The sequence below is a fragment of the Olea europaea genome, unplaced genomic scaffold, assembly GCF_002742605.1.
Source record: "Olea europaea var. sylvestris unplaced genomic scaffold, O_europaea_v1 scaffold1609, whole genome shotgun sequence".
Classification (NCBI taxonomy): Eukaryota; Viridiplantae; Streptophyta; class Magnoliopsida; order Lamiales; family Oleaceae; genus Olea; species Olea europaea.
The window spans coordinates 87,343-159,431 of NW_019233725.1; the positions used below are offsets into that span (position 1 = coordinate 87,343).

At 36.6% G+C, this 72,089-nt stretch overlaps 4 protein-coding genes across 4 annotated transcripts in view; 2 read left to right on the top strand and 2 right to left on the bottom strand.

Moving 5' to 3' along the window:
- Positions 1 to 19,455: 19,455 nt before the first annotated feature.
- LOC111377136 lies at positions 19,456 to 21,644 on the bottom strand. Its single transcript, XM_023000195.1, has 2 exons — positions 20,806 to 21,644; positions 19,456 to 20,655 (listed from the first exon to the last, which is right to left on the bottom strand). Exons 1-2 carry the CDS (start codon positions 21,173 to 21,175, stop codon positions 20,480 to 20,482), a joined length of 546 nt encoding a protein of 181 aa, XP_022855963.1. The 5' UTR covers positions 21,176 to 21,644; the 3' UTR covers positions 19,456 to 20,479.
- Positions 21,645 to 40,595: 18,951 nt separating this feature from the next.
- On the bottom strand, positions 40,596 to 43,388 carry LOC111377137 (putative RING-H2 finger protein ATL21A). Its single transcript, XM_023000196.1, has 2 exons — positions 42,633 to 43,388; positions 40,596 to 41,488 (listed from the first exon to the last, which is right to left on the bottom strand). The coding sequence occupies exons 1-2, from the start codon at positions 43,303 to 43,305 to the stop codon at positions 41,055 to 41,057; spliced, it is 1,107 nt and encodes a 368-aa protein (XP_022855964.1). The 5' UTR covers positions 43,306 to 43,388; the 3' UTR covers positions 40,596 to 41,054.
- A 1,111-nt stretch (positions 43,389 to 44,499) lies between these two features.
- On the top strand, positions 44,500 to 51,918 carry LOC111377138 (beclin-1-like protein). The gene is made up of 10 exons (XM_023000197.1): positions 44,500 to 44,801; positions 46,307 to 46,671; positions 46,833 to 47,003; positions 47,569 to 47,693; positions 47,912 to 47,960; positions 48,312 to 48,470; positions 48,764 to 48,849; positions 49,619 to 49,690; positions 50,357 to 50,506; positions 51,479 to 51,918. The coding sequence occupies exons 1-10, from the start codon at positions 44,651 to 44,653 to the stop codon at positions 51,717 to 51,719; spliced, it is 1,569 nt and encodes a 522-aa protein (XP_022855965.1). The 5' UTR covers positions 44,500 to 44,650; the 3' UTR covers positions 51,720 to 51,918.
- Positions 51,919 to 66,231: 14,313 nt separating this feature from the next.
- Positions 66,232 to 72,089, top strand: part of LOC111377141 (long chain acyl-CoA synthetase 4-like) — a gene marked incomplete at its 3' end in the record, with an annotated part of 6,007 nt that continues 149 nt past the window's right edge. The window contains exons 1-18 of the mRNA XM_023000200.1: positions 66,232 to 66,455; positions 67,134 to 67,197; positions 67,279 to 67,368; positions 67,504 to 67,560; positions 67,956 to 68,004; positions 68,106 to 68,182; positions 68,281 to 68,320; positions 68,405 to 68,499; positions 68,658 to 68,825; positions 68,949 to 69,059; positions 69,140 to 69,227; positions 69,745 to 69,811; positions 69,940 to 70,015; positions 70,085 to 70,202; positions 70,384 to 70,629; positions 71,243 to 71,382; positions 71,483 to 71,665; positions 71,817 to 71,936. Coding sequence (XP_022855968.1) covers positions 66,304 to 66,455; positions 67,134 to 67,197; positions 67,279 to 67,368; positions 67,504 to 67,560; positions 67,956 to 68,004; positions 68,106 to 68,182; positions 68,281 to 68,320; positions 68,405 to 68,499; positions 68,658 to 68,825; positions 68,949 to 69,059; positions 69,140 to 69,227; positions 69,745 to 69,811; positions 69,940 to 70,015; positions 70,085 to 70,202; positions 70,384 to 70,629; positions 71,243 to 71,382; positions 71,483 to 71,665; positions 71,817 to 71,936 — 1,941 coding nt within the window. The remainder of the gene's footprint in view (positions 66,456 to 67,133; positions 67,198 to 67,278; positions 67,369 to 67,503; positions 67,561 to 67,955; positions 68,005 to 68,105; positions 68,183 to 68,280; positions 68,321 to 68,404; positions 68,500 to 68,657; positions 68,826 to 68,948; positions 69,060 to 69,139; positions 69,228 to 69,744; positions 69,812 to 69,939; positions 70,016 to 70,084; positions 70,203 to 70,383; positions 70,630 to 71,242; positions 71,383 to 71,482; positions 71,666 to 71,816; positions 71,937 to 72,089) is intronic.

Below are 72,089 nucleotides of genomic sequence, written 5' to 3' on the forward strand. Positions count from 1 at the left end.
GGACAATTTGGCCAGTGCGTCACGGGAGTTTGCATCTATCCTTCGCTCCCGGGACAAAGGTATGATGACAATAGCGGAATGCATGAATGATTTGCTGTCTACCGCCCTCGTCTAATGTGGGGACGAGCTTCATTTGTTCGCTTTGTGGTTCTTTCGTGACGTCACCAACCGTGTAGCGTATGCTGCCGCTGAAATGTCGCAGCTTCGTTTTGCGTGGATGCAGTACTATTTCAAACGCGACAAGGAGTCGAAGGAAGCAAAGTCGTCGAGGGCTCGGTGTAAATTGTAGTTGACTGTTGCTTGTGTATGTGTGAGTTTATTATGTAGGTCCAATTGTTTGTATTCGTATGTGTTACCAGTAATTTTGGGTATTTCCTACCGTCGTATGTCGTGTGTCTAGACTTGGAGACATGTTGTTCCCGTTTTGTAATAATTATAGTCTACGTGTGTGTGGGGTCACTGCATGAACTTTTTTTTATGTATTATCTATGAAAGCATGCATGAGGAATATATTCCCTGTACCATGCAGAGAATATATTCCTCTTTTGAAATTGGCCACTCCTGTTAACCTCTAGTATAGTTGCATAAACGTGTGGTGGGTGTCTATTGGTCATGCTATAACATATTCCCACTTTAAAAGGCCTTGCAACAAATGTAAATGGAACTTACTTGTAAGTTGGCAGAGAGTGGAACAATAATTCATTTGGGATGGCAATATAAGCATCCCAAGTCCTCTTGTAGTATCATAGCCTCTGCTAGCCAATACGTTGTTATTGCAGATGACGGACGACTCTCCTCGTAGTTCGTCTTTCAAAACGGACTGCAGTATCACTTTACTCTCCAGTTTGGACGAAGAGTTGGATGATGATATCGTGCAGCAGATGGAAGATGACGTATTGGAATGGCTACAGTACTATCGAATCACTGAACGCGTTGTGCGAGATTACCACTTACCGAGCAGGGAGCAGCGATTCTTATTTCCTACGACACGCAGCGGGCATATTTTCATGTTGCAGAATATGCATGTGTACCCGCAAACATGCTTCCAGGAGTTTCGAATGTATCCCCCCATGTTCACACACTTCACTCATACCCTTCACGATCATTACGGATTGACGAGCAGTTTAAACGTAGATATATTCGAACAAGTTGGAATGTTCCTATGCATTTTAGCACACGGGAAAGGATATCGCCAAGTTCAAATCCTGTTCGGTCATTCTTTACAAACCATTTCACAGTATTTCAGGCCCGTCCTTCGCTGCATTGTCGCGTTAGGAGCCGACATTATAAAACCACACCATGACTACAATGACGACGTGCTTCATCACCGTCCGAACCATGCCCAGTATCAACTGTTTTAGGTTAGGTCCTCCCTATCATTTGCGTGACAAAGTGCTCATTTTTTATGTTAACTATTTCCTTGCTAAACTGTTGTTTTGCGTGCAGGACTACATAGGTACAATTGATGGCACGCACATTCGCGTGGTTCTGTTGCGACATAAAATGACGGACTTCATCGGTAAGAAAGGATATCCAACTTAGAACGTGCTCACCGTTTACGATTTCAACTTGTGCTTTACGTTCGTAATGCCTAGAACACCTGGGAATGCCCACGATAGCCGTATTCTGGCTCGTTTAGCCCGGACGTGAGTTTTTTGGAACCGAGGAATGGGAATTACTACTTAGTGGACTTAAGTTTTGCACACTGACCGGGGTACATGGCCCTGTACAAAGGATCCGACGTACGGTATCACTTTCAGAAATTTTGAAACAACAGTGGTGGTCGATGACGTCTTTGAAATTCACGCGAGAGGTTTAATTTCCATCACTCTTCCTGCCGTAATGTAATTGAGCGGACGTTCGACGTTTGGAAGCAAAGATGGAAAATTCTTGATTGAATGCTGGGCTACTCATTCAGAGCGCAAACTTTTGTTGTCGTGGCAATGATGGCCGTTCATAATTTTTTGCGACGACATGGAAGCCTTGACGAAGGATTTCGCAGAGCAGAGGAAGCGGAGGACGAGGAAGTTGAGGTCGACCTCCCAAATGAGGACGACAAAATTGCAGCCGAAGAACATGCGATTGGGGAAGAGGATGTACCGTGGATACGACTTCACGACTATATGGCTGAAGCCCTTTAGTACTGATATTTTCATCCGAAACGTGGGACACCGTTCAGAGTAAGAATTTGACTATGAAAATGTATTATCTGAACGTGTGGAAAAAATGGTCATGCGTGGAAAATGGGTGTCGTTGCGTCCAAACACAACGAATGTGGAAAAAATATAAAAAAAAATGCATGGGTTATGTAAACGTGGTCAACTTATCTAATTTTGAAATAAATAGGTCCTACCTTGTCTTCTCATTTGCTGTTGTTTGTCTTGTATGGATAATTCAAGTCCATAATTGCGGCTACCAGTAGGAGTAGTTGGGAGGACAAAGTGGTAATTTTGTGCTACACAAATTTACGTGCTATAAGATGTGATGTCTAAATTGTTTGGTGGTGGCCCCCACGTTTCACATTGAAATTTGCAAATAATGTAATTTAATGTGACATAATGGGGCTCAAACATGGGCTAAATTTTAGAGTTTGTTTACGAGATATCAATGACATATAGATCAAAAGTCTTTCAATTACCTATTTGTAATCAAAAGAGTGGATTGGAGATTCTATCGCGCTGTCTACACATGAATAGAAACAAAAATTTTAACTTTATTATTGATCTTGTCCAACCTAGCCTATTAAATACGCCAAAAATACTTCAACTCTAGAAAATTAGATTCAAATATTATTTCAAGTGCTGAAATTTTTCAAAACTAGCCCCTGTTTGGTACCTATTAAAATTCAGATTTTAATTTAAGTTAAAGTCAGCTTTTAATTTTAACCACATATTTCATGGGTCCCACAACTTTTTAATCACACATTTCACCAATTTTTGTCAAAATTTATTAAAATTCTAATTTTTAATCTCCACCAAACAAGGGCTACATTTAAATGCTAATATGCCAACTTCATGGCTTTAGGAAGTTACAATAGATTTCTACTTATAAAATGGCATTCTTGAATAGCCTATCTTTATTGAGGTATGATTTTAAAAGATTAGTAGCCATTGCGAATTGAAACAATGGCATCATCATGCTACACGTATATAATAGTGTACACATGAGTTTACACTCTCCTCACATGGAAGGAGGTACACATATAATAAATTATGCGTGGCCCCCCTCCACGTGAGAAGGGTGTAATCCGTGTGTATACCTTGAGGTGTAGAAGCAACATTACCCTTAATTTTATTTACCGTATTAGTTTTTAGTATAATTTCATTTCTTATTCTACAGAAGTCTGGCTTCCTATATTTCATTCCATCCAATTGTTTTGTTCAATTCAAACATTAGATGGAAATGCGTTTATTATATTTTTCGCGCTTAAATAAACGCAGAGGAAGGCACAAAATACAAGCAAAGACTCGAATAGAGCCCTCATGCCTTCTAAAAGATATATACTGCGATAGTTTTACATTGTTTTCACACAATCAATATTAATACAGCACGATGAAGGTGCTTGGATTGTTTCCATGAAAAGTATTTTGCATAGAAAACTAAAGAACCAACTGATGCTTCTTATAATTTAGAAGCCATAAGATGAACTAGAATTCTGCATCTTGTTGGGAAGTATGCTCTCAACATTTGCTGCTTGCATGGGGATCATTGACACATGGAGCTAAAACAATATATGAGGAAACCACCATTAGTTCTGAATAGTGCAAGAAATTAAAGTAACTCCGTAATAAGTATAGTTATAACTGTACATTGAATAAGCGCTGAAGTTAAATTAGTTTTCCCTCTAAAAAATAAATAGGATGAATCATGTTCCATACTGGGTGAAAACTCAAAAATGTAAATGCAGCCACACACCATAGTCTAAACTCACCTCACCAATACGTTTGAGACACTCAATGCACAGTTCAAGTTGAAAGATCTGAATATTAAACCTCAATCCCAGCAGTTAATCTGTCTAGTTTATGTCTGAGCATCAACTAAGCACCAAGAAAAATTGCGTGATTAAGTTTGTCATGCACACTAATTAGATTATCCCATTGAACAAATTTCCAAATCTGAGATGCTTCGCATAACATAACACGTAATGCTACAAATGACCTTCTTATATAACATGCCACATATGCAGTACTAACTCTCACCACAAGTAAAATGAAGTACATTGATTGTGAAGCATTTGTAAATATACAAAATATAAAGCTGTTTCTGGAAAATTTATTAGTGCAAGCTTACAAATAAATTTGGTGTATCTTCGACAGTGGGCTTTGATATTTCTCATAATCTTAACTTTAGCCAGCATCATGCAGCTCCATAATATATATCGATAGCCAAATTTTATGCCTTTTGCCTATCAATTCCATTTTCATATTGTTTATGGCATATAAAAAAAAAACATTTCCAGAAGACATCTACAAGTAAATATTCGGACTTTGCTAAGTCAATGAGTAAACTAATTAATTATTCTAATTGGTACAGTTTCATAGGAAAAGAAAGGATGCGAAATTGTAAGCTAACTAGTAACCATCTTAATGGGGGACATTTTCCAATAAATATATGCTCGCAAAACTAATAAATGGGTAATAAATAGATGACAAGATAACCTTAAAAGTGAAACATATCCATATTCTATTGCATGGCAGGAGTGACAATATAGATAAGTAGACACTCCTTACATTTCAGATGCCACTTGAGGTTTCATGTCATAAATGAGGAGCAAATGGTACACACTGGTGAAGGAAGGTATATGACTCTCTAAAAGTGAAGTAAAACATGAAGGCCAGATGTGTTACAAGACAACAGAAACAATTCGTGCATTTTTGGCAAATAACAAATATACATAAACTTCCTGCAGGTGCCTCTGCCTCAACCTCTGAAGCAAAGTTTCCTTCCTCACCAAAGTAAAAGTCTGCCATCTGGTCTGAAGTAATCCAAGATATGGAAATTGCAGCAACTAACATAAAAATTATTTAAATCAAGCTTAACTATCATCTGACTATGTATGAAACAAAACACGGCAAAGAATAAATAAGGAAATATGCTTAACAAAAGGACCTAATATAAAAGAAAATATAACCAGTTATAAATCTTAGACCCTGTTTGGTCGAGATTAAAATCAGTTTTTTAATAGATTTTGATAAAAGTTAATGAAATGTATAATTGAAAAGTTGTGGATCCTATGCAATAAGTGGTTAAAATTAATTGTTGATTTTGACTTAAATCAAAATTTTGATTTTAATTTATATCAAACATGGGCTTTGTTGACGTCAAAATTAGCTAGGCTAATCTTAAGCCAACTTTAAGAAAAAAGGGCGATTTATTGTTGAAAAAAGACCACAAATTATGTTTAGAGAGTGTAATTATGCCTTGAGTTGTTGTATGAAATCACTTGTCCTTTACAAGAGTCCTATTCAACTATTTATACATAATTTCAGCCGACATTACGTCAAATTAGTCAAATCAGCAACAGTATCTAGCTTAGAATTCTGGTCGCTGGATTCTCTTATGATTGGTCGATGAGGTCGGTGGCCATGTGTTAATGTTTTTCCCAAGTAATGATGACCTGTAAAGGGCTGGAGGTTGAGGACTTAGGATTGGTTGTTCCGGGCGGTGATGATATCACCTGTGCCAAGTGTATTTGATTGATAGGGTGATGTGACAGAGGGTAATCATGATGTTTTTCTGAAATAAGGCAGGATTGTCCAACCTGGGAGTAAGGACCGAACTCACATTTAACTGAGGTAGGGTTAGCGAACTGTTTTTATTAGATCGGAGTTCGGATATCAACAGTTATTCCCAGGTCAGTTCTTTCGTAAGGGGGGCTGACCTTCTAACATCACGGGTTCTTTTTCCAAGAAAAGTAATTATTATTATGCCAAGTGTCATGCCTGGGTAGGGATGAGCTGTACGGCATTTTTAGATAGCTTCTTTGATAAGTTTCTTGATGCTGTGTCGTTTTGCCCAGGAGACATTTCAACCATAGATCTTCCATCCTTTTTAAATAGTCAATGGCTTTTTATTTTGTCTTTTTACTTTACACTGTTTTCTCTCAAAGCACCAAGGAATTTCGAGCACGCCCTGCCTGTCGTTTGAGTAAGGTCGTCCTTCGAGTTCTCAGGTATTCTTTCGCTTCTTTACTTAGTCCATTTGTTTTGTTCTTTTCCATGAGTTCGGATGAGTCGAGGGTTCAATCCTGGGGAAATCAACAGGAAGAATCTGTCCCTTCTACTTCTAGTTCGTCCTCGAGGTATAGAGAGATTTCTTCTCGTGTTCTTATTTCTGTTGCTAACCCCGTTACTTTGACCCGTCCTGGCGAGATGGAGCGAGATAGGATAGACGAGGATGTGGGTTCCCCTATGGGTAGTGAAGGGAACGATCAGTTGGAGTGGGGGGCTGGTTTTTATAGGTCGGTAGTTATAGGTGATATGTTAGCTAGTTGGAGGGCAAAATATGATATTTCAAGTTCGGTAATTATGATAATCCTTGAATCATCTGACCGTGCTGACGCTTCTCCTATGGGATGTCTTGCATTGAATTCTGCCATCCTTAAAGCCGGGCTGAGATTACCTATTCCTAAGGTTATCCGTAAGTTCTTGTCTTCTTGGGGCATAGCTCCGACCCAATTATGCCCAAATGGGTGGCGAACTCTGATCGCCACGCTTATATTATGGGATAGATTAGGTAACCCTGAGCTTACGGTTGAGCAGTTCAACTCTTTATTTACTTTTAAGGAGAATGAAAAGAACTTGGGTTGGTGGTACACAAGTGTTAGGCCAAGGACGGGAGGTTCTTTGGTTTTAGACACCCTCTTCTCGATTAAGAAATGGAAGGAAGAGTGATTTTATGTGTCGGGGGAGTGGCAATTTCATTCTGTCGAGCTGAATAGGGACGACGTGGTCCCAGCGCTTTATCACTCGTTATGTAAGTAACTGCCTCTTGGTGTTTTGACCTAGATTATATTCCAAGCGGCTCTAATTGATATCATGTTACTGTACAGATTACAAGAGCCCTACACCGAAGAAAGAAACTTAGAGGTGAGCGGAAGCATTTCGTGCATTGTCGAAGAAACAGAGATCTTGAAAATTTTTGCTCTCGAATTCCAACCTTTTCTAGGCCAGCTTGATTCAAACCATGGTGCCGGAGCCTTCTACCGTCACAGTGTCAACATCGGTTCCGACCAGTTTAGGTCGATTTTGATTGGTTTATTGAGGTAATATTTGTTAGAGTTGAGTACTTACATACTTTTTTGTTTACAGCTCACAATTCAGAAATGTTGGGATACAAGGCGGCGAAAGCTGTTGCCGCAGCAAAGGCTAAGAAGAGGGACGTCCCAGAATGGGATGAAAGCCATTCTGAGAAAGTGGAGGACGAGGTCCCCTTGAAGAGGAACCGTACTAGTACGTCGGCCGCACCAAGGGTCCCTGAAGCTGATCCTACGTTGATCTCTTCTCCTTTGGTGGCCATCACTTTGTCGTCTCTAGCTCATACCTCGCCACCTCCTGCGGCACCTGCTTCCACTTTGACTAGCTTGGTAAGGGTGTAGGAGAGGTGTCCGGACTTATAGAGGCCATCACTGGACAGTCTGCTAGGCCACCGTCTAGAGATCTTCCTGGATTACTTGCGAGCTCCATCTCCATCGAGGGAGGTTACTACTGCACTTCTCCCACCTCTGTGTGATTCTGCAAACCTGTTTACCAGGAGTTGGGGTGAAAGGGAGCAGGGCTTCCTTAATGAGATGCCCATAGGTGAGGCCCTAGTGACTGCTCAACTCCACGACCATCGCTCTATCCTATAGATGACGACCGTAGCTGATAAGGTATTTTCCTTACTTCATTTTATTTGATGATTTACATATTTACGAGGTGCTTAACTTATGGATTTTAATGTAGGTAAAATTTGAGCTTGACAAACTGATGGAGGCCAAGGATTAGGCCTTGAATTTGTATAACAGCATGGAGGCTGAGCGAGCTCAGTTTGCAATAAAAAAAGAATACGAGGAGAAGCTTAACACGATGGGGTTTGAGCTGAACTCGAGGCTGGAGATGGAGGAGAAGTGCATGGGGGAGATTAGAGCTTTGAGAGAGGAGGACGGTCGTAGGGCTGACGTTGAGAAGAAGAGGATTGAGGAAGAGAGAGTTCGGACTGAGGAGGTTGTGGAGAAGGTACGGGAAGCAAATGAGAGAGCAAGCGAGGCGATGCGTAGAGCTAAGGAGGCTGAATCTAGGGCTGTGAGGGTAGTGGAGACTTGGAGGTCTTCCTCCGAGTTTGACACTCTTGCTCAGGATGCTTACGTCGTGGCTCTGGAGTAAGTAGTAAAACACATTCGCAGAGAGAGGCCAGAGTTCGATGTGGGTTTCCTTGAGGAGGCTGTGGAAAAGCAGAAGGAAGAGCTTCAGCATTTGTCGGAAGCGACAGGGGTTCGAATTTCTCCTGCTGATGAAGATGATGTCGCTCCTCGCGAAGACCTCCCTCCCCCTAGCTTTTCTTAGGACATTTTTTGGATTTGTGATAAATTTGTTATACTTTATGTTTATCTTGTTTGTGCTTGAAGATGAGCCGTACTCTATTTTGAATGCTTCTGAAAATGCATGTTTTTTTTTGTGGGGTCTAAATTTTATTGCTTATTTCATCCTTTTGTGAATTTTTAATGATGGAATGTCTTCTAGTCAGCGTATGTGACAATACTCGTAAGTCATGCGAACCTAGATCGCCCTACACATGCTGTTGGGCTTCATAGAATTCCTAAATAGGAATTTTTGCTAAGGGTCGTAGCATTTACAACCTTAGATCGGCCTGCGTATGTAGCAGGGCTTTGTAAAATTCCTTAGGAGGAATGTCCACTAAGGGTAACACGTACAGCCTTAGATCGGTCTGCGTAAGTAGCAGGGCTTTGTAAGATTCCTTAGGAGGAATGTTCACTAAGGGTCGCAGCATTTACGACCTTAGATCGGCCTGTGTATGGAGCAGGGTTTTGTAAGATTTCTTAGAAGGAATGTCCACTGAGGGTAACACGTACAACCTTAGATCGACCTGCATATGTAGCAGGGCTTTGTAAGATTTCTTAGGAGGAATGTCCACTAAGGGTAATACGTACAGCCTTAGATCGGCCTGCGTATGTAGCAGGGCTTTGTAAGATTCCTTAGGAGGAATGTCCACTAAGGGTAACGCGTACAGCCTTAGATCGGCCTACGTATGTAGCAAGGCTTTGTAAGATTCTTTAGGAGGAATGTCCACTAAGGGTAACGCGTATAGCCTTAGATCGGCTTGCGTATGTAGCAGAGCTTTGTAAGATTCCTTAGGAGGAATGTCCACTAAGGGTAATACGTACAGCCTTATTGTTTAAAGCTTTAAAGTCAAATGGCAAGGCTTCGCAGAATATGCGATGAGGGCTAATTAATACGACGCCTGTCCCATATCATTCTCCAATGGATGAACCGTAGACATAAAGTCCCCATGGGGTTTCTTCTTGTAGTTCCTCGATTAGGACGTTGCAGAACTCAGAGATAAAGTCGGTGAGTGCTTGGCCCTTGATGGAGGAACGTGGTGTGTATTTGATGTCGAATTGTCCGAGCTCGACTGCCCATGTTACCATCTGACCTGAAGTGTCGGGTCTTTGTAGTGTTTGCCTTAATGGAGAGTTGGTGAGGACCTCAATGGGGTGTTCCAAGAAATATGGCCTAAGTTTTCGCACGGCCATTAGCAGGGTGAATGCTAGTTTCTCTACAGGTGAATATCTGAGCTCGGCTTCGTGAAGCGCCTTGCTTACGTAATAGACTGGGTGTTGAACACCATTCTCTTCTCGGGTTAGAACCGCACTAATGGCGTGTTCTGAAACAGATAAATAAAGCTTCAGGACCTCGTCGGCCTTATGTTTTGAAAGCAATTGAGGTTGAGCTAGTTGTCTCTTTAGCTCGTTAAAGGCGTCCTGACATTTTTTGGTTCATTCGAACTTCTTTCCTCCTCGTAATGTGTCAAAGAAGGGTTTGTAACGGTCAGTAGACTTGGAGACGAACCGGCTGAGGGCGGTAATCCTTCCGGTTAAAATTTGTACCCCTTTAGGTTTAGTTGAAGGCCTCATTTGGAGACAGCTTGTATTTTTTAGGATTTACCTCGATTTCTCGGTTGTTCACAATGTAACCTAGGAATCTTCCAGAGCTGACCCCGAAAGCACATTTCCTTGGGTTCAACTTCATTCCATACTTCCTTAGTATATCAAACATTTCGGTCAGGTGCTGACAGTGATCCTCAGCCTTGATGCTTTTGACCAGCATATCGTCAACATACACTTCCATTGTTTTTCCGATCTGTTGAGAAAACATGGAATTCACTAGTCGTTGGAAGGTTGCATCAGCGTTTTTGAGACCAAATGGCATTACTCTGTAGCAGTAAAGACCTCGGTCAATTACAAACGAGGTATGTTCTTGATTTGGGCCGTACATCGGTATTTGGTTATATCCGAAATACGCATCCATGAAGCTGAGTAGTTCGTGTCCGGCAATGACGTCCACCATTTGATCTATTCTTGACAAAGGAAAACTATCTTTTGGGCATGCTTTGTGGAGGTCGGTGAAGTCTATGCATACCCTCCAATCTCCGTTGTGTTTTTTCACAAGGACCGGATTTGCGACCCACTTTGGGTATTTGGCCTCACGGAGGAAATCGTTATACAACAGTTTTTGCACCTCCTTGTTTAGTGTTTCATATCTTTCAGGGTTCAGAGGTCGTCGTTTTTTATGCTTTGATCGAATTGAAGGATCCACCTGTAATTTGTGGCATGCGATGTTGGGGTCTATTCCTCTCATCTAGGCGAAGACATCAAGGTTTTGTCTAAGGAAGGCCACAATTTCATTTCGGGTGGATGGCTGCAGCTCGCGCCCGACTTTGAGCTCCTTTGTTGGGTCCTTAGCATAGATTTGAACTCCTTCTAGTTCTTCGACGGGTTCTCCTCCTTTGATCCTGGTCCGCGGGTCTAGTAGAATGAGCTCGGATTCCCATACTTTTGCCTTATGCACTCCCGGGGAGTTGCATTGATGGCTGGTACAGGTTTTCCTCATGGCGGTCGTTTGAGGGTCCTGTTGTCGTGGAGAACTTGGTAGTGTATTCGTTTCATGAAGGTGTGTGTGAAATGGATTTCTAGAACTTGAGCTATGACTCATGGCTTTCTAATTTTGTGGAGAGAATGAGACTATTTTTCACAATTAAGGCCCTCCTTCTAGCGCCAAACTGTTGACGTCAAAATTAGCAAGGCTAATCTTAAGCCAACTTTAAGAAAAAAAGGGCGATTTATTGTTGAAAAAAGACCACAAAATATGTTTAGAGAGTGTAATTATGCCTTGTGTTGTTGTATGAAATCACTTGCCCTTTACAAAAGTCCTATTCAACTATTTATACATAGTTTCAGCTGAAATTACATCAAATCAGCAACAATACCGAGCTCAAAACTCGGGTCGCCGGATTCTCTTGTGATTGGTTGATGAGGCCGGTGGCCATGTGTCAATGTTTTCCCCAGGTAATGATGACCTACAAGGGGCTGGAGGTTGAGGACTTAGGATTGGTTGTTCCGGGTGGTGATGATGTCACCTGTGGCAAGTGTATTTGACTGATAGGGTGATGTGACAGGGGGTAATTATGATATTTTTCTGAGATAAGGCGGGATTGTCCGACCTAGGAGGAAGGACCGAACTCACATTTAACTGAGATGGGGTTAGCGAACTATTTTTATTGGATCGGAATTCGGATGTCAACAGGCTTGGTAAATAAAAATTGACACACACTGTCCTGTGTAATACTACTTGACCCGGATGTGGCATATGCCGATGATGGATACCAACTAAAAGTCGGACCCACCTTCAAGGCTACTACAAGTACAATATATTACTTTTTATACGTCATTTTTTTAACAAAATTTTAGCATTATCTCCCCTTTAAACAGGACTAACCAATCTGTGATCAATTACACACAAATCTCATACTATAACACAACACAATAGAGCTAAGCCGAAATCTCAATTTTTACCAAGAAATACATAGTGAGCCCCCTAACCATTTACAAGTGATGCAAAATCACATCTAGACATGAACATGCGTCCCAAAATACCGACTATATGTTTTATGAAGTGAGTCATATTAACAAACTCTGTCGTGTGGCTCTGACTCCAAAATCAAGGCTCAACTTTAAAAGATGTCCAGGAATTCAACTGCTACCTGATAAGGAAAAACGTAGGAAAATATATGAGTTGATAGCTCAATGAGTGGAGAAGTTCAAAAATAAATATAGTTTTTCCATTTTACATTTTTTACGAAAATCGAATTCATATAATTGAATAATTCACAAGATAACATCATATAATTATAGCCAAACGTGAGACATCCACATAACCTCTTAAAATATCATCTCAAAGTCAAGCTATAAATATCAACTGATAACTGTAATATAATCTCATCATACCAAATATACTAAAAAATCCACTAAAATGTACCCTCTGATGGAAATCTGTAATCCCTCTCTCGTGCTAAGAACTCCCTCTGTGAACGAAAGTCGGTCTCAAAGACCTCTGGTAATAAATTCTAAAACACGGGAAAGGCCCCTCTGTGAATTATACAAATCAAGACCAATGTTAGGTCAAGACCCCTCCGTGTAGGATAGAACACGGCTAAGGCCCCTCTGTGAACTAGAAGAAGTATATAATCATGAGTACTTTTCTGGTCGATCTCAATATTACATGTCTCATATACCAAACAAATCTCAATATCACAGGTCTTATATACCAAGTCACAAATATGCCATAAATAATCTTTGAGATTCCACATGTATCATAATAAAAGAGATTTCTGTGATAATCATAAAATCTAACACATAATTGCACATACTTTATTAATATACTTAGTTTATAAATACCTTAAAAGTATTTATATTTTTTCACTCACAGAACAATATACGTCAAAATCAACTCAGTTGATAGGCTGTTCCGATATTCGTATCGCTACCTAAAATATGATATAATTTTTAAATCAACAATTAGCTATTTTAAGTAACTTCAATAATTAAATAGGCGATACCCAACTTAATTATTTCACGTTTAGGTGATTTCTAAAGTCTTTTTAATCACTAAAACTAGTTTCTCTTTCATTTTACTCAATTTCATAGTTTATTATACTTAACCCCTTCAATAAAATTGAATTTAATCTAACAATCTAATAACTATAAAATTAAACATAACTTGATAATAAGTAACTTTTTACTTACCTTTCAAAATTGAGGAATTCAAGCCTAATAGTGTAGACAACTTAATTCCTAACACGTTGACGAAATTTTTCTATTTTTTTCCTTCTTCCTCTTTTTTTTCCCTTTTTCTTTCCTCTTTTCTCTTCCTTTTCTCTCCCTGCTCTCGTTTTCTTTATATGTGTTAGTGTGTGTGTTTTGGTTTAGATTGTATATATTTATATATTATGATAGAAATGGATTTGGATGACTTTATCCACCGCTTGCCATTTCTTTAGTCTTCGTTTTTTTTTTTGTTGACATACTTGACTTTTCTTTTAATTAATTAAAGTGTTACAAAAATCAAACTTCAAACCTAGTACTAAAGCGCCACTCATCTCATGTGAAGCAGTAGAAGTAGCATGACACTTTCGCTCATAATTTTCCTCCATTGGCGCTGGATTTTAAATAAAATGCGACAGAGAAACAAAATATGGCAGGGAATAAATGAGCAAATATGTTTAACATAAGGCCCTCATATAAAAGAAAATATGATCAGTTAGCTAGTTAGTAAGAATCAAACTTCAAACCTAGTACCAAAGTCCCACTCATCTCATGTGAAGCAGGAGAAGTAGCATGACGCTTTTGCACATAATTTTCTTCCATGGGCACTGGAGTTTGAAACAAACGCAGCAGACAAACAAAACACGATAGAGAATAAATAAGGAAGTATATTTAACATAAACACCTAGTATAAAAGAAAATATGAATAGTTAAAAGATCTCAGTAAATAAGCATCAACTTCTGACCTGGTACCAAAGTGCCAATCGTCCCATGCGAAGCAGGAGTAGACTTTCGCTCATAATTTTCCTCCATTGGTATTGGATTTTGAAAAATGAAAACTGTGACTCTGTTACACCCTGATATTCTGGATGTTGATTCAGAAAACTGGAAAAGGAAAATCATCAGAAAACATTCAAAATAAATAAAACAAACGAAAGATTCTGAAATCTAAAATTATTCATGCATCTTACAACGTGTTGTTAAAAACCTAAGCAACTGTTTGTCGTGGAAATCCCTCAAAAAATCTTGATTTTGGACTCTAAAAACAACCAAACGAACACCACTTAACCTCGGCTCGACCCAAAACTTCCACACTTGGTTGCCACAAGTTTCACTCTACAAAGGAGACTATGGTGGTGGTATATGAAGATCATCACCAACTTTAAAATCTAGAATTTTCTAGTTAGTGCACCATTATTATAGTCACATGCAATTTTATATGCTAGAATATTCTTGGAGCCATTTGTAATACTATCTTATTACCAAAACTTAGGGGTGGGCGTGGGTCGGTTCGGTTCGGTTCTAAAGAGAACCGAACCGAACCGAAATTTTCGGGTATCTAGTAAATGGAACCGTCGGGTCCAAATATAATTATGGAACCGTTCGGGGGGTTAGGTTCCATTCGGTTTGTTTCGGTTCGGTTCGGTTCTGTACTATAATTAAATTTTTTAACATTTATAACAACATTACATAAATACAACTAATGATACATTCAATGGCTTTAGAATGTCAGAGACTAGTAAATTACCTTATTCAAATGATCGCTACGATCAAAGTTTCGGTTGGCGAATGTCACAGCTTCGATCGGAGGTCACAGTATTGACCAATAATTGTATAGGTTTTGGAATATTAGCGAGGCTACAGAGTGAGTGCGAGAGTCGAGGCAACGTTATGCACTTTAGTGTTGGTGTTTAGGGTTATTTAGTGTATTTGATATTGTTTGGCTAAGAAATGAAACAATAAAATGGGTAATTGGGCCAAAAATTAAAAAATTAGAAACGAAACAAATTATTGGGCCAAAAATTTGGATTTAGAAATCGTTAATTTTTTAATTTGTTTAGAAAAAATTGAAATTGAAATTAAAATAATTTGATTTACTCAATATAAAAAAAAATTAGAAAGATTCGGTTCTTATTCGGTTCTTCGGGTCTTGGTCTAGAACCGAGAACCGAACCGTACCCGTCGGTTCTCAATTCAGATACCCGTTCGGGTATTTAATTTGACAAGAACCGTCGGATTCGGTTCGGTTCGGGAGATTTGCCCAGCCCTACCAAAACTAGAGGTATCTAGAATTATCTTCACCACCATACTGGAACCATCCACAACCTTCCATTAACACTTATAAATACAAGGTGACTATGTATGCATGAGTGATGAGAGAAAAAGTGAGTGAAGAGAGTGAAAGCAAATAGAATAAGTGGAAAGAGAGACATAGTGTAGTGTGTTAGTGAGGAGTGTCTCCATATAATCAAAGTCTGTCCAAAAGAGTGTAAAATCTATTTCATAAATAAAATAATATTTTTCTTTTAAGTCTTAAATTCTACAGTATATGCAATCCACAAAGGAGAAAGATGAAGGAAGACACCAAAAATGCTCCAAGCTCTCTAACTCCAAAGAAAGCCATATGTCTCTCTCATTTCTTCTCTCTTGCACACACACACACAAAGACACGGCTAGGAACAAAACATATAGAGCAAGAATTTAGGTCACTCATTTGGATTGGGCCATAGTCTTTTCTACAAATGGGCTACCACTTAATTACAAATAAATGGACCACACAATCCAAAACCATCCAACCCAAACTTGGGCCATCCAAAAGCATAGGTCGTTTCTGAGTCTAGCCAAATCCATGGTGTCGATAATTATCCGACAACTGTTTTAAATCATCACCCGAATTTATTGGGTATCAAAAAATCCAAGACTGTTAATGATCATTAGAAATGAATTTTACCTCCGAACTTTACCATTGATCGAAATCTCTAGCCCGATGGAGTACCATAGTACCTATCAAGAAAAATGAGTCCACTTAGTTTAAGTCAGAATGACTTTAAAGCCTTAAAAGTAATTGTAACTGAACTGCAAACACACATATCAGAAAATCTTTTGTCTCATTTAGCTCTTATTCGTAAAATTCATTGCTAGCCATGAGGAGGTTGAGGAATACCGGGCTTTTCTATCACCCAACCTCAGCTTCCATCTTTAATAAGATTTGATTCATCATCACATGTTATTTCAGGTCGCCATTCAAAGAGCTGTTCCAAAATAGAAAGGCAGTACAACTATAGTTTCTCTTATGTGCTCATATTTCTGCTTTGTAGGGATGAACCTCCACTTTGAATAGTTGTCACACTGAACGGTATAAGCTCCTACTGAATCCAGCATTTTAAATGTCTTCAGAGAACTGCTAATATGGGAAGGAATGAAATCATTTGAAAGAAGAGAACATCATAATAGCACAAGAGGAATATTGATTGCAGCAAATCTCATTGGAATTTTTATTATATCTAAAGAGTCCTTTTCTTCAGTAAGTTCTGAATTTAAAACAACCACCATCAAGCAATCTCACAAATAAGAGATGAGTAAAAATACCATGCAATCTCACCTTGCATGAATAATAAAAGTTTCTATGAGTTTCTACATTATCTTAAATTCATTGACCTTACATGAAAAGCATTGAATAATTGAATTTTGGAAACCTAGGTTTCTGTTCACGATTTTATTTCTTTCTATTTAACACCCTCCGCAAGTGTACGGTTTATTAACAAGTAGTAGAATGGATTATGAGTCCAAGTATCGATCCCACAAGGATTGAATCAGTTCAAATCAATCTACTATGACCTTAACCGAAACACGAAAACAAGGTGTGTGTATTGTGATTTAACTAAGGAAGATGTGAACTATAATGCAATTATGAGTGAGAAACTTATACTAAATGCAAAATGACCTGGATGCAATCTACGAGAATTTATGGAATTAATGAAATACTAACGCACTAGGATCACGAATTCCCAAGCAACACCTGTTCAACTTTTAATTATGCAAATTTGACACACACTCCCACAATTGATGAATCAATATTCCTATTTTAATTTAGTAATCTCTCTCGAGCAATACCAAACCTACCCCAATATGTGATTCGACTATCTCTATGACGAATACTAACATACAAGAACGCATGTAATTTCATGAATATTCAACGATTCACACGAGGTATAGAGGTATATATCTATCTCCTATCGGACCCTATGATGATTTATACCATGTCAAGCCTATTTTCCTTCTCTCGAATGCATAAAACAGGCCACCAAAATCATATAATTACGTGTACAATTATAATATGGGAATAAAAATGTATAAATCATTCAATTTCGAAACATGTGCTTAAATATGTCAAATCTCCAAATCAAAAATCAAAACTTGTATTGCAAGGTTTATCGATCTCCTGGTACGTGAAAAATCTAGCCTAACATGCGAAAAAGAAAAAAATACAAAAATAGTTGAAGAAACGTCATCACCCGAATCAAGTTTCAATCAATTCTTCAATTGGCACGATGTTTTCCTCTTGTTCTCTTTTCGTTTTCTCCTTCAAAATCTCTCTTTTTCTTCTAAAATTGGCGTCCTTTTTGTTCTGGTCAAGTTTTCATTTATATAGGACCCCCAAAAATTTTATTTCCATAAGAGTTTCGGTGAAATAAGGAAACTGCAGAATCGGCCCCCGAATTGTTCTATGCGACCGCATAGTACATTTCTATGCGGTCGCAAAGAGTAAAAATTTTTGAGAATTTATTCTCGGGTGGCCTCTATGCGACCGCATAGAGGGGTCGCATAGTGCTACCAACTATGCAAAAAGTCCATTTTGGTCTTTGAACTTTCATTCTTTTTCATTTTAGTCCCTTTACAATTCCTTCTTCTTCTTCCAAGCATCTTGTATCGCTTTCGAGTTCATACTAAGCATATTTGCATTCCCGGGTTGCCTTTTGGTTCAACTTTGAATATTTACATCCTTATTCCCTGAACTATCACTTTGCTCCATTTTAGTTCTTTTTCGACTCTTTTCTCCTGAATTCCACCATTTCCATAGAAACACCTACATTGCATGAATTCAACGAGATTAAGTCACAATTTAAACATTTTGCTCGTAATTAAGTCATGTTTGTGATCTAAATAAGTGTGCAAAAACACACTTATCAAACCCCCCAAAGTTGAACTATTGTTTGTCTTCAAACAAGATAGTGATTTAATTCTGAACAAACATGGCTTAATACCCTGCCGTGGCTCAGGATTGGACTAAGTATTTGACTTATGAAAATTTATCAGTACAAAAATGACATCAACTTTTACCTATTAATTGCATGCTTGACGTGTGTGTGTAAATTCATGCCAACATATCAAATTCATGATGGGTTGAGTCTAGACCCCAAGTGGTCAAATGTATCGTTACTCGCTCGAGAGATACACAACCCTCAAAACTTATTCTTTTCACTCAATTATCCCAGGGCCGTGTTTTAAGATTAGGAATTTACATAGCTGTAGTCCTCACCCTCTCGTAGTTTGGATTGATCTCACGATCACAAATTTACATTTCAACAAGTGAAGGCTCTCCCAAGTTTGATTGTTTCGACACTCAAGATTAAAATAGGTTACTTGCCTCGCCTCAAAGGTATAGTTTCCTCAACCAAATGTCTAAGGGTTTTTCTTCATATTATTGTCTCACTTTTGTTTTCTCGCTTTCCATTTTTTTAATCATCATCTCATTTGCTTTCTATACAACCAATGTAATGAGCTTTAGGCCGGTGACTCCCAAACCAGTTGGCTTTAGGGTACCAAGTTTTAAACCCTTGCATGCTTATTCATTCGAGTTATAAAGGCTCGATCAGATGACTTTTTATTAACCTCTTTCCCTCTTGCTTTCTATATGACCCCTTTAGCAAGCTTTAGGCCGGTGACTCCCAAACCAGTTGGCTTTAGGGTACCAGGTTTTATACCCTTGTAGGCTTACTTGCTCGAATCATAAAGGCATGAAAAGAAGTGTCTTATTTTCACAAATTAATTTTACGCCCTTATTGTTCTAGACATTTAGTTTCCAAAATCAACCCCCAATTTAAGATTTTCGCCTAATCTTCACCTCACTGGTCTAGGCAATCCACACAATAAAATTTCATGCACGAAGCCCCCGCTTATTTCAATGCTCTCTATAATAGCTCAACCAATTTCAAACTGTCTTAAGGTGATTTACATGTTAATTCAATAGAGAGTTATTATTCTTTTTCTAGTTTATGCTCAAAATCCAGCCATTCACCTAACATGTCAAGCATGAACAGCGTGCATAGATAATGTCAAGTATTGCATCACAAGTATTGGTTAATCTATTCATCACTATATTCAAAGTTTATGAATTATACCAATCCAATAATCACATGATAGTCGGCAAGGCTATCAAGCCCAACAAGCATGCCAAAGTATAATTAACACTCACTCATCAAGCATGCATCATGCAACAATTAGTCAACAATAACGATGGACTGTGAAAATGAAAAATAATTACATGCCGACTATTTGTTTTAAATTATGCCATCATCCCCCAAACTTATACAGTACATTATCCTCAATGTAAGAATTAAAGTTGAAATGGCATAATTTAAAAAGAAAAACAAGAACACAAAATAGCAAAATGGGGTAATCAAGACTCCCCTGATCAATATAGTGGCTGTGATGGAAGGCTGGATCCTGCAGCATCATCTCCAGGAGGGGGAGGAAGGCGGGATAAAATCTCTCTCAATATGTCAGACTGCTGGGTCTACTCCACCTGCATGGCCTGAACCCTGGTCTCCAAGCTCCCTAAACGGTCCCATGTCTCATTCACTCGCCATTGTATACCATCCATCCTGCCAACGTACATTCACAATCGCCCATCAAAGGTATTATCTCTCTTCTCACTGCAAGGGACTCACTGCTGGCATTGGATGTGAAGTTTCTTGTGATTGCCATATCATTCTGTACCTGCTGGATGGTGGTACTCATTGCTCCAAATGATTGCTGGAGACTCTGCATGTCTCGACTGTGTCCTGTCATAGTGGCAAACATCTGCCTCAATAACTAGGTATCAATGTCAACTGATGGTGGAGGAGCTCGTGGCATCTCGAAGTTCTCAGCTGCGTGTCCTTCCTCAGCCTGTTGCTGTCGACGTCATTCGTTTTCTAACTTTTGTTGATGTTTAACTCTGGCTCGGTCCTGGGCCTCTAGTGTAAGGCGCTTGATATATAGACTTGGTTTTTCTGGTGTTTTCCTAGGTTGGACTTGTATGCCTGTAGCTTTACATATCCCACTTATCAAACTTGAGAAAATCAGCAAAGTATGCCTGTCTCCCCATGTGCCTATAATCTATATCTGGTTGTAGATATATGTGGCCAAGTCAATCTTGTTCCCCCGAACCAAATGATAGATAAACCTCGCCTTTTGATTTGTGAATATCGTCCTATGGGATATGGGCTCGATGTTGTGGCATATGAATAACCATAGGATAGCTATAGATGGGGTGAGATCAATCTGATACCAATCTGCAGTAGGTAGAGGCCATGCATTCTCACGTCCTAATAATACTTCTGCAACCTCAATCCAGTTGAAATTATGTGGGACTGGGATCACATTATTTCAGGTTAGCTGATAGTAGCCATGAATCACTTTGGGTGAAAACATAATCCATTTACCTCGAACCCATGTTTGATGTAGATGATCTGATCCAGGCGTGTCGATTTTTGTATTGAAGTTGGCATAGAACTCCTTCACCAGATTTTCATACACCGGATGCGGTCTTTCAATTACTTTCTCCCAACCATAGTTGTGGATTAAATAAACTAATTCAAAATCGGGAAAATCTTCCAACTTAACTGGCCTTTCGGGGACGAGTGCCCAATTGCGGACAACATTGGCGTAACGGGCTGCTGTGTCTGAAGATAGAAATCGCCTGACACCCCCTTCGGACTCTCTAGTCCGGGCTGTGCCAGATGCGGAACCAACCTTCTCTTTTCCTTTTGATGTTCTTTTTGGAGGCATCCTGCAAATGTGCAAAAATAACATTCATTAAACTTCTTGTTGAGAAACGAGAGATGGAATGAGATTAGCAAGACATATATTTCACAAATCCCCCAAACTTACGTCAACATGCATATATAACACATTGGTGTGCAATCTTCAAAACATGATATTCAAGATAGTGTAAATAGTCTGCCAATATGAAAAACTAAGAAAACTAGGCCTAAACATGCACATTTGAAAAATTGGACCCATGACCAAGTACGCATGTTCTGCCCCGGATATCATCAAAAAATATCGAAATTTTCCCGAGCAATCTTCGGGCATATGAAAGTATTTAATGAGGTCTACCATATACTCAAATTTCAAATCAATTGGACTTCGTTTCGTGTGTCAAATTATGGTGTAAAATAGGGGACGGAGGGTGCCGTGACTTGGCTATGTAGTGCCTACGTCATGCAAGATGGGATTTTATGTTTTTCACGGCCTTTCAAGTGATCTGTCTTTATCCAATCGTTATACACATCAATTGTACAACATAACCAAAGCCAAAATTTCAAAATTGCATAAAGCTCGATACTTAGGGATTTCATCAAATATGTAACATGCATTCCTTGTAAACCCTACAAAATACCAAAAATTTAATGTTCCACCAATCCATAACACAACCCAAGTGCAAAATACACAATCCATTGACTACCTATTGCCCATTCTCCGCAATCATGCTCATAAAATTCTCGGTTCATCTCGAATCGAACTAAAAAAATCATAGAAGAAAAGGAATGGGAGAATGTACCTTGAATTCGCAATGAACATGTGGAGTATTGATTTAGGGTGCCAATGGAATGAAGAATGAGTGTGAGTCATGTGTTTGTGTGTCTTACCGTGTGTGTTGGTGTGAAGGTGCGAGAGAGGGGCGAAAAGGAGGGAAATTGATTGAGAGTGACTCGATCATGGCTTAAATCCATGACCGAGTCACTACTATGTGGCCGCATAGTAGTATCCTATGCGGTCACATAGTGATAGAAATAGCCCAAATTTTTGTTTCGGTTGATGTCTATGCGACCGCGTAGACATTATGTCAATGCGATCACATAGACAATTTTTTTTTTTAAAATCTGAATTATGGGAAAAAAAACAATATCAAAATTACAATTTTAAACCCCAAAACACAACTTAATTAAAATTTTCCCCCGAAATTGGTTTTCAATTATAAATTTGACTCGGCTAATATTATTCTCGAAAAATTTAGAAACTTCCAATTCAATGGGATATGTGCTTGCCGAAAGACTTAGCACCAAGATCAATTTATGGAATAAACTTCAAACGCATTTTGAAAATTTTTATGAAGAATGACTTTGTGCATCGAAATGCATGATTTCACACTCAATCCCTCAAAACAACTTCAATCAACTTGACTCATGCCATCTTAAATGTGTAATGCTTAGACTAGTATGCGTGAAAGATCGATGACCTAACAAAAAAATGCAAATGCGAAAATTAAACGACTCCTAAAATAATGTGAAAAGTAAAATAAATCAAAGGATACAGTGGGTTGCCTCCCACGCAGCGCTAGGTTATAGTCGATAGTTCGACTTTATCGTATTGCGTCATTCTGGTGGTCTAAGATGAACGATAGACTTTTCCTATGAGAAATCGCCGCTCCAATAGTGCTTCAAACACTGTCCATTGACCTTAAATGTTTCCTTACTGTCATAAGTGATTTCAACTGCTCCATGCAGAAATAGTTGTGTAATAGTATAGGGGCCAAACCATCTCGATCGCAGCTTTCCTGGAAACAGCATAAGCTCAGAGTTGTAGAGTAACACTTTTTGCCCCACTTTAAATTCACGCCTCTGAATATGCATATCATGCCACTTCTTGGTGCGTTCTTTGTATAGTCTTGAATTTTCGTAGGCCTCCATTTTGAGCTCATCCAGCTCATTAAGTTGTAATAAACGTTTTTCACCCACAACCTTCAAGTCCAAATTCAATTTCTTCATTACCCAATAAGTATGGTGTTCTATCTCAAGAGGTAAGTGGCATGCCTTCCTAAAAACTAGTTGATATGGTGACATCCCCATAGGAGTCTTGAATGCAGTCCTATAGGCCCACAAGGCGTCTTCCAGCTTCTTTGACCAATCTTTTCGTGAAGAGCTTACTGTGACTTCAAGTGTTCGCTTTAATTGTTTATTGGACACTTCAACCTGTTCGCTGGTTTGAGGGTGATATGCAGTGGCTAGACGATGTTTAACGCCGTATTTAGTCAACAACCGTTCAAATTGGCGATTGCAGAAATGTTTGCCTCTGTCACTGATTATAGCTCTCGGTGTGCTAAAGCAGGTGAAAATATTTTTTTTTAGAAAATCTATCACCACCTTTCCATCGTTGGTATGCAATGCAACGGCTTCTAACCACTTCGATACGTAATCCATAGCCACCAATATATACTGATTAGAGAATGATGGGGAAAATGGCCCCATGAAGTCAATCTCCTAGACGTCAAATAGTTCCACATCTAGGATACTGTTCAAAGGCATTTCATTTCTCCTGGATATATTACCGGTGCGTTGACATCGGTCACACCTTTTTACGAATTCAAAGGCATCCTTAAACAATGTAGGCCAGTAAAAACCTGACTAAAGATCTTCGTCTCTATTTTTGAAGCACCAAAATGCCCTGTGTATGTAGATAAATGACAATGTTCTAGTATTAATGGCACTTCTTCCTCAAGTACGCAACGACGAACGATTTGATCAGATCCTCGCCTGTATAGAATGGGATCCTCCCAAAAATAATACTTCAACTCAGCGAAAAATTTCCTCTTCTGGTGATTTGAGTAATCTGGCGGAATGATAGACCTGGCTAAGTAGTTAACTATGTCAGCATACCAGGATGCTCCCCCACATCGAAAATCTGTTCATCTGGGAAGACTTCATTGATTTCCACGGTCTTTGTCTGCTCTGTAGTCTCAAGTTGAGACAAGTGGTCTGCTACCACGTTTTCACTGCCCTTCTTATCCCTAATTTCCAAACCAAACTCTTGAAGCAGCAGTATCCAACAAATGAGACGTGGCTTGGCATCCTCCTTTTCCATTAAGTACTTGATGGCTGCATGATCTATGTAAACGATGACCTTTGACCCCACAAGATATGATCGAAATTTGTAAAAGGCATAGACTATGACAAGGAGCTCTTTCTCTGTAGTGGCATAGTTTAATTGAGCATCGTTCAAAGTCTTACTTGCATAGTAGGTTTCGTGAAATATCTTATTTCTCCGTTGTCCCAATACGGCCCCAACAGTAAAATCACGGTGTGATGATCACGGGTGCTAAAATCAACTTCTCTTTCAAGGTATTAAAATCCATCAAACACTCATTTGTGAACTCAAATGTGGATTCCTTCATCAACAAACGGCACAGTAGTTTAGTAATTTTTGAGAAATCCTTTACGAACCTTCTGTAGAACCCGACATGTCCAAGGAAGCTACGAACACCTTTCACTGATGTTGGTGGCGATAATTTCTCGATCACCTAAATCTTTGCTCTGTCCACCTCAATACCCTTTGCTGATATTCTGTGTCCTAACACGATGCCTTCCTGTACCATAAAGTGACATTTCTCCCAATTTAATACCAAGTTGGTCTCTATACACCGCTGTAACATAAGACTCAGATGCTCCAAACACTCATCAAACGAAGACCCAAACACTGAGAAGTCATCCATGAGTACCTCGATGAATTTCTCAATCATATCAGAAAAGATAGCCATCATGCAACGTTGAAAGGTGGCGGGGGCGTTGCACAAACCAAAGGGCATCCTACGGTATGCAAAGGTACCGTAGTGGCATGTGAAAGTTGTCTTCTCCTAGTTGTCAGGTGCTACTGGAATTTGATTATACCCAGAGTACCCATCCAAAAAACAGTAATGTGAGTGCCCTACTAGTCTCTCCAACATCTGATCAATGAATGATAGTGGAAAATGATCCTTTCGAGTAGCAGCATTTAGTTTGCGGTAATCGATGCAAACTCTCCATCCAGTGACTATTCTTGTAGGAATCAACTCATTTTTCTCGTTCTGCACCACTGTGATATCTCCCTTCTTTGGAACAACTTGCACTGGACTGATCCATGTATTATCTGATATTGGGTAGATGATGCCTGCATCGAGCAACTTCAATACCTCAGCCCTAACCACTTCCTTCATGTTTGGATTCAATCTCCGCTGACCATTAATGCTTGGCTTGAAATTTTCTTCCATAAGTATTTTGTGCATGCATAGCGACGGTCTGATCCCTTTGATATCTGTAATTGACCATCCAATGGCTATTTTATTCTCCCTCAGCACCCGAAGTAGTCTCTCTTCCTCCACTTCACTGACAGTGTTTCAAATAATAACCAGGAGTGTATAAAACTCCCCTAAGTAAGCATATCGAAGGTGTGGTGGCAATTGTTTGAATTCCAACTTGGGAGGTTGCTAAATAGATGGCACTGACTTTGTAGTCCTAGTTCCTAGTTCTTCGAAGTGACGCTTGTACATGTATGGTGGATTAGTTTCCAAAAATCGTGCACATGTTTCAATCTCACTTGAATCAATTTGAGTGGATTGAGAATGTGCAATGCATGCCTCGTATGCATTGGAAGGATGATGTAGCCGAAATGTATTTTAAATTATTCTGTCAATTACCTCGGTCTGGAAGTAGTTGTCTGACTAGTGGGAAATTTCATTGCCCTGAACACGTTGAAAGAGATCTGTTCTTCGCCAAGCCTCAATATAAGCTGCCCTTTCTGAACATCGACAATCGCTCTTCTAGTAGCTAAGAAAGGTCGCCCCAATATGAGTGGAACATCCTTATCTTCCTCCATGTCTAAAATGAAAAAATCTACTAGGAATATAAACTTTTCTACTTTTACCAACACGTCTTCAATGATCCCTCTTGGATGTGTAAGGGATCGATCTGCTAACTGTAAGGTCACTGTTGTAGCCTTAGCTTCTACCAAGCCGAGTTTCCTAAAAATAGAGAGAGGCATCAAATTATTACTTGCACCTAAATCACACAAAGCTTTATCAAAATGACAATTTTCAATAGTGCAAGGTACAATAAAACTCCCTGGATCCTTTAGTTTTGGAGGTAGCTTTTTCTGGATTCTGGCACTACATTCCTCAATTGGCATCACTGTTTCATTTTCTTCTATCTTTCGCTTGTTAGAGAGGATATCCTTTAGAAATTTTGCATAACTCGGCATCTGAACAAGTGCCTCAGCAAATGGGATGTTGATGTGTAGTTTCTTGAAGACTTCAAGAAATTTGCTATATTGCTAATCCAATTTGTGCTTTTTCAACCTCTGTGGAAATGGAATATGTGGTTCATGAGGGTTGATAGAATTGGTAGCAATAACTCGTGATGTATTGGAACTCTTCTTGGCAACATTCTCTGTTGTTTGTTCCACAATCTCGTCATCTGAGGTAGGCGCTGATTCCTTGCTAGTTATCAGTCTTTTTACATGTATCTCCAATAGTTGTACTCCACTTTTGGTTGTTATAGCTTTTACGTACTCCTTAGGATTGATTTCAGTGTTGCCGGGTATGTTTCCTGGTGCTCTACCTGTCATGGAGATTGCCATCTGTCCCATTTGTGTCTCCAAATTTTTTATTGCAACACTTTGATCTTGGAGAGTTGCATCTGTCTTTTGCATAAACTAGTTGTTAGCCTCCATGTACTGATTAGTCGTTGCCACGAACTTCTCAAACATTTCTTCTAATGGTGGCTTTTTATCCTGCTGCTGAAATTGACCTTATGGTCTGTTTTGATTCTGGTTACTCCGTGAGAAGTTTGGGTGTTTTCTCTAGCCCTGATTGAAGGTTTCTGAATGTGGATTGTTTTGTTGGCGTTGACCCCATTGCACAAAATCTGCATGTTCGATCCCCTGTGTGAAGATTGGACAGTTGACAGTATTGTGGTTTGCTCCACATTCTTCACAGCTTGGCTTCTTGACTTGTTTTGCATTGACGGTCTGTGAAATGCTCTCAACCTTATGGAACAAGGAGTCTATCTTTGCAGATAATGCTGAGTAAGTATCTACTTCATAAACCCCCGGCGTTCTCTTCTGAACCACTCGATCTGTAGACCATATGGCTGAAGTTGTAGCCATTCTCTCAAACAGTTCTCATGCTCCGTCAATTGTTCCCGCGGAGATTGACCCGTCGGATGATGAATCCACCATACTCTTGAAGGATAGAAGTAATCTAATGTAGAAAAATCGGATTTGTGTCTTTTTATCAAAGCCATGCTGAGGACACTTCCTTAATATATTTTTGAAGTGATTCCAGGCCTCTTCAAATGATTCGGACTCACCTTGGTTGAATATAAATATATCATGCCGCATTTTTGCTACCTTAGCTGGCGAGAAGAGCTTGGTGTAGAATTTGTGGGCTAGCTCGTTCCAAGTGGTGATACTTGCGACGGGAAGTGAATCCAGCAATTCAAGTGCTTTATCCCGCAATGTGGGTAGAAACAATCGCAGTGTTATAGCATCGTCTGAGATACCCTGATATCTAAAGTGTTGGCACATGTCTAGAAATCGGGATATGTGTGTATGTGGATTCTCATTAGCCATCCCGTGGAATTGATGCCCATTTTAAAATAGTTGAATCATTTGTTTTTAGCTAGAAGTTCGGTTGCCCAAATGGAGGATGCACAATGCTAGATTGACTCTGGACCACCAACGGTGCATGAAGTCCCCAAGTACCATATTCCCTTCATCTTCAACCCTCACGCCTTCGTTGAGTTGAATTACCGGATGATTTTGCTCATTAGTCATCTGTTGTTGCTGTTTCTGGTCTTTTTGAATTTATTGTGCTGCTCTTGCTTCTCTTTGCCTATGACAAAATGTGCGTTCGATCTCTGGATCAATGGGAACCAAATCTCGATCAGGTGCTCTTTGCATACAAGCCCTGAGATAGTAAAAATAACACAAAAATAAATTAAAGTAAACAATAAACTAAGTCTAGTAAGCTAACTACTACTAATCTAGGTAAGTTCGAATTAGTGTCACAATAGATAAAATTAAACTAAATTTCAATCCCCGGCAACGGCGCTAAAAACTTGTTCATGATTTTATTTCTTTCGATTTAACACCCACTGCAAGTGTACGGTTCGTTAACAAATAGTAGAATGGATTATGAGTCCAAGTATCGATCCCACAAAGATTGAATTACTTCAAATCAATCTATTATGACCTTAACTGAAATACGAAAACAAGATGTATGTATTGTGATTCAACTGAGGAAGATGTGAACTATGATACAATTATGATTGAGAAACTTATACTAAATGCAAAATGACCTGGATGCAATCTACGAGAATTTATGGAATTAATGAAATACTAACACACTAGGATCACGAATTCCCAAGCAAAACCCGTTCAACTTTTAATTATGCAAATTTGACACACACTCCCACAATTGATGAATCAATATTCCTATTTTAATTTAGCAATCTCTCTCGAGCAATACCAAACCTACCCCAATATGTTATTCGACTATATCTCTATGACGAATACTAACATACAGGAACGCATGTAATTTCATGAATATTCAACGATTTACACGAGGCATAGATGTATATTTCTATCCCCTATCGGACCCTGTGATGATTTATACCATGTCGAGACTATTTTTCTTCTCTCGAATGCATAAAATAGGCCACCAAAATCATATAATTACGCGCACAATAATAATATGGAAATAAAAACGTATAAATCATTCAATTTCGAAACATGTGCTTAAATATGTCAAATCTCCAAATCAAAAATCAAAACTTGTATTGCAAGGTTCATCGATCTTCTGGCACATGAAAAAGAAGATGAAGAAACGTCATCACTCGAATCAAGTTTCAATCAATTCTTCAATTGGCGCGATGTTTTCCTCTTGTTCTCTCTTCGTTTTCTCCTTCAAAATCTCTCTTTTTCTTCTAAAATTGGCGTCCTCTTCGTTCTGGTCGAGTTTTCGTTTATATAGGACCTCCAAAATTTTGTTTCCATAAGAGTTTCGACGAAATAAGGAAACTGTAGAATCGACCCCCGAATTGTTCTATGCGACAGCATAGTACATTTCTATGCAGTCGTATAGAGTAAAAATTCTTGAGAATTTATTCTCGGGTGGCCTCTATGCGACCGCATAGTGCTACCAACTATGCAAAAAGTCCATTTTGGTCCTTGAACTTTCATTCTTCTTCATTTTAGTCCCTTTGCAATTCCTTCTTCTTCTAAGCATCTTGTATCGCTTTCGAGTTCATACTTAGCATATTTGCATTCTCGGGTTTCCTTTTAGTTCAACTTTGAATATTTGCATCCTTAGTCCCTGAACTATCACTTTACTCCATTTTAGTCCTTGTTCGGCTCTTTTCTCCTGAATTCCACAATTTTCATAGAAACACCTACATTGCATGAATTCAACGAGATTAAGTCATAATTTAAACATTTTGCTCGTAATTAAATCATGTTTGTGATCTAAATAAGTGTGCAAAAACACACTTATTAGTTTCCATTGCAATAATTTCTGTTTTACCAGCAAAAGCAAATATGATTGTGTATTAAAATTTCAAACTTGGTATATACGCACGAAAACAGAAGAACCAACTCCCGAAAACAATAAAATTCTGTCAAGACGTACAGGCCCTAGAAATTTATAGTTGAAATAGAAGGACAAAAATACAAAGACAACTATGAAATGTAAAACAGCTGATAGTAGAATATACACATATGGCTAAGAAACCCAAAACCAAAAAGAACTATTTGGAAACTAATACAAAAGATTCAGGAAAACCGGACTCTTTAAAAGTGTCACAAAAAGCGAAATTTCACCAAAAAATATATATATATATATAATAATAATAAAAAAATTCATATCAGTACCAGAAAATTTAAATAGAGAGAGAAAAAAAAAATCATCTGTCATAAGTTATAATTTAGAACCCAAAAGAAAAATCAACGTCAAAATTTTCTTTTCAATGCTAAGAGAAGAACATGCAATTCAAACAAAACCCTGGTTCAAAAACTAAATTTTAGATAACCCGATACAGGAGCTGCACACATTTATATACAATTATACAAGATTAAATAGCGAATGGTGATCAGCGTGCGTGATACCCATACCTCCAATTGGGGGAAAGATTCCGACGTCGGAAAGCAGGTGGCGACGGCTGTACAGAGAGCGAAACTGATGCGAGGATATGAATTTGCGAGAGCAGTTCTGAAGGTGAATGATGGGAACATGAGTGACGTTTATATATGGGTACATGCACCGAGAAAATAGCAGCAAGTGTCCTCATCTTTCTTGTTATTTGTAAATTCATCCTCGAACCATTTTATATTTTTATATCTATGCCTTTAACTTCGTAAAATTTTCATCATTCATCCAAATGAATATATATTCTGTTAGTCAATTCATTTGACTAGCATATCCTAATTAAAATATTGAAAAAATAAATAAAGCATTCATCAAACAAATAACAAAAGAAAATAATTATAAAAGAAAAATTGTCATCTCGTTCCACCCCACACACCCTACCCGCAATCACCACCACTGCCACACAACTGCCACACCCTTTTCCCAATGATTTCATAAACGTTATAGTCAAATACAAATAACTTAAAAATACTATTTGCTTCATGCGTTTGTATTTCAAAATTACTAAACACAAGTATTTGGATAGGGGAAAACTACTTTAACATAATATGATAATCATCAAATATTGCAGGAAGATTCTCCAAGATCAATTGCCATCGAAAAGCATCCACACCTTCAACTTGTAGCGTGCTTTCTATTGCAAGTGTATAATATTGTAACAAGTAATAAAATTGACCTATGAGTTCAAATGATCCTTCCCATAGAGATTATTATTTAATTCGTAATTTCCTATATTTCTAACCTCTAATCCACCCAAAAAAAAAAAAGAAGAAGAAGAAGAAGATTGTGATTAATTATCTAAATTATTTGTTTATACTAACATTATCTAAAAGCACACAATTAATCAAATTCAGGTCTTAAAGTACAATGTGGATGTTATGACTTACAATTTCGTCCATTGGTCACATTTAATTCACAAATCAAGATTCTTTAATTTATAGTGTTCAATTGAATTTTTTTGAATTAATCGATTTACCTCTCTGTGCCTCTTACTCTTGGAGATTAAAAATCATTTATATCCTTGAGGGTGTTTGAGTTGAGAGATCGCATATGGCCTTAGCATTGTTGGGACAAAAAAATAATAATAAAATTGTTATAAGTGTTTATATACGTATAATTATATATTTAAAATATTTTATTAATTTTAAAATTTTAAATATTTATTATTATGTTAAGTTAAAGGACACAATATTCATGAGAAAATCAATGTTTTAAAAATTAACCCAGCCATCGATTGGAAAAAGAGAAAGGGTCAAGAATCAAAAGGTTGAATAAGTGTTAAATGATGATTTTTAAAAAATATACACTTAAAAATTTTAAAAATATACATTTACATAAGTTGAACTGGTTAAGTAGAGAATGGTCACGAGTTTTCCAAAAATGACTAATTTTAATGAGTTTTGGAGTGGGTTTTTTTTATTAGAGGTTTTATAAGTCTAATCGGTGCCGATTTTGATCTCGATTCTCATTTTTCAGTTGAATCGACCGGGTTGTTCCAATTTTTAAAATACTGGAAAAAAGAGTAAAAAATATTTATATTTTGCCATTTTTTTAATTTAACATATTAAGAATATATTTATTTTTTCTAATTTTAAATCATTTTGCTTTCGAAAAAAATAAATTTTAAATTATATATTTTACCAATCCAATCCCAAATGCCTAATTACCTTTCTTAACAAATAACTAACCCAACAAGAAGATAAGCAGTCCAAAATTCAAAGAGATTAAAGTGAAAAATGAAATGCTAACCCCAGGTCCATTTTTGTCATTTTTCACTTTCACCCAGGGGCTGACTCACATGATTTCATTTGGGGTCATTTGACCTCACAGTTTTTTGGATTTTTTTTTTTTTTTGTGCTATTTCTATATCCATATCACATGATCCATATATATTATTTAGTCCATAGATATATCATATAATCCACCGATTTCTTTTCAAAGTGCAAACACCGAACATGAACAGCAAACAATCGATTTTTTTTTTTTTTTTTTCATGATACGTTGTTCAAAAAGAAATTTTTTTTTTACCCCACAATTCGAAGTGCCTGGGTTCGCCCCTGCTTTCACCCTTGAACCTACAAAGAATACTCAAATAGAAAAGAGAAAAACTCTATCATCAATCTTTGGTGCTTACTCTACAATAATACACTCTATATCGTAACATTGTCATTTTATTGGTGCCGATTGTTCACTTGTTAATGGTTATTTCGTGATTTTTTTGGTTCTAGAAACTTGAGTTTTTATTACATGAAACGGACGCCATTTTAATTTTTTTTAAATTGGTACACGTAAGTATTTTATTATTTTTTATTTTTATTTTTTATTTTTTTTGAATGAAAGAAGCTCCATTTTAAAATGTCATATGTGGCACACAAAATCTGTGAACCGGCCCTACATTCATCCTAATGAATATCTATTTTTCTGTTAATCAATTCCCTTGACTAGCATATCTTTATGGAAATATTAAAAGATGAAAAATAAAACATTCACAAAGAAAAAAAAACAGAAAAAGAAAAAGAAAAAAAATAATATAAAATGCAAAATTGTCATTTTACTCCACCCCAAGCCCTACCCACAACTATCGCCACCACCGCTACTCAGCTGCCATGTCATTTTTCCTATAATTTCATCAACTTTACAGCATACACACCATTTTTTCCCACTGTCATATGTCTACCAAAGTAACATGCAAAGAAATGAAAAATACTATTCACTTCTATGTGTTCGTATTTCCGAATTATTGCACAAAAACATGTTGATATAAAACATCTTTTAGACCATGGCCAATGCCCCAGTTAGTTCTATACATGTGACCTGGCTACACAAAGTTAGAAGCGTAGAACAATTAGCTTTTCTTGGAGAGACCGATAAGATACCTAGACATAGCGGCGTTTTGATACCACCAGGAGCTTCAAAATTGGGGAATAGTTGAACCGCAATCTCCAGCCCAAAGATGCTCGGTTGGCTTTTCTTGAACAAATTTCTTGATCTAATGGTCCGTTTTCTTGGTCTTCTCTTGCTTCTTGTTCCAACTCGCTGATGATCACGTTAATGTAATACGATAATCATCAAATTTTCAGGGAAGCTTATCCCTGCAAGATCAATTGTTGTCGAAAGCATCTACACCTTAACCTCCATTGAGTCCATTGATTTATTAAATTAATGGTTGAAATTCTTTATCAAAAATATTTGTCAAAAATCATAGTAAGAAGAACATTACCCAACAAAATTGTCACATAAGTCAAGATAAACTGTTCTTAGAAAACCTGTCCAATGGACCAATGCAAACTGACGTGACAAGAATTTAGAAACTCTGTTAAACAAGTGATTCAGTAAAATTAATATTTTATTTCCATATTTAGACACGATTCAATTTTTATTTTAAGAAAATAAAGAACAATCCATAAAATGTACAAGAGACTAATATTAAATTTGAGCGTGTGCCTATAAGCGGGGAGATTTTTCTAATTGGCCTGTTACTATTTAGTTTCATTAAAAAGTATATTTTACCTTTAATGAAATAATTCTTCATATATTACTCAATATATCCAAATCTATATTCTATTTCAAATTTTTGAATATAAATTCATTCTATGATATAATAAATAGGAATAATCTGCAAGATATTATTCATATTTTCTAATTAAAATACTATATTCTTCAAATAGTAAATCAATATTTTTTAATTGAGATATAAGATTTTTTATTTCTTCTAACATCCTTTCTAATAGATTATATAATCCTTCAATTGTATATCCTGACATTTAATCAAATCATACAATTAATCCCTTTGATTATCTAAGATCTAAAAAGAGTCATTCTAATTTTAGCAAAAATTTAATAGTTTTATCTTAGGTTTGATTTGGATCTTTATTTGTAGAACCGAGTGACCTTTGAGCTCTGAATATGTAAACTACTTCCTTCAACGGCCTCTTGCCTTCACGGAATCTTTACTATTTCAATTTCTTGCTCTCATTGTATCAATTCTAAAGAATAAAATTTTAGACTTCTGTTAAAGAAAAACTCTCTTTTTGCTAAAATAAAAAGGAAACTTTCTATTTGATCTTTCAAGAATCTATGAGAATAAAAATTTAGAAACTCATATTGATATCAAAATATCGAAGTTTTATTCCTATCAGAATTTATACAAGTCTTCAGTTTGGTATAAAGAGATTTCCAGAAAAACTAATTTTAGAAATGTTGATTCTCCACTACAAATCGTGCTTACAATTTGGGAGAAAATACTTTGATTTCAAGATGATTTCTATATATTACAAACCACTGTTTATACAAGTCTATGAGACTCTATTACATCATTGAGTACATCAGCAAAAACACACTTGCCTCTCTATTATTTTTCTTCTTGGGCCAACATCTTCACATGCTTCTTTAACTTTTTATCCAAAAAGCATATTTCTCTGTTATTGCCATTTATCTTCTATGTCTTTACATGCAGCTGTATTATTGTCCTCCATATAACTTTGTCAAAGGTGCTCTATTATTGTCTTCTACATGCAGTTGGGACACTTCCTTAGCTGGTAGGATTCTTTTATAGTGGTAGGACATCCTGAAAATTGATGTACATCGAATCTTGTAATATAATCCTTCAATATTTCTGATTTTCCATGTCCTTGATTTGATACCAGCATCCAGTTTTCATATTGGCACGAGCATGAGAATTTGTCGTCAAACAAATTTTTGACAATGTTGTATATGACTTTAATTTCAAGTGCTCTTTTATGTCTGATCCATGATTTTATCACTGTTGAAATTTTTCTATCAGTTTCCACCACATCTATGTTGAAGTTAGCTGCTACATATTCAATTGATATTATATGTTCAACTGGATAATAAACAACTACATCGTATTCAGGACATATTGAGTAAAATTTTAAATATATTCTTCGTCCTTTGACAAATTTGGATACTTTTTTTATGAATATATCATCAAATTTTGAAATTTCTATCAAATCTTTTCCTGGATATATCAAATCCATAGTTTGCCATAATTTTTATAAATAAAGGGTCTCCTCCTTCCATAACTGTTATTCTGGGATAAACATTATTTTTCGGATAAATGAAATATGAATCACTCATTTTTATTTCGTAAGCAATTCTAACTATTTCAGCATATTTTTCTTCTTTTGGATCTAAAGGGATTTTATCTTCTTGGTCTATGATACTGATTGTTTTGAAATCTCTTTTATCTCAATGTATCATCACTTTTTTGGTTGATGATACTGAAGTGGAATCTCCTTTTTTATTAATTGGTATATTGTCATGTCTGGGTTCACTGCTACTTCCAACTATCCCTATTTGGTATTGATTTGGAAAACTTATTTCTGAGCTCTTTAGTGTATCTGTCTCATACAGTATATCTTTTAGCTATGCTGCATTGTCATCAACTTGATGTTTGAGTTCTATGGTCTCTTTATGATGCTCAGTTGTGATATTCAACAATATTTTTATATTTGAGTTAAACATCTCTGAGATTTGTGTTGCACCAATATTTATATTTTCAGATTCTTTTTTAAGAAAATCTGTCATTTTCTGTATATGTAGGATATATTGATATAACTCCATGACCCTAGCTTTATCTATAAGCAAATTCTATGTTTTTGCTGAGAAAATTTGCAATGAAATTATTAACTCCTTTAATATGAACTATATCAAAATTATAAAATGTTAAATAAACTTGTCATCTATGGAACCTTCTGTATTAAGGTTCTGATAATAATTTATTCCTGACTAATCCTACAACTTGAGAATTATCAGTCTCAATAACAAATTTCTTGGATAACAAGAATAATAAATTTTTTTTAACCCTCTAATAATTGCTAGTAATTCTTTCTCATGAGTGGTATAATTTATTTCTGCTTGATTAAAAGTTCCACTTGAATATCCACAAATCTCATTTAAATTTGTTTTTAATATTGCTGCTCAATATTTATCAGAGGCATTAGTATTAACAATCAAATTATTTTTTTCATCTAGTTATCTTAATTTTGGTAAATTTTTATATTCTTCTTTTAATGATTTAACTATTTCTGTATGTTCTTCATTCCATCATTTAATATTTGTTTTTCTAAGTAAAACTTGTATTTTATACCTTTTCTTAGAAAGATTTTCAATAAATCATTCTGCATAATTTAAACATCCTAAAAAAATTTGTATTTGTTTTTTAGATTCTAATTTATCTGAAATTTTTTCTATCTTTTTAGATATATGGGTTTGCAATTTTATTTCTCTTTTATGTATTGATAATCCAAGAAAATCTATTTCTTATTTATCTATTATAAATTTCTTTTTAGAAAGTACAATTCCTTCTTTTTTACATTCATTTATAAATTGGACTAAATGATTCCTATGTTTCTCTTTACTATTAGAACATATCAGAATGTCATCTATATAAACAATTAGGAATTTATTAAATTTTTTAAATATATTATCCATTTTTCTTTAATATATTTGTGGTGCATTTTTTAATCCAAATGACATTACTAACCATTTATATTTTTCCTGAGGTGTACTAAATACAGTATATTGTATACTATCTTCTTCCATTTTTATTTGCCAAAAACTTGATTTACAATCAAAATTAGAATAATATTGTTTTCCTTTTGCAAGGTTTATTAAAACTTCTTTATTTGGTAAAAAAAAAATATCCATCAAATTTAGTATATTTATTTAATTCCTTATAATTTATAACCATTCTAGCTTTTCCTCTAACTTGTTCAAAATGTTTTATATCCATAAAGACTAGACTACTATGAGTTCCATTACTTGGCATTATAAGTTTCTGTTTTAACAATTCTTTTATCTGATTTCTAAATTCTTGTGTATCTTCTATCGTATACATCATTGGTCTGACTCTTATTATAACATTTTCTGTCAATTCTATTTTGGTTTAAGGGTGATGTGATTTCAAAAATAAAAATGGGTTTTCTCCAAAAAATTTTCTAATTGTTCAATAATTTTTTCTATACTTATTTCTATTCCCGTTTTTAAAACTTTTTTATACAATATTCTTTTATTTTTTATTTCATTAAATATGATTGGTTTTTTCTCTCATTTATCACCACACTGGGCTGACTGAACTTTGTAAGGTCTAAATTCTCTTGGAATTTTTAATAAATGTCCACAAGGTATTTGTAGCATTATCATATAATTATTTTGTTTATAATATTGAAATTGTTGTATAAAGTCATTTCCTAAAAATATATCACACTCTAATTTATCATATTTATAAATTTTATTTATTGTAACTTGTTTACTTCAAAAAATTATACTAACTTTATCAGCACTACTAATTATCTGGATACTTTCTCCTGTGATTCCAGTTATTTTCATATTACTATTATTATTCCATGATTTTATCAAAAAACTTTTAAATATTATTATACCACTTCCCGTGTCTATTAAAGCACAAATTGTTATATTTGTTTCTATAATAATGATTTGTATATGTACAGTTAATGGAAAACTTGGGACAGAAGTCAGTTTGGGGTATTTTGGGAAGAAATCAATATAGGTTTTGCTTCAAAGGTTGGGGAAATTGAAATTTAATGTGGATAAAAAAGCGTTTCTTTCAATTTGAAGGAAAAACACTGCTACTTGGATTGAGTTTTTGTCCAGGCTGTCAAGTTTTAACGCCTTCTAATCCCATGTAGGATGGAATCGGCCATGTGTATTTTTTTGCACAGGTGGAGGATGGAATTGAAATGAATGATGGATCGGTAATGTTTTTCAAAAATGAGCGATGGTAGCATTTTATTTTTAATTGAGCAAGTAGTAATCATATGTAAATGTTAGTGATGAGTCATTTAATTAACTCATACAACCTGTATATACATTCATAAAAAAACAAACGAATTGGGAATTTTATACCTCCAATTGGACAGTTCCAGTAACCGGGGAGCTGAGCGATGGAATATGATGGAAAACGTAAAGAAAAGAGTTAGGTGGTGTCCATATATATAGCGGGTAAAAGTCGGGTTGGGGCTGGTTGCCATCGGTAATGGTAAATAAAAAAAATGTTGCCAACAGAAAAATATATATATATATTAATTTATTTTTGGAATTTATGTTAAGAGATATAAAATATTTAGGAGAATAATGTGAATAGGAAGAAATAATTTTTATTTTTATTTTTGCAAGTTGAAAGAAATAATTTATTTTAAAGTAAATAAATATAATTTCGAGATTCTGGAGAGCAAAAGCAATCTGATAGAAATCGTCCGTCGCTAAATCTTCTCATCTTTTGGCAATAAAAACATTAGTCAAAGGAGTGTTTTTTTTTTTTTTTCTTTTTTTGTGAATGCGTCTTTATTAGAGTTTCCGAAATAAAATTTAATAAATATTGATAGTACACATTTGAAAAACGATGGTACACCCAAGCTTTTTTTAGCTATCTTTCTGATCATGTGTCTACATGCGTAATATAAATTGCCAATTAGTCAAATTAATAGATATCAACATAGCGGCTCAGTTGTGTCCCAAACTCGATTATGACACATTGAAGTTTCATAATCTAAACATTGAAGTTTCATAATCTAACTAAAACTTGGATAAAGGTTCAATAGCACTCAGTTTCCACATAAAATAATTTGAAACTTTATTCAAGTATCGATCTCAAGAATGCGCTACTCAGCTACTAATTCCTTATGTAATCTAATGAATTAAAAGAAATGTTCAGAGGCGAATTGAAAGTCAAGTAGTAGAAATTCTAAAGACTTCCCGGGAAAAAATAGAGATGTCTCCTGTGTTACCCATAATAAGTGGAAGTATCGATGAAATTTCATAGAATCCTTCAATCTGAATTGTATATGAAGAACATAAGCCAGATAACGAAACAGAAAGACCTAAGACGTAGAAGGACCTAACATGAGAGATTCGATAGATTTGGATTGCGTCTTGTCAATTGTGACCATGAAATTTGAAGAACGAATAAAGAATTTCATTAAAGCCGTCTTGGAATGCAATTACTTGGATCATAGAGCTTGTTGACCTCGAATTTCATTAAAGCCATCTTGGAATGCAAGCTCGCATGGTTATAACAAGTGTAAGAACCTGATGGCATTTGAACAAGCAATACTAGATGACGAAGAATTCAAACTCAAAAGTGGTCTTGTAATGCAATTACTTGGATCATAGAGCTTGTTGACCTCGAATTTCATTAAAGCCATCTTGGAATGCAAGCTCGCATGGTTATAACAAGTGTAAGAACCTGATGGCATTTGAACAAGCAATACTAGATGACGAAGAATTCAAACTCAAAAGTGGTCTTGTAATGCAATTACTTGGATCATAGAGCTTGTTGACCTCAAATTTTGCACCCCTGAAATGGCCAACAAATCCCAAAGTCTCTCACGTCCACGCAAGTCTAGTTCCTGTACACTTGGACAAACCTTTAACCTTACATGACTTCCTATGGTGGTGGTAGACTTGGCCGCTCGCACTCCAAGAGTCAGGTCAGTTGAAGTAATAAGTATGAGAGGGTGGGAGTACTTTAGACACAAGCCTCCAATGCATAAAAGGGGGTCGACTTTGGGGAATGTTAAATAAAACAGTGATAGTTGAGAGTCTAAACTTGCATTACATTTGGAATGACACATTGTGTGAGTTTTTATGGTAGAAAATGATGAATACTAGCCATATAATGAAAGTGTACATGTTCTGCGACTGATGCCTCTTGTCGAAGATGTCAGTTCATCATAAACATTAAATGTTAATACCATTTTATTGTCCATAATATATGGCATGGGGTTTAGACTTGAACTGATTAGCTAGATAAGGTGGCAACAGCGGTGATTTGTCACATCAATCACGTACCAAAGATTGTGTGAAAGATCTCTTGTCGAGTCCCTTTTGCAGCCTCTCCCATGACGAGGGTTCAGTTCTTTCAAATTGTGTCGACTCAGTCAAATGGGTTCGATATTTTACATTGAGTAGGCATATTCACGGGGTCAGTTTGACGTGGAGTGTGGGGGCCAGATTTGCTTGCCATGTAAGATTTCTGGAGCTTGTGTGCAATAGAGCTGTTTTGTTTGAGTCTCATAGTCATATTCAGAATGTAAAGTTCTCCCAAATAAGGAAGATTTAGAATGGTTATGCCCTTATCACTGCAGTTCAGACTTTCAGATTGACGTATTCACAGTTTTGCAGTGGTTCGCCTCATAATTTGAAAGGATATTTTATAGTCAAACTGTTGTTGCCACTAAAGGAAGTTGAACAATGTTTCTTGGAGTGGACTCACACAAATGAAAAATAAATAGAAAATTAGAAAACCTGTAATCAATTTTCGACTAAATGCAAAAAGGTGGAGTTCCAGGATTATGGATTATGAAGTTAATTTCCAGTACATAATGCAAAAAGCTTACGTCCTAGCTATACAGCTTTGACTCTTCCATGAGCAGAGGCAGACTCTTTGTAATCAAACGAGGGCAAAGGAGATCTGTTCTCAGAGGAAGCCATCGTCAGAGGCATGCACCGGCTTCAGAATTGCTTGGTTTTGATTGCCCGGAAGACATGAAAAATATTATGTATATAGAGCAGGAATCATATGGTATGACAACTGAGAATATGTACAAAAGAATGAAGGTTTACAAAGTAAATGAAAATTTTGCAGTACTTGAAGATGTTTATTTTTTCAAAAGGAAAAAGGACGAATTCCTTGAGTTGAAAACATTTTTTGAATTTTTCATGCGTTGCTCACTGCTACATAACAAAAATACCCTTTCAAGTAGTAGGATGAGCCGGGGAAGGCGAATTTCTGCAAACTGGACAAGTACCGTTCATCCTCAACCATTCATCAATGCACTCAGAATGGAAGCAATGTTCACACTGAGGTATGCACCTAAGTGTATCCTTGGGATTGTAATCCACAAGGCATATTGGGCAAGTGACACCATTAGGCCCCGGGAGGCGTCGACTTTCTCCGATAACTACTTTTGTGTAGGATTCAATAATAGAGTCATCAAGGCCAGCTACAACTGCCGCAGATTGTGGTGTTACTGTAGCCGTAGCTGTGGCTGCATTTCGAGCTGCAGCATCAGCCCGACGTCCACGGTCCATCAGGCACATGAAGCATGATATAACAAATGAACATGTGATGGCCGGTATAACTATGGACAAGGCAATGATTTTGAAAATTTGCAGACCCCGTGTTTTACCTGAAAATTGAAGTCAGCGGTAAATTAAAGCATTGATATCATAAAGGCACTGCTATTCATAGCTTTTATGCAGTATATAGAATGACCAATAGTTTGGAAGTTCAAAGGCTTGATGCATGGTGAGATTAGAAGTCAGGACTTTCGACAAGTTTTAACGTTCAAAGACTCGCAGCAAGATTCGTAGTCGGGACTTCTGTTAATAATCCCAAACTCAAGATTAATATGAAGAAAATTAAAACCAAAAATGAACAGAAAACATATAGGTTTATAGAGGTTCGCCCTCACCGAGAAAGTTAATTTCACTTGTCAGGTATTCGCTAAAAGTCGAGAATAAGAAGTTTATAATTGAGATCCTCAAACTCTCTTGTATACATAACTGAAGTAAAAATCCCACTCTCCTAATATCCTTTTTCTAACAGAAATATTACAGTAGCATGATGCTATATTAGCCCTTGTTTGAGCCCTATTCTTTTCATAAGAAAGCATTTTTGAATAATGTATTGATGAAAAACGTGTGGTTAAAAAATAAAGAAAAATTTTCAATTTGCGTGTAATATTATTTTATTGAAGAATGTTTGATGGACATAACGTCAAAACACTGTTTAAAAATATATTTTTTCCAAAGAATGGAGCTCAGCTAAATGATCATGCCATCTAAAAGTTTAAATTATTAAAGTAATCATCTTGTATAAATACTCAAACAATGCCTTATGCCTCCAAACTATCAATAGTAAAGTATTATCTTCATCCAAGTCCACTGCAATTATATATATATATATATATACACACACACACGCACACACATGCTTCTATCAGTCATAGTTCATACATTGACATTCATAGTTGTCCCTACTTAGAATGTCTTGAACCAAGCAAAAAAGTCAGATGTCCTTTAAGCATATTGAAAACAAAACTTAACTTTATAAGCAAGTTTACCAATTAGAAAATAAGTTTTAAGGTACTCTATTTATTGATCAAATTTGGGAATAAGTTACATATTTAGTTACTTTTGAAACTTTTTTACTTGAAAGTAAGAAAAAGGAATATATTCAAACGTTTTTGCAAACTAAAAGATGTTTAAAAAAACTTCTAAAATTTTTTAAAGCGAAAATCATGAAATTCGATGAGAACTGAAATTGATTACCTGTTCCGGGATCCGAAAAACATTGAATTACCCTGCTGCTGCTGTTCTCAAACCCACAAGTACCACCTTTCACTTCACAATCTATACAATCAGGAATATTCCATGTTAATTTAAGATCATCATTGAGGTCAGATGAAAATCCCTGATTCTGAAATGGCAATGAAACTGGGATTGGCAAAGTAACAATTACACTGCACATGTTCATAGCCCTGGCAAGATTCATTGAAGAAGTTGCCAACACAGATACTGTAGAATTGCTAAGGCAGTTAATGGTAGTGATCTGGGATATCGTATAATCTGAAGGACAGCTAAGGAAAGTATAGTTCCGATAATAATCTGCCATAAAAGGGGATGACGAAAGGTTGAAGTCCATAAGCCGCCATGGAAGGCAATCATTTGGATCGTAGAGCTGGATTTCTTGCTTGAGGTAGTCGATATCCCGGACAAGAAAATCTCCTGAGTAAGGAATGTTGAGTACAGCTTTGTTTCTTTGGATACTGCAATTCAGGACAAAACCCGGATAGCCACAGTTTTGGAGTTGTTCGCCTTGTAACTGGAAAGGAAATCTCACTTCAAAGGAATTGCTGCCACAGAATTGAGTTTGGCAATGATTTCTTGCATTTACGACCAGAAACTGCAGGAATACAAACAAGATGACTTTCAGATTTCCCATATGTACAAAAGTTAGAAATCGTTTAGCAAAGATTGAGGTAAGGTTGATCAAAATACTTTCCAAAGTCAGAGGTTTATGCAAGATGAAGCTGTTGACCTACCAAATATCCATTATTCAACAAGAACATAGAATTGGTATTCTATTCCCAATTACCATTAATTTAATGGCAGTAATTAATTTATTGAAAGTATTTTGGAGGCTGGATAAAGTAATCGATAGTCAATCCAATTGTAGTTTAAAATATTTGTTCGGTTTGACTAGAAAAATCTAGAGTGTTACCCGTTTTATTTGAGAAGACACTTTGAGCTGATGAAAAGTATTCACTAGAGTTCGTCATTGGTGAATAAATTTGCTTATGATTGCCTCTTGGATTGTCCGGTAGGGTAAATCGGATGAGGAAGGGAACACGATTGAAGGGCAAATACTATCAGAATCTAAATGCTGAAGATGGGATTATGCTACCACCAACACATTAAGGCGTGCTCAAGGCTAGATTCAATTTTATCTACTTTATTTAATTAATTATGTCATTTTATTTAATTAGAGTTTTTTCTAATTCTGTTAGGACTTTGGAAATTTAGGGTGCAATTTTTACTTAAGACTTGCATGAGGCCTTAATCCTTATTCACAGACGTGGAACAATGTTTTGTTGGTTGACTTTTGGTTTTTAACTTCTTGTGATTGTTCTCAATATTTTTCAAAAAAAATGAGTTATTGATTTTGTGCTTATTACTATACGCGCATACACTCTATGAAAAAGTTATGGTTTCATTGCCACTTTATGTCTTTGATGTTCAACAAAGATTTTGTGTTTATTTCTTCATAAGTATACGCTGCATCAAAGAGTTATGATCTCATTGTCAGCTTTTATCTTTAATGTTTGAAGAATCATGTGTTCGAGGAAAAACTCAACTAACTCCACCTCTTGTCAAGCATAAATCGACTAACTCGGCCTTGGTTGGTATTGAAAACGTGCCTTTTCAAAATGATGACACCAAAGTGAAGAACATTGTTTGGCAAAGCAAGTTTGATGATTAAATATTTCAAGACATCTTTTAATTATAAAAAAAAAATAATAATAATAATAAATAAATAAATTTGTAAACTGGTGATAAAATTGAAATAAATTAAAGTTAAGGGACCAACATGAAAAAGACTGGTAAGTGGAAAGACAAAAACTTCCCTGGAAGAAATAAATTAAAAGTTAACAGAACCCTATTTTTGTATCTAAATTTGACAAATAGAACAGATGTTGAAATCAGAATCCAATTACCAACAGTTGATAGCTTCTTCGGAGGAGAATCAATCAGTCAATCAATCGATCAAATAATCGAACATTAATCTAATGAAGAAAAGCTGGAGCGGGAACAGTATGGTGGATAAGGGTCGGACCTTACCGGTGGATCCCAATCTCCCGCGATTTCTGTGCCAGAACTGTCGTCAGAGTCTCTGTATCGTCGGCATCGATTCTTATGCCGACAAATTCTTGGCCTCCGGTTAAAATTCTCCATCCTTGTTGATATTTGCCAATTTTCGTTATTTTATTTATATGAGCTTTAATATTCAATTTACGATCATCAGCGTCAAAGTAAATTAAGCGAAGTTCTTTTTTGTTTCTTTTGAGGTACGAGAAGGTAAAACAAGTAATAAATTACGTTTAGTACAGCCGAGAGCCGAGAATCTAAATTTACATATATGAAGCTGTAATTAATTGTAATGGTTTTAGGAGCATCTTATTTTCTTATGAAACTGTAACTAATTATAATTCTTTATAGCATTTTTGTGTAATGTCTCTCTGTTTAGTTTGTGAAGTACATGATTTTGCAAGTTATATAGTTTGACTCTACTTCAAATGGATTGCATCTTGAGCTTTGGTAACTGCATTAGGTTATCTTGACTTAGCTTTATAGTTTCTGATCTATATCTGCTCTGTCATATTGGGAATTAAAGGTATTTATTTGTATAAATGGGGAAGCAACTATCTGTGTGATCAATGAGATTCGTCTTAAACTTAAATTTACAGTGAAAATATCTTCCACACCAACGTGGCCAATTCCCACCAGTGTGAGGTTTGGGTGTATTTTGGCTTTAGTTGGTATTATAGGACATTTATGAGGAACTTTGGAAAGATTTCTAAGCCATTGACAGACTGGCTGAAGAAGGGAGAATTCAAATAAAATTAAGCTATAGAAGACTCTTTTCAAGAGTTCAAAATATGAACAAAACTCCTGCATGGCCCCACTTCACTATTCAAGGCCCTTCGAGACCGATGCTTGTGATAGAGGGATTGGTGCGACTCTGATACAACAGGCATTATCGGATTTTGTACTTTTATTGAAGTATTTCATTCTGTCATTACCTTACCCTGGATTCGGGATCCCTCTCTCTAACGGCTAATAAAGCATCTGACTATCGTTTTAGAAAGAACTAGCTTTTAAGATTTATTTCCTTTTGGATCCTAGCCATAGTAAGAAAGTGTAGCTCCTTTCTGTTTCAGGCTTCCTAAAGGGAATTACCAATAGAATTTGCAATTCGGCTTTCAAAAGTGATTTGATAGTTATGCGGCTCCACTTGAAAGCAAATTAAACCCTTGTTTGAGCCCCATTTTTTTGGGGGAAAAGGATGCATCACACATTATTCAATAAAATAATATTATAAGTAAACCCAAAACGTTTCTTTATTTTTTAACCACACATTTTCCATCTATACACTATTCAAAAATTGGACTCAAACAAGCCCTAAAATTTACTTTATTCATTTTGTTCTTTTTTTCCAGCAGATTTTTGACTTGGATACTCGGGATGAATTTTGCTCATATATGCTTTAGTATATATAAAAGTTAAGGATTATTTATTTTCCCTTAAGTGGGCTAGAATAGAAGAAGTGTTGATGCATTAGTGCAATGCCAAACTTCAAATTTATAAGAGACTTTGGATACCAACATGTTGCTTAGGGAATGCAATGATACATTCATCTGAATGATTTGTAATAAAATGTGCAGGGCTGCAGGGTTCTTCAATCCATGGGACTGGTAGTATTTTAGGTTCAACACGTTCAGATCATTCATTTGTCATGTTGCCAAAGGAAAGGAATACGGTAGCAGGGGTCTCTCCTCGTCTTCGAGCTGGAGTAATGCAGCCTGATTCTACTCAGTCTGGGAAAGCAATAGAAGAGTCATTTGTGGTGTTACCTCCACCAGCTGCTTCAGTATACAATTGTGAGTCTGGAGCTGATGGAGGGGGTTTCAATTTGCCATCACCTGAGGGTGGCTCAACTAATTCTCCTTCACAACCACATAATTCGGGCTTTCATTCGACAATAACTGTCCTGAAGCGTGCATTTGAGATTGCCACGACACAAACACAGGTATGAATGAGTTATCCATTTCATAGGTCGACGGAAAGAAAACTTCAACCTATATTTGAGTGATTTGTCCCCATTCATCTGAAGTAGACAATGCAATTTGATGCATTAATCACGATTTAATGGTCTTTTTCTGCCTTGTCTTTTCCCATTTTACTATTCAGGTTGAGCAGCCTTTGTGTCTTGAGTGCATGCGGGTGTTATCTGATAAACTTGATAAGGAGGTTGAAGATGTGAACAGGGACATAGAAGCATATGAAGCCTGTCTTCAACGATTGGAAGGGGAAACCAGGAATGTTCTTAGCGAGGCTGACTTTCTTAAGGAGAAATTAAAGGTGCTCATTTCTCAAGCTCAGATGAAAATGCACATTTTGTATTTCTATAGCCAAAAATACATCAATGGTTTGCTTCTTCCTCTCTCCTCTTCCCCATCTTCCGACCCACAAGCTGAAACATTTTCTGGACCATCATCGTCGTCGTCATATTTTTGTGGGCTATACAAACCAGAATTTTGGTGTATGAAATATGTTTGACATAGGTTTGGCAATAAGTACAAGACATCATCCAATATTGGGTGACAGCCCATTTAGTTTTCCTCTTTATTTTGCTTAGAATTGAAAAGTTCAGGTGATTTTGGAAGGTGAATTGGAATTTCGACTCTGACTCAATGACTTCAGATTTTAGGGCTCAACTTTATGTATTGTATCTGTATATGCTACCATAAATGAAAAGGTTATGTTTGTAAGATCACTTGTCGTTAAGGTCTTTTCTCAATTTATTTAGTGCCAATGTTAATATGCTGCTGAATATATCTACTTGGAGTTTAAAACTTACTTTGTAATATACATATTCACTTGTCTGCTTATCTACCCCTTGACATGAGAATTCCATGTGTTTTAGATAGAACAAGAAGAACAGAAACTTGAAGCAGCTATTGCAGAAACAGAGAAGCAATGTGCAGGAGTCACTGCTGAACTGAAGGAACTGGAGTTAAAATCTAGCCGCTTTAAAGAATTGGAAGAGCGGTAAACATCAGACTAGTTTCATGCGTTAATAGAGATTTGTGTGATGGAACTGTTTGTAGTGCAGTTACTGTGATTTTTTAAGTAATTGTAAGATTTTGTCTTTTAGTTTTCAGCTTCCCCCCCCCCCCCCCCCCCCCCCCCCGGGGAAAAATTTTATATCTGTATGAACCTTAAAACATGTTAATTTGATAGTTCATTACTTCTGTTATCTTTACCAGGTATTGGCAGGAGTTCAATAACTTTCAGTTTCAATTGATCTCACATCAGGTCTGGTTCTGCTATTATGGGGGCGTTTGTTTACAAAAATGAGAATAAAAAATATAACCGATATGTGCCCTACACGAGAGAGAAATTCAAATTTGGTGGCTTGATGTGATAGATAACGGTCACATTTTTTATTTTAATGAGAAAAGAATGGGAAACAAACGGAGGCTATATCGTGTACATATTCCTTCTGCCCCTTCCCTTCCCAAAGGGTACCTGAATCTCTAACCTATCATCACTGGAAAGATAGGGGAAGGGGGATTCCTACTGTTGATGCCTTGGAACCCAAAATAGTGTTGATGTTCTCTTTATGAAAATTTTGTAAATTTTACAATTCCAATATTTGGTCAACAGGAGGAGACGGATGCAGTTTGGGCCAAGATAGAAGTTTCACAAGCTCATTTAGAGCTGTTGAAACATACGAATGTGCTCAATGATGCCTTCCCTATCTGGTATGATGGAGACTTTGGAACAATAAACAACTTCCGCCTGGGGAGACTTCCTAAGATTCCGGTATGCACGAGTAATGTGCATTTTATTTGATAATATTTTCTTGATAAGCCAACATAATGTCTTCTTTGTCTGTTGCACATGTCTAATTACAGACAAGTTGAAATGTGTAGTGAAATATATATTTCTTCCATAATCTATATGATTAAAGCTTATTTCAAATCCTGCTTTCTCTTTAAACAAACACAGATTCAAGGGGGTTGAACCATTGAAGAACTTCGCTGCATTTATGTTATTGCACATTTATGAAGAATTGGTTTTAATTAAGATCCTCACTTTTTTATGCTTATTCTCAGGTTGAATGGGATGAGATAAATGCTGCATGGGGCCAAGCTTGCCTTCTCCTCCATACAATGTCTCAATATTTCAGGCCAAAGTTTCAGTATCCTTTTATAAATTTCACTTTGAAGCCAGTTAAAAAAATTTAAAAAGAAAAAAAAATCCTTTTTATAAATTCACGTCCCTTACTCTCAGGATTTATGTTATGTGTGCTGTTTTGAGTATTGTTAGTTTCCTGAGGCAAAAATGCTTAACCTACTTAGAATCTCTCTATTTGTATAATATCTTCTCCACATTATTGATGTCGTGTGTTCCTGGACTCGAACTAAGGATCTCGTGATAAATGTACCATTAAGAGTGCATAATAATATAAGCAACTTAATTATACAATGAAGCTTATGATACGGAGAATAAAAACACTGGAACATCAATCACAGTCAGAGACCAGCATAGATATATATTTACCATTGAAGAAGCTAGTTTTCCATCATTTTTAAGGCGTAGTGGTAAAGTCAGTTTTAGTCCCCTGATCTGGTCTTAAATCTTTGCTGCCGTTTTGAATTCTCTTTAGCCTTGTCAGATTAATTTAATATTTGCAGAGCACTTAAATTTTATATGTCACTTTGACAGCATTCAGCATGAATCCCTTTCCTTACACCCCACAAGTTGACATTTCTGGGACTTGACGAAAGCTTTTATCTTTTGTTCCTTCCTTTGGTTTCTATCGTATTTTGTTTCCAATATTGATGCAGTGATGGTGTGCGATTTGCATATCGTTGCCAGGAACGGACATGTAGAATCCTGAAATTCCTGCAAATGAACCATGTTATTGTCTTTGTGAATTGTTGTGTCCTTAATTTGCATTTTTCCAGATATCAAATAAAAATTATTCCTATGGGAAGTTATCCTCGCATAATGGATAGCAGTGGCAGTACTTATGAACTGTAAGTTGAATTTCGAATTTCATTAGGGTTCTCTGATTTTAGAATGACAGATACAAGCCATTTGAACTGAACAGAGCTTGTCTGAACTTCCAACGTTAAACCATTATGTGTGTATGTTTTTTAACTTTTTTTTTTTTTTCCGTGGTGGTTGGAGATTAATTCTTAAATAAGGATTTGCTGCTTTGGGTACTGATTTTCAAAGGTTCTGTTTATATCCAATCTGTCCCTCTCTCTTCTTTTCTTATAGAAAAGAAATTTCAGTCTTAACTGTAATTCTTATTAATTCTCAAAGTTGTATAAGATCTGAAAGTCTATAATCTATCTAATCCCAGCAAAAGTCTCATCAAAACAAATATAATGTCATTGGAACTAATAAAATCAATTTTACTGAAATATGTTTTCGATTTTCATCAGTTGTTCTCTGGCTGCTTAGAGTTATTGCACAAACATGACCTTCCTTCAATCCCAAATCTTATTGTTGGCTGTGCAGATTCTTCTTTTTCTGTTCACCTTTTGCTCTGGGCATCCAGCCATTTTATGGATTTCTGTCTTTTGTAAGATTAATTGATCATCTGTAATCTGTGTATTTAAATAATATATTTTCTTGAAATTCTGCACTTTTGTCATCTTCTGGTCATTCTAGTCGGCTAACGTGAGTTTTCTCAGCTTTGGTCCTGTCAATCTGTTTTGGAGTACTCGCTATGACAAAGCAATGACATTGTTCTTGACCTGCCTGAAGGAGTTCGCCGAGTTTGCAAAGGCGAAGGATGTAGAAAATAAGATTTCTCCTGAGAAATGTTTTAAGCTTCCATACAAGTAAGTGACTGTGTGCGCCTTATTTCATGGAATGATTTGGTGGAGATATAATTGTCTAATGAACTTTCGTAACTTTATGTTGTAGCCATTTTAAGCTTCTTTAAGCATCTTTTATTGTTATGCTTAATTTCTCTCTCTCCCATTTTAATTGTGATCTGTCAACTTTCAGGATAATGTGGCCTTTTTTGAAGTATAAATTGATCTTTAATTTACTTGGTGTTACGAAATGTTGTTTGGAAACTGGGAAATTTTTAACTGAAAAACTATTGTTTGAAAGTTGGTAGTTCGAAATTGCTAAACAAAACAAAATAAAATATGATTCTGTACAAATGTTAAACGATGTACCATTCTAGATGGTAATTTGCATTGTTCTATGTTGTTTTGACTTTTTGTCCTTGTTCAATCAAGATTTGCAAAATCACTTACAAGTGTTCCACGCTCAAATATTGCATCTAGTAACATGAGATTGTGAAACACCAAACGTCATTGACAGATGAATTTTGACTTCTCCTTATGGAGGACTGTTTTGATTGAAGTGTGTGCTCTAGAGAATGAAATGGCACAAGATTGAGAACTGTTGGGGAGCTAAAACTAGATGTATAGGTACATTACTTGACTCAAGAAGTCGATATGAATCACCTAGGGCAATGGAATTGGAGAATCCTACTATTCTTTTCAAGTAAAAAAATCTGCCAAGGCTTGAATTTGTAGAAGGGCACCACTGGCCTCTTGAAATCTATTTGTGCGAAAAAAGTTGCAGTTGTGTCATGTTTTCTGTTGAATTTCTTTTGATTGTTTTGAATGTCCATTATGCCCTAAAAATTGGTTCGGCTAGCTTAATGCAGAGCACAAAAATATAACATGTTTGGTATGGTGGATTGGACAGTATCAAGCTGAAGTTTCGTCAATAATAGTATTTAGTATTGCATACCAAATATATTGTATTATAATATTCATTACACATATTTGCAGGATTGAAAATGACAAGGTCGACAATTACTCTATTACACAAAGCTTCAATAAACAGGAGAATTGGACCAAAGCTCTCAAGTATACGCTCTGCGATTTGAAATGGGCTCTCTACTGGTTTGTAGGGAAGACCAATTTCCAGCCTCTTAATTCATCGGTCTCGTCTCACACTGAAGCATCAGGTGCAGGATTGCAGTGTAGCAAGCGACCCACGGATTCCAAGTTGCATTCTTCCAATGCTTGATATGCAGTATAAAATATACATGCTTGTAGCATACCGAAGTGTAAATAAGTATACAATTAGAGATTTAGAGTCGAGTCCAGTTCATTTCATAGCTCTCTTTCTTTCAACGCTTCGAAAATACTCTCCTCTGAAACCTTAAGATAAAATGGAACTGTCAGTGTTTGGCACTCATTTTGTTGGAAAAATGAATTTTAGAATAGTAGATTAATGAGGAATGTGTGGATGAAAAATAAAGAAAAGTTTTTGATTTACGTATAATATTATTTTAATGAAGAATGTGGGGTTAAAAAGAAGAAAGAAAAATGCATTTTGATAAAAATAGGAATCAAACGGACATCTTTGTTCTTTTTCTTTATTTTATAGTTTTAGTTCATTTTCATCATGGAGTTTTAAGGGGATGTACAATTCTAAATTTCCGGTTCTTTATATGGTCGAATTTTTCATTTTTGTTCTCTAATTTTGAATATATGCGGAGGGTTCAAGTGTTCAACCAAAAAAAATGAAAAATGAACATATTAGAGAGGATTAGTGAAACGAGACGATCATTACATTGGTTGTTGGTTTGTATAAGATTGGATAAGATTAAAGGAGATGCATGATAAAATTTGTTTATTGCGACTTTGTTTAGCTCAGCGCGTGAAAAACGTATATTAAAAGCACGTAATTTAGTTAATGGCAAAAACTAACAGAAACCGTGGAGGTGGATTGACTTTGGTAATTTATTGAAGGTTGGGGACAAAATGGAACAAAAAAATGGTTAGGGACAAAATATGAAAGGTTGGAGATTAAATTGCAATTACCCTAAATTTTTTATTTTCTAGTATTTTGTAACTCTGTAATATAATAAATAGAAAAGTTATTCAAATGCTCTTATTCTTGTTTAACGTGGATAGTCGCTAACAATTAAAAAGGAATAAGACGATTGTGTAAGGAACAGACTTCTTGAGACAAAGTTCCAAAAAAGGGATGTTTTAATACCTCCAAGGGGCGCAAGCACACGAGTACTAAAAGAAATATTTAAGTTTAAACTAAGAAATTGAAATTACATATTCTCTGTTTGAGAGTATTTGATTCGGGTGTTTTTCTCTATGTCTTCTCTTCCTTTTATATTCTTTTGATGATTTCTTCGTGACAAACCGTTTGGAAACTGCTTGATTGCTGTATAACTACCCACTTTCTTTATGGTGGCTAACTTGTTGTGGAGCTGTCGTCCCTAACTGTTGCCATTACTCTTCATCGTTCAACCGCCTTCAACTGGGCTCCTTGAATCGTGGAATGTGATAAGATCACTCAATAACTGTTTCAATAACTGCTATTCTGGATAACCATAATGTTTTATGCTTGCTGAGATCTTAGGCGATTCAAAGGTTTGGGCGAGACTGGGGTCATCGCTCTGGGCGACCGTAAGGTATTCTATTTGTTCAGATTTTGGGCATCTTGCAAACTTGGGCGATGATATTACCGTGTTCGTGGGCTTCCACTACATTCATCAATAATCCTGATTGGACTTTTATCCTGGATTCCCCAATTGGGCTTCACTCTTTAGGCTATTTGATTTGGGCTGCACTTTTAATGTATCAACAATTACCTCCTAATATGGCAGAATTAATACTAATTATTAATCTTTGACATATTCACTTTGTATTTTCCAGCGATATTTGAAATTCTCAAGAATTTCAATCATTATTTCCTTCTACAGTCTGAAAAGATGCAACGTTACAAACCCTTATAAACGAAAAGGACACGTCATTTCATCACACCACTAAACCATGTCTCTATATTTCGTGCTTCTTCTTCGCTATTTTACTGTTCATCTTCTTGCTTCTCTGCTACGTTTCTCAAGCAAACCTTATCAAAACCGTACTTTGTTTCCAATGGCGACTTCACAAACTCAATCTGATGATTCTTTTAGTTTTGAAGATTTCCAAAAAATCCTTACTAGGCCATATGTAAATCCAAACTTCCTTACACAAGCTAGTGCTGACCTCAATGAATTGTATTTGGGCCCATCGTTCAATAATGTCGAAGCCGTCGGACAAGTGGCGGTAGGCCACCTGTTCCCTTGCACTCAAAGTCCTCCGTTCCTGAACTCTTTGCCATTGAGGCCGATTCGCGAAAAAAGTATTCGCACTTGGCCCAAAGCTAATGTTATTTTTCGTAGATGGCATGCACGTCTTGTGAGTCATGGCCCCACCAAGGTGATTTTCGATCGTGCTAGGATTTCAGATTTATTAGAAATTTCTCATCAACCCCCAATTTTTGACCCAGTGCTTTTTCCTTATTGTTTTGAGTTTTTGATCTTCTGAGTATAACACTTTTACTTTCCCTCTTGGTCCTATGTTTATTACTTTAAGGGATGTTGGAGCCCTACTAAATCTTCCGCCTTTGGGCGATACCATCTTTCCTGGTATCTTGATTTCCAGTGTTGCCCCGAAATTTGACAAGAAACTTACTGAGTCCTATTCAAGCCTGCAAGGCTTTTATAATCATTCAAGTGTTGAACCTTCCCATGCTGAGCATGTGGCCTTTCTTCAGATTTGGCTCTATAAATATATTCTTTGCGTGCCAAGTATGAAACCTTCTATGAGCTACTTACCCATAGCGCATGAATTGGCGCGTGGTAGGTCTTTGAACTTATGTTCCTTCTTTTTAGCCGCCCTTTATAGAGGCATGACTTCCCTTCAGTTTCAACTGAAGAATGGTGCATCTCCCACTGGCAGTGACCTTCTTTGGTTCACTCAACTGTGGTTGAGAGCATATTTTCCACCACTTAGTGCTCTATCCATTTCCCTTCATTCTGCTAGCTGCTATGGGCTAGCCATTGATCCACTGACACCTGTAAATATGTCCAGTATGGACATTTTTTCATTCTTTTATACCTTAAATTCGATTCCTTCTTTCTTTCATTTTCCTGCTCACTTGACTCCAGATTATGTGCAACCTCCATCCACCCTAGACAGTGCGAGTGCCTCTCTGGTTGTTTGGGTTTAGTTTTTGATTGGGAGGGAATTGTTCCACGATATCTTAACTGGAACCAATGCCAAAGCTAGGGTTGAGATATATGCTCCCCAATTTTTTGCTCGCCAACTTGGTTTTGGTTAAACTTGGCATGTTCCTCCTTGTTATTCTAAAAATTTGACAGACCGTTTTCACACTATTAATAAGGCAGAGGCACAAGCTATAGATGCTCGCAACATTCTTTTGACGAGCAAATTTTCATTAGCCCCTTTCAATTCTAGCTATGCTGTCCATTCCCTTTTTGAACAGCTTTGGCCATCAGTAACACGTCGATTGTTTGCAACTGATGATAATCGTGCCTTCCATTTACTGGACCAGCCAAACACTCTCTCTACTTCTCCCATTTTGGTCACCCCTATGTCCATTAGGAATCCTTCCTCCCCTGCTCGCGCTAAACATTCTATCCATCCATCTGCCTCTCTACCTACCAAGGCTACTACAGCTAAAAGTGCCTTAAGCCGTAAACGGCCAATTTCAGCATCTCCCACTTTGCAGGATGATGATGATGACGCTCCTCTCATCGTTAGGAGAAAGATAATTGAATTTGTTTATTCATAAACATACTTTTCTATGTACTAATGGTTTACCTGAATTTCTCAGAAAAGTTCAGCCTCTCTTTCGAAGGCTTTGGTTTTGGCAGCTCCTGCTCCATCATCTTCTGCTGAAGCTGTTTCGTCCAAATCAGCTAATGAAGGGATTATGCTTAAAGAGAAACCCTTAGTCCCGAAACCTTCATCACAACCAATAGAAAGGCCACCTTCTTCCCAGGGCGCCGACCCCCCAAACGTTGAACCAGAAGGTAATACATATTTTGATGTTTTACCTTTGCTTGCGCTACTGGTTTCTGATTCGTTGCATCTTGAATTATGCAGAGGCTCCCATGGGCCTGCCCGTTGTGGCAGAGTCTTCTCGCCCAGATAAGGGGAAGTCCCCACAGGTAGTGGAGCCAACTGGTGATATGCCTGAACTTCTCAGGATTGCTAATGAGGTAACCTTTTGCTTCGCTTTCATTTTCGCTTCGTTTATTGTAGTGAAAGCCCTCAATGTTAGCATTTTTCTTTGCAGGATGCTGATGACATTGTGCGTTCCATCCAGGACTTGTTTACTTCCTGGGGGCAAGTCAAGACGTCTCGCCCTACTTCAACCAGTGATCCTTCTGCTTCTTCAGAGGAAAATATGAAGTTTCTCAAGCAGTCGGTATTTGAGTACGTGTCTTTCATAGACATGGATATCGGCCAGGCTAGTGCTACTAAACATAAGGATAAGCTTGAGCTGTTGAGTGCGAAATTGGCGCAAGCACTCACACTTCTGTCGCTCAATGTTTCTACTGATTTTAAAGCGACGTTGAAGGTTGTTCACTCTGACATCCTCTCCTTGCTAGCCAAAAATGTTAAACTGAAGGCTAGGAGTACTCAATACTTTCGTGCTACATCTGAAAGAGAGTCTTTGCTTCTAGAGATTAACAAAGCCGAGGATGAATTAAAAGAAATCTCTTCTGACGTTATAATCGAAGACTCTTTGATGATAAGTTTGACTGTAGAGATGAAGGAGTTTCAAGCAAAAATGGAAGACTGTAAGGCGAGAATGACTGCGAAAAAGCGTAATGCTTCCCAAGGACTTGAACGAACCAAGTCTTTGGTTGAGCAGTACAAAAAGCTGGAAGTTGATGACGATTTTGTAACTGAATTAAATGTCGCTTCTTCTCAGCAGAGCGAAGATTGGGGGAGATTTAGGAAAGAATTCGTTCGGCCTGGGATGAATTGTAATTAAGACATCTAATGCCTTAACTTTCCTTTTGTAACTTCGTACTAACTTTCCTTTTGTAACTACGCACTAATTGCCATTGCTAATTTTGAATGTAACAGCAGTTATTGTCATTAATGAACGACTAGTTTGTCTACTTGCGTATTGATTGACGTTGTCCTTAATCGTCAACTTCCCAAACATTTAATTGCTTTATGCTAAAATTCATGTACATTCTTCCTTGGTATTTTCATCTCTTTTCCCAAGACGTTTCAGTTATTAGGCACGAATGTGGTCGTTCACATTCTGTCTTTTCACCTTCACGCCTCTATAAATGCGTGTGTATTTTTCACTCATCATTTTCATTTCCATTCTTTTCTTCAAAAACTAATTTGCTGCCATCGTTTGGTATCTCAACAATTGATCCAAAAGTTTCGTCTTCCATAGAAATGGATCATTTGATCCGCCCATTTTGCTATCTTTTTTGATGTCATCTTTGGTATGGGAGATATAGGAAATATTCTTTGGCCAGCAAAGTTCTTTCCATCGTCTCCATATTTTTTATAAGGAGTTCAATGACGGAAGGCAATTTTTGAGTATGTTTTTCAAGCTACTTTGCTTGCTAAGAGTGCTTCTCAGTCTCCTTGCCCATTATTGCAGCAATGCGATTAGGCAGGTGAATTGAGGGTGTTTTTCTTCCTTTTTGCTTGTTGAGAGTGCTTCTCAGCCTCTCTGTCTGCCTTTGCAGCAGTGCGATCAGGACGGTGACCAAGGCCGGTTCACCCTCTTGCTTGGTAATTGACCGAGAAATTAGTTTGCTCTCAATTGTAGCTTATAGAGCATTTAGTAGTTTGTATCTCATAATTTGTAATGTATATTTGATAATAAAGGAATTTATTTGAACGTATTTCGTTCTGGCCCTATTTATCTACGATCGTTCAACGCAATTTGATTACACTTTTATTTGTTCATTCTCCCATAAGGAAGGAACATATTTTTTTAAATATTTGTCATTAATGAACCTCATGTGCTTGGTGCCATCTAAATCTTCTAAATGGTAAGCTCTATCAGGCAACACACTATTTACTTTATATGGCCCTTCCCAATTGGGCGACCACTTGCCATATTTTGGATCCTTACTATCCAAAGGGAGTATTGTTTTCCAAACCAATTCGTCCAGGCTAAATGATTTGGCTATAACTTTTTTATTATAAAACTTAGCCATCTTTCGTTTTTGAACTTGCAATTTATCTAGGACGTCCAACTTTAATTCGTCCAACTCCAATAAATTTTGAACTAGTGATTCGGTATACTCACCATCACTTAACTTATGTTGCAAACACACTCTAATTGATCGCACATTGATTTCCATGGGCAAAACGGCCTCCTGTCCTTAAGTAAGTTGGAAATGAGTAACTTTAGTACTTGACCGAGGCGACGTCCTATAAGCCCATAAGACCTTGTTTAGACATTCGTGCCAATTTCTGGCATTTTCATCTATCATTTTTCTTATGATATTTTTTGAAACCTTATTAGAAGATTCTGCTTATCCGTTAGATTGAGCGTAATATGGTGTGAAGTTCACTAATTTAACTTCAAACTCGCTCAAGAATTTATTCACTTGATCTCCATTTAAAGAAGTTCCGTGATCTACCATCAAAGTTTGTGGAATCCCAAATCTATAAATAATATGATCACGGATAAATTCTATGACACTCTTTTGGATGATTTCCTTTAAAAGTATCGCTTCTTCCCACTTAGTAAAAAAATCAGTCGCAACTATAACAAAAGTATGTTGCTTGGACGATGGGGGATAAATCTTCCCTATCAGGTCTATCGCCCAACCCTTGAACGGCCAGGGTTTAATAATGGTGTCATTTCTTTTGTTGGCACCCTTTGTATTGGACCATACTTTTGGCATGCTAAACAACTCTTCGCATATTGAACACATGATTATCCCATCTTGGGCCAAAAATATTCATTCCTAATAATTAACCATCTCATCTTTTGGTCAGCTTGATGAGCTCCACATATCCCTTCATACACTTCAGCCATGATTGTTCTGGCTTCTTGCAAACTTACACATTTTAGTAATATACCATCAGAGCGTTTCTTAAACAACTCTTCATCTATCAGTGCATAATTTAGCAAATGCAACTTCATTTTTCTAATACTTCCTTTATTAGGTTCTTTAAGGAATCTTTTAATCTCTATCCTCCAATTTATTGCATCTCCATCTTGTATGCAATGAATTTCAATCATTTTCGCCCTTCTTTGGACTACGTGCAATATTACTCCATATTCATAAGTAGATTTTCAATTTAAAACCTTGAAATACCCTGAGGCCATCTAGGCCAAGTCATTTGCTATGTCATTATACATCCTATTAACACATTGAAACTCTACTTGGTCGAATTCTTCCAGCAATTCTTGGACGATTTCATATTGACTTATAATGGAATCACTTTGGCACTTAAAATCACCGATCAATTGGTGAATTACCAATTGATAATCGCCTCTAACGATCACATTCTTTACATCCATATCTATCATTAATTCTAAGCCCACGATTAAGGTTTCATATTCAGCTTGATTGTTGGTGCACATTCTATCCAATGTGAATGCGAACTTGTAACAAATCATTAAAGGATTTATCAATGCTACTCCTACTCCTGCACCTTTAGAGGTTTTCGACCCATCGAAATATAAAACCCAAGGTTTTAATTCGAATGAATTGATTTCTAATCAATTTCCTCAGGCATATCAAGATATGGATGATCGGCCAGAAAGTTAGCCAAAACCTGATTTTTTATTATCTTTTGGGGTATATATTATATTTCTAATTCTGATAATGCTAAAGTCCAAAGGCCTACCCTCTGATGTAAAATAGGGCGATAGAACATATACTTAACCAAATTTACTCTAGAAATCAAATAAACGATTACGGACTGTAAATAAGTCCTTAATTTCGTACACGTGAAATACAATGCAAGACATAATTTTTCAATGACAGAGTAATTACATTCACATTTTGTTAATCGTCTACTCAAGTAGTAAATCGCATTTTCTTCACCAAATTGGTCTTCTTGCGCGACCATTCCAGCTATTGATTCTTGTTCAGCCGATATATACGCTTTCATTGGCCATCCTTGGATTGGTGATACCACACTGGTAGACTTGATAAATATGTCTTTAGGCTTTCAAAAGCCCTTTGATGCTCTTCTTTCCAGATGAATTCGTCCTGATTTTTCAACTTTAAAAGTGGCAAAAAAGCTTTAGTTTGCCCTGCACAATTAAAAATAAAGCGTCTTAAAAAATTTACTTGGCCTAGGAACCTTTGCAATTCTTTTTTATTGCTAGGTGGTTTGGCCTCTAAAATGGCCTTCGCTTTATTTTTATCAAGTTCAATTCCCCTTTTGTGTACTAAGAAACCAAGGAAGTTTCCTACATTAACGCCAAATACACATTTCAAGGGATTCAATTTTAGCTTATATTGCTTCATTCGCTTAAATGAACATCTCAATTGTTCAAAATGGTCCTCTTCTTTGATGGATTTGACCACTATATCATTTACATACACATCAACAAACTTGTCTATCATATTATGAAAAATCAAGTTCATTGCCCATTGATAAGTCGCTCCTGCATTTTTCAGGCCGAAAGGCATAACTACCCATTCAAAACATCCTAGAGATCCAGGGCACCTAAAGACAGTTTTGTGTATATCTTTTTCAGCTATATAAATTTGATTGTATCCTAAATACCCATCCATGAAGGAATATATTACGTGTCTGGACTTATATTGCTTCATTCGCTTAAATGAACATCTCAATTGTTCAAAATGGTCCTCTTCTTTGATGGATTTGACCACTATATCATTTACATACACCTCAACAAACTTGTCTATCATATTATGAAAAATCAAGTTCATTGCCCATTGATAAGTCGCTCCTGCATTTTTCAGGCCGAAAGGCATAACTACCCATTCAAAACATCCTAGAGATCCAGGGCACCTAAAGGCAGTTTTGTGTATATCTTTTTCAGCTATATAAATTTGATTGTATCCTAAATACCCATCCATGAAGGAATATATTACGTGTCTGGCAGTCAAATCTACTAAAGAATCTACTGTAGATATTGGATATTCATCTTTGGGTGTAGCTATGTTTAAGTTCCTAAAATCTATACACACCCTTAATTTACCATTCTTTTTTAGCACTGGCACGATATTAGACAACCACTCTACATATCTGGATGTTCTAATAAAGTCTGCTTTCAATAATCGCTCTATTTCTTTCTTAATTTTAGGAAGTACATTAGGAGCAAAACGCCTAGGAGGTTGCTTATGAGGTTTAAAATTTGGCTTGGTTGGCAATCTATGTTCCACCAAATCTCTATCTAAACCAGGCATATGTTCACATTCCCAAGCAAAACAATTCTTATATTCTTTTAATAAAGCAATTAATTTGTCACTAAGCTCTTGATCGAGCATCTGGCTAACGAATATTGGGTGATCTTCCCTTCATTGCCAATATTCACTTTAATCAGAGGGTCTTGTGCTTGAGCGTATCCAGGCTTGGTGATCCTCATTACTTTATTGTCCAATTCCCTTATAGGCACTTCTTCTTCTAAACAATCCACTTACTTCATTGTCCAATTCCCTTATAGGCACTTCTTCTTCTAAACAATCCACCTTGTTGACTTCTCGGCCAATTTTTTGTTCCAACTCGAACACTGCCAATTTGTCTCCCAATGCTTTCAAGGTTGCTTCTTCTTTCGTCTTGTCTTTACATTCTGTATTGATAGCCATTAATTTGGCTTTGAAGGCCTGAACATCGGTCATTCGCCTTTGTTGCTTACCACTCATTTAATACTCTTTGATTACTTTTTTACCAATTACTGGCTCTTCCAGGGCCACTATATTTGGCCTCATTTGACTGAACATTTTAGTGAGTGTATCTATCGAAAACGGCTCCTCGCTCTGTGCAACAATTTGAGTTTCTTCTCCATCTTGGACCACTCTGACAGGTCCGTAATTTCCTTCATACATGAATTTTTCTACCGAGTTTGCTTCTGCGACAAAAGGTCTATGATCTCCCTGCACCATGGAGTGATGAAGGTATGCAACGACTTCCGTGTGTCCAATCCCTTCCTAATAACACATTGTAACTAGTAGAACCATCTATTACAAAGAAGACTGTGGTCCTAGTAGTTGTCCCTATAGTTATGTCCAATGGCATAACCCCTTTAGCTGAAGTTGCTCCTCCATTGAAACTTGTAAGGATGACTTTTGTTGGAATCACATCACTTTCTGTCTTTGCAAACTTCCTTATCATTCTAGATGGAATGGTATTTATAGCTGCTCCATTATCGATAAGTACTTTCGCCATAGGTATACCGTTAACTAAAGCCTTAACGTACAATGGTCTCAAGTGTTTAGTTAACTTCATGGCTGGTCTCTTAAAAATAACCTTTTCGACAGCATCTATTTTCACTTCCTGTTGTTCTCTGTTGAATTATTCTTTTGTGATAAGTCAACGTGCAGTATGTCGCACTAAGCTTCTGCTTCCTAAATTTCCTTTTTATTGTTTTCTAATGCTTTTTCTTCGGTTACCCAACCTGTGTGAGGAGGCATTATTCTTGGAGGTGATCCATACTTTTCAGAGCGAGGTACTCTCTTTTTCCTCTTGGGCATCCCGTACAGCACGTAATAATCGAAAGAACACCCAGATGGTTCCCCTAACAAGTCCACTTCACGAACTCCCTCTCGATGTAGTTGCTTCAACAGAGTGTTGTGCAATACTCCTCTCTTTCTTCTTTCTGATTCCAGATCAATTTCCTCTTCGATATCCGTCATACCATCATCCTCTTCACCATTGTAGGCCCCTCTAGAAGTTTGGCCTTCTTCACATTCCGGCATACATGCTTCTTCCTCGTTATCCCCCCTTTCTTCTTCTTCTTTCTCTTTGTTCTTGAACTCATTAGCCATGACAGGATGTAACGTACCGAACTGAATAGTAAGGGACTGATCTGGATCTTCTCCATCCTTTCTACCTTGCTCAAACTTCGATCTCCCAGAAGTACTCCCTGGCAATTCTTCCATCGATTCACCTGTACCAGTCTCCTCACTATCTTCGAGAACATTTTGATTGGCCACCTCGAGTTGTTAGGATGTGGCACTCCCTGTTGTTGCCTCATCATTCGTCCATAATTCCGTTGAAAACTCCTTTGTTAGGTTCTAGTCATCTCGTTGAAGGGTATCACCCTTCCTGCATTATACTGGAACGAATGCCATATATTTGGTTGGTGAGGTTGTGGCCTGAATGTTCTCTCATTATTTATTGACTTAAACTGTCTCTCGAAAGGCGGTCCCCTATAGAATGATGTACCTCACCCTCTACCAGGCTGAGCGTTTGGGAAAAAACTAGGGCGATGGTGATGCTGCCATATCTTTGGTTTCTCTGTATTTGCACTCACTTCTTTTTTACATCTCGCGCATAGGACGTCTTCATCCTTTTCAGGCTCATTCCATTTGATACGTTTAAAGATACTAGGATGTGGCCCAGGGTCCTTTTCTTCGTCATCTATAACCAACTTAAATTTTGGCAACTTGTTTTTGAAACCAGTCATCACCATGTTCACCCCAAGTGGCTGTGGAAAAGGGTTTTCATCCACTGCCATCTTCTTCCTATCCTCAAACGTAATTCGTCCTGATTCAATGGCGTCCTGTAACACATGGCGAACAATCAAACAGTTGTTAGTCAAATGCGACCATGCATTATGCCACTTACAATATTTTTTACCCTTGATTTGTTCAGGGCTTGGCAACTTATGTTTATCGCTCAACTTTATCTGCTTATCCTTATATAGTTTATCAAATATAAGGTCAGCTTTAGTTACATTAAATGAGAACGTTTTAGCCTTCTTGTTTTCATCTTTTATAGGCTCATCGTTGCCCGACGATTTAGGCTTAGCCATTATAGGACAAGTATACGCGTCTCCTTTGATTAATTCGGCCAAACACATTTCGATTTGATCGTAATACTCGTCATTAATGGTATGAACATCAAAATTTGGGTCTTTATAATAAGTCCCCTTGCTAGAATTTATCATTTGCTCTTCTTCTCTTATTAATCGTTCATATCTAATCATGTTTGTGCTCAATTGGAAAAGATCATGAAATTCCCTGTCTTGAAATTTCTTTTTCAAATCAAAGTTTAGACAATTTTGAGCGATTTTGACAAACTCCTTTTCGGGCAAAGGTACAAAACATTTACTTCTTGCTGTCTTGAACCTTTGAAGGAAACCTTCTGCCCATTTGTTTGGCATTTGACGTAGATTCTCCAAATCGGCCAAAGTAACTTCAGACTCAATCTTATAAAACTGAGCATGGATCAATTGCTCCAATTGTTGCCATGTTTGAACAGAGTTTGTTGGCAAATTGATGAATCAAGAGAAAGCTACTCCTATTAATGAACTAGGGAACAACCTCATTTTATGGTAATCGGTTACTTCACCACTTTGCAGTGTGAATCGCCCTATGTGTTCTAGAGTAGACACCTCTCCTAACCCGGTAAATGATGAGAATTCTGGAACTTTATACCCTCTAGGCCATGGATATACTTGGTCTACCCAATCAGGGCATGACTTTGTGTAAGTCGACCTAATGACAGGACGTACCCCAAAAGTCATTTGATCCTGTACTATTTTCATAATTTGATTTCTCAACATGACGTTGAGGTCATATGGAATTCCTACAGGTTGGTTGATCGGTTGATTTGCCTGAGGCCTAATGTTTGGTCCTTGGTTGGTAACAAAGTTGTCATGATTTGGGCCATTGTTACCATTAGCCTGAATATTTATTCCATCATTGACACGTGGGGTATTCTGTCCATTATTTAGGATATTATCTCTTATATTTAGGTTACCCCCCAAGTTAGATGTACCATTACCACTATTCTGATTTGGCATTACACCATTTCCCTGTTTTGAAGTAGGTGGACCAAAATGTGATTCTATCCCCTGATTTGGACTTAGGACTGGGGAATTATATCTCACGATTGTCCTAGTTTGAAAGTGATTTGCAATAGGCACAACTGGCTGACAAATTTGGCCTACTAACTTATTCATTATTTCATTAAATGTATTCAGTTGTTTGGCCATGTTGTCATAATGTGCATTCTCATTCTGGGTAAATCTTTCCATATTATGAACATTTCGTAGATTTACCTGTTCAACAACATCCTGTTTGAGTTCTCCAAGAAATGCACGCATGGTTCGAGGACTCAACTCTGTCATTGGTTCGTAACGACTATGACTGCTCTGACTCTGTCTCTCTGTTCGTGGAGAGCTTTGCTGCTCCTCATATCGCTCGATCACAGACTGGACTCCTCATTGACTTGTTGCTTCCTTATCAGATTTGTGAGGCATATTGTTTCACCTTTTATATCTTCAACACCAAATACCAAAGTCCCACTGGGCATGCCAAATTGTTTGCCGTGGGTAGTCGCTAATAATTAAAAAGGAATCAAACGATTGTGTAAGGAACAGACCTCTTGAGATAAAGTCCCAAAAAAGGGGTGTTTTATTGACGATGATTTACAATTGGAACTAAACAGAATGCCTCCAAGGGGCGCAAGTACACCAGTACTAAAAGAAATGTTTAAGTTTAAACTAAGAAATTGAAATTACATATTCTCTGTTTGAGAGTATTTGATTCGGGGTGTTTTTCTCTATGTCTTCTCTTCCTTTTATATTCTTTTGATGATTTCTTCGTGACAAACCGTTTGGAAACTGCTTGATTGCTGTATAACTACCCACTTTCTTTATGGTGGCTAACTTGTCATGGAACTGCCGTCCCTAACTGTTGCCATTACTCTTCGTCATTTAACCGCCTTCAACTGGGCTCCTTGAATCGTGGAATGTGATAATATCACTCAATAACTGTTTCAATAACTGCTATTCTGGATAACCATAATGTTTTATGCTTGCTGAGATCCTGGGCGATTCGAAGGTTTGGGTGAGAACGGGGTCATCGATCTAGGCGACCGTAAGGTATTCTATTCGTTCAGATTCTGGGCGTTTTGCAAGTTTAGGCGATGATGTTACTGTGTTTGTGGGCTTCCACCGCATTCATCAATAATCCTGTTTGGACCTTTATCCTGGATTCTCCAATTGGGCTTCACTCTTTAGGCTATTTGATTTGGGCTGCACTTTTAGTGTATCAACAATTCTTTTTGCTCATTGTACAGGTTTTAATGTCGGGCCTTGCTTGGTGTACATAATTTTTTGTACATCAAGATGTCCTCCACTCAATGGGGTGGGATCCACTTGAAATTTTATTTGGTGGACCCCACGCTATGTGAGTGGAAGACATATTTATGTACAAAAAATTATGTACATGTAGATTTATCCTTTAATGTCATCTATTTAAGAAAAAATGCATCAAATTTGTAATTAGAAAAAAAAAAAAAATCACTTGTCCACGATAAGAATAAGAACAAAGACATTCATTTTTTAACAATTTAAACTTTTAAGTCACACACTTTCATTGAGGTGGTTTAACAATAGTTTCCCGGAAATGGGTTCGAAAAAGTCATGTACATATATACCAAATAAACTAATATCAGCCACATTTGACTGCTTACACGAAAACTACAAAGTGTTTCTATTTGAAAATCAAACTTAAGTCAATCAGAACGTTGAGTGTTGATGAATTTGGCCAACCAAAATTTGAAGTTCACCTATAGAAGCTACATCATCTCTCTGTCTCTTTAAATATGCATACAGAAGCGAAAACATTCAAACTTGCGGCAGAAAGAATATGGCAGAAAAGAAGTTCATTGTGGAGATTGAAAAAGCAAAAGGCGGTAAAGATGGTAGGCCATCGGTTGGACCAGTTTACAGAAATGTGTTGGTGAAGGATGGATTTAGGCCACTGGCTCAAGGCCTTGAGAGTTGCTGGGATATCTTTCGGTGAGTTTTCTCCAAGACACCCTCGACCCCATCCACTACATAAATGTATATCTAGAAGGATCATTATACCAAGAGTTTTTTCCAACTTATTTAATTTGATTTAAATCTTTATCCATCAAGCATGCAAGTAGAGATGTATAATTATCTATATATTTCATGAGACTCACAGTTATTCCTTCTTATAAACCATTAATAAATTTGTCAAACTTGTAGACGAGCTTTAAACATCTAGAGTTGGGCTCAAAAAGGTCTATTTTTACTTGGTCGAGTTGATGAGTACTCTTTTGTTTATTCTTTGAATATAAGAATGAAACCAAGAATTTTTTTTTTTTTTNTTTTTTTTTTTTTTGGGAAATTCTTCTAGAGTAATGCCATTTATCTCTGTTAGAGATGATCACCCTGTGTCATAAAATGGCCGGCCTGTTCTAGACTCAACCATCGTCAATCGCATGGTTTCTGGGTCGGGTCTGATAGTCGATTATGGCTGCTCATTAGTTCAGGCTGCCAACGAACAGGTTTTCTACATTTGAATCTCTATGCATGCATGAATGCATATGATAGTATATATTGAACTCGGATTACGATAATTGCTTTAAAAATCGAACTTTTTCATTATTTCAAGTTGAAATTACTTACAATTTTGCACTGTTATATGAATTTTTGGCTCCCCTATTGCAGTGGATCTGTAAAGAAATACCCGAATCACCGAATGCTTGGTGAGCGCGAAATCGTTAATGGGAAGGTATGTTTAATCAGTATTCTTTTTCCCTATCCTCAAATTTTACTATCTATTGATGTTTACTGCATATTTGATTATTTGCAGGCAGGTAAATATGTGTGGTTAACTTACAAAGAAGTACATGATTTAGTTTTACAAGTTGGAGTCTCCATTCGCAGTTGTGGTGTAGGTCAGGTAAGATTAGACGTTTTATTAAACCACCTCATCTAAAAGTTCTGATCCTATTTTACGGAAATGTGGTTCTCTTGCATTTAACTTTTGTTTTGGATGTTTTACAATTTACACCGAATGATCCATGTGCTCGTGTAGGGAGGTAGATGTGGAATCTACGGTGCCAATTGCTCGAACTGGGTGATAAGTATGCAGGTAATTGAAGATCAAAAGTCTTCAATTTCAATTGAGCTATAGCAATGTAAAAATACTCTCTTAGTTCAGTACAAATTGCACTCAATTATGAGAATTAAGGTGGAAAAGACACTACAGCAAACTCTTGCAAAGCAATTTATTTACAGTTCATCGGCGTTCAGTTAAATGTTCAACAAAGTATAGAAGTCGTTCACAGAAAGAGAGAACGCAAGCATTTGAGGGATTTTTATCACATAGTTTCCAAATTTTACAACTTCTTAAGTGGTTTTGAGTTGTTCCATTCTTACATTTCGTTTCATTTCTCTGTTAACTTGCGATTGATTCTTCTGGGAAAAATGTGATTCTTTGGTTCTTAGTTTGTTACATATTCCTCAGAAAATTGTTTTATTTTGCAGGCCTGCAATGCTCATGGTCTTTATTGCGTGCCGCTATATGATACTTTAGGTAAGTCCTCTTTCTCCATTGCTTGCCCCTTCCGACTATGCATCAAGAGATAAAAGTAGAAAAATGGGGAAACTTTCCATAACCTTTGGTTGTGGTTTTAGGTGCTGGTGCAGTCGAATATATCATCTGTCATGCTGAGCTTTTGTTAGTATTTGTAGAGGAAAACAAGATTTCCGAGGTAATGAACTTTTAAAGGATCACAGCATTTGGAATTCCAACATACCCATGCCCCATTTTTTTCCTTTTCAGCTAACTTTATCACATTTATTGCTACAGGTGTTGAAAACATTTCCTAACACCCAAAAATACTTGACAAGTAAGAGCATATTTCGATGTATTTATGTAAATTGATAAGAAGATCCAATTAAGTTACTCAGGTTATCGTCTGTTATATATACAGCTCTTGTAAGCTTTGGAAAAGTTACTTTGGAGCAGGAGGACATGGCAGGAAATTTTGGCGTGAAATTATATTCTTGGAATGACTTTTTGCTTCTGGTAAGCTACTTATAAATACTTGTATTACCTTCTGGTAAGCTACTCAATTTTAGTCTCCTCCCATTAGGATTAGGATTAGAATTCGGCTTACTTCTCATGCAGTGATCAATCTACTGGGATTTATTGATGAAATCCAACTCCTATATATTTTCCTATAGGGATTGAACAAGAAATTTGATATTCCAATTAAGAAGAAGACAGATATCTGCACAATAATGTACACAAGTGGAACGGCAGGTGATCCAAAAGGAGTAATGATTACCAATGAGAGTATCCTTTCTATCATTTCTGGAGTGAATCACCATCTGGAAAGCATGAATGAAGAGGTGAAACTAGACATTTTTCTCTTACATAATCTTGCATCTACAGCTAATTTATTTATGAAAATTCAGGTTTCTTTACAAAAGGTGACGATTAGTTTGAAACAAGTATCGTATTATCATTGACAGTTTAGTGAGACGGATGTATATTTGTCCTATCTCCCTTTAGCACACATATTTGATCGAGTCATTGAGGAACTATTTATCTCAAAAGGTGCTTCAATTGGATTTTGGCATAAGGTAAGCAAGTGAATAATAATTGATTGATGTTGCTTAATAATATTAACGAACAATCCAACATGATGATGATGATTCTTCAGGACATTAAACAGTTGATTGATGACATCAAAGAGTTAAAGCCAACTATTATGTGTGCAGTACCTCGTGTGTTAGACAGGATATATTCAGGTTCTATATTATTTCTTATGTGTTGGCGTGCTTTTTAGAGGTTTCTTGAAAATCCCACCCTGGACACAAATTCCGCACATAAAAACAGGAGCGAAACACAAGAAAGACAATGCTACATGTACAGAGATGGGTTTATAGTCTACTACATGGCAACATTTCGTTGGATTCTGAACAAAAAACAAAGTTAAAATAGTCAATCAAGTGCTACTATCTCAGTATTTGACAAAAACAAAGTTAAAACAATCAATCAAGTGCTACTATCTCAGTACCTGTAAAATTGTTGATGCAATTTATCTGTACATGTATCATTTTTGGCTACATTTCATTGAATTTTGGACCAAAAAAAAAAAAGTTAAAATAGCCAATGTGCTGCCATCTCAACACTTGTAAAATTGTCTTATCTATTCAAGTACCATTTCTGAGGAAAAAAAAAAAAAAGGATGGTAAAAGAAGTCTAGGAGCTTTGCAAATTTAAATCTGGAACAGTTTCATTGGGTTGGAAGTTGAAAATCTTCAGGTTTGGTAGAAAAGATTTCCTCAAGTGGAGCCATCAAACATGCATTGTTCAACCTTGCTTATTCCTAGTAAGTGATTCACTCTTCCTTGTATTTAGAATAATCTTATTATCGAAAATAGTTTAGGACGACGATAATGAATGCATTTACTTCGGAGTTTTATTCTCATTTTTCAATCTTTTCGAAAAAAATTGCAGCAAACTGCATAACATGAGTAAAGGCTATAAGCATGTAGAAGCAGCTCCAGTATTCGACAAAATTGTTTTCAGCAAGGTAAGAAGAGATGGTTCCATCTGTTCATTTCTTTATTTCTCAAAGTCTCTACTGACTGAACTTATAAAGGTGAAAGAAGGTCTAGGAGGGAAAATACGTCTTATCCTTTCTGGTGCAGCACCTCTTTCTTCCAACGTAGAAACATTTTTACGAGTTGTGACATGCGCTCATGTTCTCCAAGGATATGGTACTTTAACTCATCCAATTTCTGTTACTTGTGTTTCACACGTAACATGGTCCATCCCCATTTGATGAAACCTCAAGATTCACAATGTTTCTTCTATTAAGTAATTTGTTAATATAAAGCATTGTGGACTTGTTAATTATATAAAGAAAATTTCTTTCTGAGGTGTTTTGATGTATTGTAGGTTTAACAGAAACCTGTGCTGGATCATTCGTTGCACGACCAGATGAAATGTCTATGATCGGTACAGTAGGCCCTCCATTGCCAATTGTGGACGTCTGCCTGGAATCTGTTCCTGAAATGGGGTACGATGCCCTTTCATCTACTCCTCGTGGAGAGATATGTATAAGGGGAAAGTGCTTGTTCTCAGGATACTACAAGCGTGAAGATCTCACCAAAGAGGTTCTCTTTGATGGATGGTTTCATACAGGTATGTGTGTATTAAGTAATGTGGTTTTATTTTAAACAGTCAACATTTTTTTTAGTGGAGCAATATAAACCCCTATAAGTTAATTTATGTTTTCATCTTTATTCGAGGTGGAATTTTATTCTTTAATATGTTCCCGCAAAATGGTGGCTCGTTTGAGTAAATCAATCTTGAAATCCGCGTACTCATTTTTTGAGTCTTAATCAAATTGTTTGTTGGAATTTAGCCCCTGTTTGGCCCCCATTACGTGGAAAAATTAATGGGTGGAATAGTATTTTTTTGAAAAATGAGTGGTTGAAAATGAAAAAAAAAAAAATCGATTTACGTGTAATATTATTTTATGGAAGATTGTGTTATTGAAAATAGTAGAAAGAAAAATGAAATGTAATGTAATGAAAATTAATGGGGCTCAAACATGTGCTTAATGGACTCTGATACCATATTAAGAATTGAAGTTTCATCTTAAAATGTAACATTTTTAAGAAGAGTAGCACATACCCCTATAAGTTGGTCTATGTTTTCATTCTTATTTGACGTGGAATTTTATCTCTTAACAGTTAGTGCGTCTCATTTGCATTCATCGTTTTCTACGTTGCTCACACTAGACTTGCAACAGGGGATATTGGTGAATGGCAGGCCGATGGGAGCTTGAAGATAATTGATCGCAAGAAAAACATTTTCAAGCTTTCTCAAGGAGAATATATATCGGTTGAGAATCTGGAAAGCATTTACTCCCTTGCATATAATATCGACGCGGTGTGTGTGTTTCTTTTCTACTTTGGAACAACTCAAATTTATTGGGAAAAGAGCTTGGATTCTCGCCTTTGTAGTTTGATTACTGCTTGTGTTGTCTCAGATATGGATCTACGGCAATAGCTATGAGTCATTTCTTGTTGCTGTTGTCAACCCAAGTATGGAAGCTCTTCAACACTGGGCAGAAGCAAATGGAATCGCTGGAGATTTCAATAGCTTATGTGAAAATCCAAAAGCGAAAGCATATGTTCTTGGAGAACTGAACAAGATCGGAAAAGAAAAAAAGGTTTTGCTTCTGGTTTCAAATAACCCATACACTCTGATATGGTTGTTAAGCAAACATGATCAATGAGCGATCAAGGTCGAACAGAAAACAACATCTATGATTTTTCAAATAAATTTGAATGGTGATTAAGTATTATTTGTTTTGTCGACAGTTAAAGGGATTTGAGTTTATCAAAGATGTCCACCTTGACCCGACACCATTTGATATGGAGCGCGATCTTCTGACACCAACGTACAAGAAGAAGAGAGCCCAATTTTTCAAATATTACAAGGTTTGTGTTACACTACCCTATCTAAAAGATTGAGCTGTTATATAGGAAATGCATTTATTTAAATTTGGTCTTCAAAACACTCGTCCATGAACATCACACTTTTTTCTCTTTTTACTAAATATCTAACACGTGCACAATTTTCATAAATAAATA

What these genes read in the sequence shown, in the direction of transcription:
- LOC111377136 (XM_023000195.1), bottom strand. Translation starts at nt 21,175, where the DNA reads ATGTTATTTTTGCACATTTGCAGGATGCCTCCAAAAAGAACATCAAAA. An exon ending in ACATCAAACATGGGTTCGAG is followed by an intron (nt 20,656 to 20,805) that starts GTAAATGGATTA and finishes TACCTACTGCAG; the next exon opens with ATTGGTATCAGATTGATCTC.
- LOC111377138 (XM_023000197.1), top strand. Translation starts at nt 44,651, where the DNA reads ATGAAGAAAAGCTGGAGCGGGAACAGTATGGTGGATAAGGGTCGGACC. An exon ending in TTTAAAGAATTGGAAGAGCG is followed by an intron (nt 47,694 to 47,911) that starts GTAAACATCAGA and finishes TATCTTTACCAG; the next exon opens with GTATTGGCAGGAGTTCAATA. An exon ending in TTCAATTGATCTCACATCAG is followed by an intron (nt 47,961 to 48,311) that starts GTCTGGTTCTGC and finishes TTTGGTCAACAG; the next exon opens with GAGGAGACGGATGCAGTTTG.
- LOC111377137 (XM_023000196.1), bottom strand. Translation starts at nt 43,305, where the DNA reads ATGGGAAATCTGAAAGTCATCTTGTTTGTATTCCTGCAGTTTCTGGTC. An exon ending in TTTTTCGGATCCCGGAACAG is followed by an intron (nt 41,489 to 42,632) that starts GTAATCAATTTC and finishes TTCAATTTTCAG; the next exon opens with GTAAAACACGGGGTCTGCAA.